Genomic DNA, 72,089 nt, shown 5'->3' with positions numbered 1-72,089 from the left:
AGTGTGCATCTGCCAAAATGCATACTTTAATTCTGAAATGTAGCCATGATTTTTGAAATCCTTGTAATGGTTTGTTTGAATTACATGATGGCTGTGTGAAGACCTGCGGCAGCAAGGCAAGACAATTCCAATGCCATGAAAATCATGCTTAATTGATAAGTGCAGTACATGAAGAGGATTACATACAGTCCATATTTACTGTTGTAAAGTAGTCCACAGAAGATTTATCTGTTTAAAGATGCCATTTGCTCTTTCCAGACAGCTGTTGTTTTCAGTTTTTTATTTTATATTCAGTTTTTTTAATTTAAGTAATTGCAGGGACATGAATGTTGTTGAACCTGTGTTGTACACAGAGAAGACAGCCTGTAAACTCCTACTCCATGTAAATTTCAGTTTTTTAATTAAATAATTGCAGGGACTTGAATGTTGTTGAACCTGTGCTGTACACAGAGAAGACAGCCTGTAAACTCCCACCAGACTCCATGTAAATGTTAGTCGTTTTTGGTATGGCCAGGCAGGGAGAGTATTTACAGTTGTAGTCAGACTAACCCTGCCAATAAACTACGTAATCTCCCTTTTTAAGCCACAACAATCACAATCAGACATCATTTGTTGGGTTGTTTGTGTCTTTTTGGTAAATTTTGGCATCTTGTATTGTTACATGACCACTAAGTTTCCTGTGTCAGCCACTGAAGTGCCTGGATGTTGGTGACTGAAGCCAAATACAACTTCTTGTACTACAGTGTAATAAAAACAATACATGCATTTTAATGCACAACGAAACAGTTGTTCTGTTCTCTTTCAGACATTAAAAAACAATTCCCATTGAATACACAACATTTCGGTCTCCACTCTAAAACAGCTGTGGTAGTTATTGATTGTTGGTTGAATACATTTTCTCTGTATTTTACTTCATTAAACAATCCACATTTTAAAGTAATCTAATTACTCATTTACAGGTTTCAAGGTACACTGCAGTCTCAAAAAGTCACAGTTTTAAAACCACTAACATTTTCTGGGTTACACTTTACTTGAAGGTATATTTATAAGATGACATAACACTGTCATGAGCATGACAAAAACATCATAAACAGTCATAAATGTTTATGACATCATGCTTGTTTTAGTAAGTGACATTAGGTTTTGTCATGACAAGTCATGGTTTTAGAGTTCATGTGTCATGACTCTGTAATGTAGACTCTGTAATCTACAGTGAACCATCTGTAAAACTTTGCTTTCTGACCTTTTGGTTACCAACCCTCTTAACTGGATTATGAGTCTATTCAAATTTGGTGGTCTTATTATTTTGGCTGTGAAATCAAGTTGTGATGTTTTAAAGATGTGTTTTATTTCAACTTAAAGTGTTACCATTTTCTGAAATACCGTTCCTAAAGTATGAGCTGCTTTTTAATAAGTCTTTAAGGACAGAAAGTGCAGTTTAGAAACCCCTCTCCCTGCCAGGGTGCAGTGTGTTTCAAAATGAAATACATTGTATTAAATTTCAAAAATAATACATTTATAGCTGTAATTTTTTAATATCGTAAAACTGTGATGTTTTTGCTGAAGGTTATCACACTGACTGTCAGAAACTTTTAGATCTTAGTCTATTTTGCTTCCTTAACATATCTTCTTTTAGAGTGGTGGATAGAGAACATCCAAAATACACATTCAGGTATTTATTTTACTGCACGTTGTCTATTTGCATCAGTAGATTTCTCCTAAGGGTTAGGATATAGGATATACTGTAGGTATACCGTATATATTTACAGTATATATGATACAAGGTAAAGCATGCTGAGGATTTGATTAGGTATTGTCTCTGTAAATTGTGGTTTCTAATAAAAACTTATGACATTTCACAATACATAAGTTAAAAGGCTGTTAAAATGAGTTTGTTCTCACACTTTAGGCTCCCCTTCAACAGCACCCACAGATAGTTAGGGGGGTTGTAGTTAATCATTGCATCGATGTATCGCGATGCAGACCTGGATAGATAGTGGCCGCACATATTTTATGTTGATAATGCAGCACAGATGGACTGCACAAAGATCAATGTAAAAAGAAAAAGCTTATAAAGTTGCAAAGGCCTATATTACCAAATCCAGTGGTGGAATGTATCTAAATACATTTACTTTTGTACAATTTTGAGGTATTACAACTTTACTTGAGCAATTCCAGCTTTTCCATCAACCAGATTACTTGGTATTTTCTCAGGACCTAAAAGTGACATTGATGTCTGAATAAATGGTGTAGTATTGATACATGTTGTTTTGTCCTCCACCTGTCACTGATGGGGAACGAGTGGAGCTGCTGTTGGTCAGCTCGGAACAGGAAGCAGAGGAGACAGAGACGTAGCTCCACCATCTCCTTCAGCAGGAAATTAATAGTTTCTCCATCGGAAATGAACAGGTGTCAGAGGTCCTTCATATTCGGTGTGTGTGTGTGTGTGTGTGTGTGTGTGTGTGTGTGTGTGTGTGTGTGTGTGTGTGTGTGTGTTGTGTGTGTGTGTGTGTGTGTGAATATCTATCTGTGTTTCACAACTTGAAGTCCACTTGGCTTGCGGGAACAGTGTGAGTTGTGGGGATATTCCAGGTGGTTTGCACAGAATAAAGATGGTTTTGAAAAATGAGTTTGAAAACTGAAGTCTTTTCCTGTGTGATTTTGGACATGCTGATGGTGATACGTTGTTCTGTGCAAGATACCTAAATATATCATTACGCAGTGTTGGAAGAAGTTCATTTACTGAAGTAAAGGTACTAATATCACACTGAAAATACTCCACTTCAAGTAAGTAGTCCTTTACAGATGGGTAGTTTCATCTACAGCCGTGCTTCATATTTGATTTGCCTATTTTCCAGCTGATTCATGAGGCGTTTTAAATACTTTATTTTGCTTAAGAAGTAGGAGAACACACAAAGGAACACTTCATCCTTCAGTTTATCATCATCATCAACACGTCTGGAGATGTTACATGGTTTTCACTGGACAAGAAAGCGATGAAAAGTCATCTGAAAAGTCAACTGTCAGCCAAATGTAGTGGGGTAAAAAGTAGAATATTTACCTCTGAGATGTAGTGGAGTAGAAAGTACATCAAATGACAATACTCAAGTAAAGTACCTCAGATTTGTGCGCAAGTAGAGTACTTGAGTAAATGTACTCCGTTACATTCCACTGTCTTCAAAGGTCCGATTGCTGCTGAAAGATACAACCAGGAAGTGAAACGTCAGTGGTTAGGAACAGGAAGAGATTTGGCCACCTGCTGGGATGAAACCTGCAGAAACTGCTGAAAGGTTTCTAAAACTATCTAAGTGGGTTTTTTTTTTTTTTTAAATTTTAGCAGCCTAAACATAAACATAAACGTACGGAGATCACGGTGGAATTTTCTCAGAACAATTTTTGCGTTCCCCCTGATCCATAAGATTAGTTAGTGTGCTGGTCCAGTGCAGTTACATAATACACTGGCAGATAGGGAAACGCTCTGCAGATACTACAGAAAGCAGATATGATGTGACACTTTACTTCTTACTTTTATTGCTCATTATTCCTTTTCAAAAGTGTTGTTAAAGATCTGGAAAAAAGCCAGCAAGTGGAATACATCTTTAATGTGTACTCTTTGTTAATCCCCTATGGGGAAATTACAATTTACACGGGCTGTGTAGCCCAACACCTGAGCGGTTGAGGGGGGTTCGGTGCCTTGCTCAAGAGCACCTTGGTAGTGCCCAGGAGGTGACCTGGTATTTCTCCAGCTACCAGTCCACAGTCCGTACTTTGGGCCGAACGGGGACTTTAACCAGGGACCTTCCGGTTTCCAACCCAACTCGCTACAGAATAAGCTACTGCCCCCCCCCCCCCCCCCCCAATCCTCCAAATCTTACTAGATTTGTATTAAAAAAGCTGCTGATGCAGAAACACTGATGGCCTAGAGATGTTGTAAACCAACATCCCAGGTTCAGCCCTTCCAGAGATCTGTGTTGCCCATCATCTCTTTCTCTCTCATCCTTTTCTGCCACCTCTTTGCTCCCCTCCAAAACACATTGGTTTGGTCCCTTAAAGTTAAAGTCCGTCCCTAAACATCAACAAAACCTATTACATTACCACCTACTCTGACTCTGTTTTTACAGCCAACTCTTCTTCTTTGTCGACGTCCACATGTTGACTTGCTACCTGCTGGAGGTGACGACCCACCAACATTTCGGAAACATCTTCTCGTTCGGTGACGGCACCCGTCGCCTCCTATATATGCCACATCTCTGCGTGATCCTGCCGTGATGTCTTAATTTACCCCCACCCTCCTCACAGGCGGTGTGAGGAAGAGGAGGGGTTCGAAGGTCAGCTTAGAGGCCTCTTCACCCCAGCTGCTGTATTGCAATCTCCTTCCTCCTGGACAATGAGACACACACACACACATACACACACACATACACACACATACATACATACATAATAATGCCGGGATGACCACTGCACTCACACACACACACATACACACACAAACACACACACCTCTTATGACCTCTGAGCTTGTTTTCACACGCTCCCTGCAGAACAGCTGGAGCAGCCTCTTATATTGGAGAGAGAGAGAGAGAGAGGATAGTTGTAAATAGAGAGACATGGGGACAGTTGAGGGAGGATTGACCACTTTATTTTCTTCTTTCCTTTCACATTCTTCTTCTTCTTCTTCTTCTCCAGTACTTTCACTCCCCCCCACTCTTTCATCTCTCTTTTCCTTCTCTCTCTTTCCCCCTCTTTTCTCCCCTCTGCTCCCCAATCACAAATTGGGTGTAAAAAGCCACTTTTACCTCCTACCTCCTCACCCCTTCCCAGCCTTCCCTTCTTCCTCCCCTTCATTGGGGGTGGAGGGTGTGTGTGTGTGTGTGGTGTGTGTGGGGGGGGGGGGGGGGGGTAACAATGGGAGACTGCTCCTTCCTCCCCCGTTTCCCCTCCTACCTCCACATCTGTGAGTGCCCCTCTGTCTCCTCATTCTTCTCCCTAACCGCTCCATTATTGGGCCTCTTTCACTTGTAAATGTGGCCAGCGATACTTCTGATGGGTCTTTTATGCACGCGGCCGGGGTCAGGAGAAAGGTAGGGGCAGGAGAGGAGGGGGTGGGTGGGTACAATGAGGGGGTGGGTCAGGGTTGAGGGTGGCAAGGGGAGGGGGGGAGGAGGTTGGTTTAGGGAGTCTTGTGCTGTTTTTCCTTGCAGGCCAGAGTGTGAGGGGACAATTGTGACAAAGAGTTAAATCCTTTTTTGTGTGTGCAGTCATTTGGGACGGTTGGGACGGGCCCAGCTCTCGCCGCATTCCTGCAGCCCCCCCCCCCCCCCTCCCCCCCAGTGGGACGGAGAGGACGGGACTGAGGTGGAGGGATGACCAGAGAGAAAGCTCAACAGGCAGAAGTTGCGTAGAAGGATGGGTGCAGATGTCCTTAGCATAGCATGACAGAGCATAACATTGTAATCCATAGCATGCAACATCGAGGCCCCATTACAACAGGTGCTCTAGCAATAGGTTGATGCTTTTTGGATGTTTTATCCTAATTTGAGAGTTCTGCATTTGCAACCCTGTCTGCTTATTAAACTAAAAGTCTACAGCCAAGCTGGCAGCTCTGTGAGGCTGTGGCAACTTATAGGGCACAGCCCGAGAAACGTTGCCCCAACTTAGAGGAATTACCCACATCTGTGTCATGTGGGTTTCTCCATGGCCACACCTTTTTAGGAGACTAGTGGCAGGTCTTGAGTGTATTGATTCCGACGGGAGAAGTGAATGTAAACAGACGCCTTCTAATGTTCGCAAAAGCCGTAACCAAACCAATTTTGGTAGTGCTCAATATGGCTTTAGTTGTGTCAATATTTAATGTTAGCAAAAGAAATTATTAATTATGTTTGCAAATATAACTTTGAAAATAACATTCTTGACATTTTCAAACGAGGCCACGCACGCTCAGGAGACATACAGTGTGTACCTTTTTATACCATCTTGTAATACTCAAATTGACATGCTGACAATGCAAACATTCAGATTTTTTTCAGGTAATATTTACCAGCCTGGCACTCTTAATTTAGCCTGTTAGCATGCTAACATTTGCACTAGATTTGCGAGTATTTATTTATAAGCTAAAATATTGGCATGGGGAATGCAACTACGATGTCATATGAAAATCTTTCTTGAGATCATGAATGTCTGTACAAATCTTAATGGCAATATATCCCATAGTTGTTAGCCGACAAACCAACATTGCCATTCACAGAGTGCTAGTATGGCAAAGAATCTCTCAAAATACAAATAACTGTTATAGTGAAAATGCTCCTATGGGTCGTATTTCATGACACAGATATGGGCGCAAAATTTATGAAATGCTCCTGTGTGTTTTTTGAAAACTTTTATCACCAGACAACAACGGCAATATTGAACAACGGTACAAAACCGTGGGTTACATTCAATGACATTCAATGACTGGCCATGTGCAAAACATTTGCACAAGTGCAAATATTTTGTGGTTGTGGTTAGGCATCTAAAACACTTGACAGATTGTGCTCATGGTTAGTAAACAGGAAAACATTAAAAGCAGGTTTGTGATGAAAGGCTCATCCACCACTACGACAACAGTTAGAATTGATGAAATCTTTCTTTCTTCCAACCTTTGAGTCTTATGAGTATTGTAAAAGCATTGATCATGCTTTAGTTGCCATGAGTGGATATTGTTGCAAAGCCTTAGTGTGCACTCAAGTGCTCGATTCAGAGGCGAGCCTTTTAGCGTGTTGGTAGAAAAAAACAGGCTAACAAAGCACATGGCGAGAGGCTGTAGGCAGGGAAAAGTGTCCGGAAAGATAGCAACCAGGAGGGCTGGATGCTGAGGCAACACACACATTAGACAATCTTACAGGGACCTGAGGGGGGGGGGGGCTGGATATATAGGCTACAGGGGAAGCTGATTAGCCTGATTACCTGAGGTGTGTAGGCAGGTAATCAGGTCAGGTGTGTGATGAGCAGTTGTCATCTGCTGGAGGGTGAGGGAATATCACAACCTGGAAAGTATATGCATTCGCGAATTAGTCTGAAAATGCCAGGCCAAAAATATGTTTTTTTCTTTTTATGACTTTTAATGATCTGAAATAAACTCAAGCAACGGCATTCCCAGAACAAGCACTGAGGCTGAGCTGTGAAACCACTGTCACCGCAAAATGTTTCTAAATGTAATGAAGAAGTCCCAATTTATGTCTCACATTGACGATCGGTTAGCTTATTTGTAGTCTATGTCCACTTCCGGGATTGCTCTGTTGCTGCCGGAAATTCCGCCGGATCGCGCTCTTTTTGGTTGGATGACCGTCTGTTGGAATTCTAAACCCCTGTGGATTTCTGAGGACTATGGTTAACCGCTCCTCAGATCTCTGCAGGGTAAATCCAGACAGCTAGCTAGACTATCTGTCCAATCAGAGTTTTCTGTTGCACGACTAAAACAACTTTTGAAGGTACATGTTCCACCAAAACAAGTTCCTTCCCGAGGCTATTTTGCAGAGACGCCATTGTTCCGTCCAGCTTTTAGCGGCACTCGTGACAATTGTGATTGGTTTAAAGAAATGCCAATGAACCAGAACACCTTTTTTTTCTCATCCCAGAATGCTGTGTGAACTAGCCAGATACCTCCTCCGCAGCACTGTGGAGGAAGGTCTGGCAATACAAGACTAGTTTGTTTGTGTTTCTGTGCGACTTTGGTAAATCCGAACTAGCCTTTTAAAACACCAAAGTACATTGCTTAGCCTCCGTGCCGGAACTCCTGCTTGCTTCTGCAAACTTGGTTTGTGTTGAACACCATAACACACTGTCTATCATGAGCACCTTAAACAAGCCCATTTCAAAAAATCTGGATCATCCCTTTAAGATCAATGCACCCCAATGCCTATTACAGCTTCACGGAACTGCTACTTTAGCCATAGACTCTAACCATGACTATTTAGTTGATTTCAAAGTGCTTCTTTGACATGTTATTTTTTAAGATAATTTCATACCACACGTTGGCTAGTTTGCTCCACTTTGTATTATGAAGACATATGGAGCAACACGGCATCTGCAAATTAATCGGCAATGTCAGTTTACTGAAGAGGCATCAGGGCATTTAATGTTTTATTTAAAGTAACAGCTCTGGTAGGCTGTGTTAAATCAATTTAAGATGTCATGGGACAGTATATTATGTTATGTCAGTGTGTAAAGTTCTGTGACGTTACTTCACGTTTGTTGTTAATGGTGTAATGGCCTGACCAGTGTTCTGTGGGATTATCTGTTATTTTAGCTTCTCTTCTGACCTCCGACACACACACACACACACACACACACACACACACACACACACACACACACACACACACACACACAACACACCGTACACAGCAGAGGGGGTCTCAGTGGCAATCGAGTCTCCAGGACAACAGGTGGACAAAGGGGACGCGGCGGGGGGAATGTGAGGCGGGGAGCGAGGTTGAGTGAGGGAGTGAAGGGTGGCTCCTGGAAAGTGCTGATGGGAGATGAGATGCTGGTGTTTGGGGGGGGGGGTTGACCTTGGCCTCTGTGCGGTGGTCAGATGGGGTGCGATCTGGCCGTGAAGGAGGAGGGTGAAGAGCAGGAGAGGATAAAGGCTGTAACGCCTCTCGTTCTCTTCAAACCAAAGTGATTAATGACAAAACACACACAAATACACACGCACACAGAGCACCCCGACTGACCCCTCTGAGCCCGCTGCTCAAACAGCGGCCCCGGGTCTTTGGCGTGGTCGCTTTTCCCAACACTTCTGATTGATGAGCGATTCCTTTCCCACCACAAATTATGGTAATAATGCTGAAAGAGAAAAGGAGCTGCAACTCGGCAGCTGCTCTGCACGACTCTCTGATCCCACAGAACAAGCAGGATTACAACCTCACTGTTCACTTCTGAAAAAGTAGATGTCATTTAAGTTGCTTAGTTAGCCAACAAAATGCTTCTGCTTGCAGGTGATTCTTCTACGATGGCTTAAAAAGTCAAAAGCCAAAAGTAGGATTCTAAGATCTGGTAGAAAGTACCCATCTATATAGTAAATCTAGGTGTCGTAATCACATCTGGAGTAAGCTTTGCCATTGTGGTCAAAAGTTATCATGTTCACGCACAATAAAAGAATGGGAAGATATGATATGATAGGATAAGATCAAATGAATTACTACCATCCCATGCTGGAGACCTGAAGTGTCACATCAGCAGAAGTACAAAAACAGACGCACACACACTGTATGTAACTTTAAAACACCAATATAAAAGCTCTTTTGAAGAAACGGCGTGGTGTGTAAATTGTCTTGACAGTACTTACATTCACACACCACAGTAAACCCGTGTGTGTGTACCATGGATATGTACATATTGTCAATCCTGTATTTTTTAGGATTGGTTTTTGGGCATTTTTAGGCCATTATTGGCAGGACAGCTGAAGAAATGAAATGGGAGAGAGAAGGGGGATGACATGCTGCAAAGGGCCGCAGGTTGGAGTCAAACCAGGGCCCGCTGCGTCAAGGACTAAACCTCTATACATGGGGGCCTGCTCTAGCTACTGAGCTATCCAGGCACCCAGTTTACCACTGTTACGACCCAAAGTAGTCTAGGGTGGACAACCACTATCAAAAGATTCTGGTTCCCAATATGAAACAAAGAATGGCAGAAAGTAAAGATACCAACACGTTGACAATAATATTTCAGTCAAAGGTCCTTCATTGTCGCCTTGATTCTCTACCATTACACTCAGAAAGATCAACAGGTGCTTACCTGAGAGAGTTCAACATTATAATGAACCCTTACTCCCTTAGACATTATCACTGAAAAAAGTGCAGTGAACTGACCTCTGTTTGACCTTTCTGCTGCTCCCAGGTCAGTCTCAGCTGCCGTGTGTGCTAATAATAATAATAAAAATAATATTAACCATAACATAAGACACATACATACTCACTGTCTGAATTAAAGAATTATTTCTGTGTCTTTATGATTTTTAATCAAAGCGTTGACTCTCCTTGTTGTAGGAATTGTTGATGAGAACGGAGACATGGCAACTTCCAACATGTCCTCCTCTGGCCAAACAGTGAGTGTTGCTTAAAATAAACAAAGCAGATGATTGGCCGGGAGACGGCGGTGATGTCAGCGCGCCCCTGCTGAACCGCAGCTGTGCGTCTGCAGCTGGGGCTGAACAGTGGTGCAGTGTGGGGTAGGCGGGGGTGAGTGGATGGGGGGGGGGGGTGGTGGACAGGCTGCTGTTTGGTACCAATAAAAAGGGTGATGAGGGGATGATGGCGCCTGGTTCCGAGCTGTCTGCAGCCGGTGTCGAAAGGGAAGAACAAATTGAATTGCAGTCCAAAAAAAGCATGTAAACTCCCGCTCACACACGTTTAGTCGGGTATGAAGGAGAACGTTGCGTGCCTTGGCGCCGTGAAGGAGCCATTCGTCAGCTCTGCCGGTTTGAGCGTCAAACGTGGCCACATGTTCTCGTCTCCGAGACACTAGCTGGGGAACAAAGCGGCGGGGACATTTTGCAGGAGGTGAGGGGTCGGTGATGATGATGTGATTTGGGGAGTCAGTGTATGTGTGTGTGTGGAGGTGGGGGAGTGAGAGAAGGGGGGAGTGCTACATCATGTGGACCATCTGCAGTCCCTCTCACACCCCCAAACCCTCAAAACATTATCCCAGCTCAGCCGAGCTAACCCACATTGCAGACTGTGGAGGATGCCCGTGAATTCTGGATGCAAACACACACACACACACACACACACACACACACACACACACACACACACACACACACACACACATACAAATGGCCAGTCAGGAGGTCATTTCCAGCGTCAGACCTTCAGGAATACTGCACGTTTCTCAGAAGCTTGTGCATCTACTGTATAAGTATGTTTGTGTGTGTGTGTGTGTGTGTGTGTGGGTGTGATGGGAAGGAGGGAAGGAGGGATGCTGGGAAAGAGGTCGTGATGTGACGTCACCTCAATAATGCTCCAATACACCCTCTTCCTCCTCCTCACACCGCCCACATCCGGTCCCTTCCCTTCATCTTCTCCATCTTCCCTGCCTTTTACTCTGCGGCAGTATGTGTGTGTGTGTGTGTGTGTGTGTGTGTGTGTGTCACAGTGAATTCACAGCCCGGGTCATGTGACTGTGGAGGTGGTGGTGTTGGGTGGGAGGAGGAGGAGGAGGAGGAGGAGGGGGAGGTGGAACAGTGGGGAGGGGAAACATGAAGGAGGAAGTGAGTGACCCGGAGCAGAAACAGCAGGATGAGAGCCGCTCGACGGCGTCCAACATGGAGGCCGAAGCCAGAGGAGGAAGCGTTTTTGAACGTTTCTTCTGCGTTAACGTCTCTAATCACATTTATCTTCAGTCCCCCACCCCGCAGACTTCCCCCTGGACATGGAGATGCAAACAGAGATGACTCTTTGCTTTTCTTTTGAGATATCCGCCCAAAAATTAGAAGACAGCCAAAATCTGCATGAACTTGCATTCTTTGCAACATTCAACCCTGAATACGTGTATTTTGTCCATTTGTGATGCAGAGAGGCTTTGTGAAGTTTGGAATCAAGGAGAAAATGTGCCACACATTGGGTGATTTGATGAGACAAGGTGGATTCAGAAAGAAATTGACATCATGACATATGAGGAGGAGGACAGGTGATGTCATATTAAAAACGTACAAAAAACCTCCAGGAGGCCCAGCGTTACCTCATCAGCAGATGTCAGCGAGGTTAAAAGGCTGTAATGATCTCTCTAATCATTACACTGCTCTCCTAATTGTTTCCTCAAGATATCTTTCTCATCAATACGGCTGCCAATACTGATCAATTCCGCGTCGAGGCGCTCAGCTGCAAGTGTACCGGAAGTAGGCCTCACCGCCAGAGGAAAGCGTCAGCTGCCTCAGCAGGTTTTAGGATTTAGTTTGATGTAAAATAATGTGGAGTTTGGTCTGTTTTCACAGATTGATGGTAAATGAACAGGGGCGTTCGGTTTTTATATCCCAATCCTGATCCGAGCTGCTGAAATAACATTTGTTCTCTTGCCGAATCTTTTATCACACAACTGTTTCCAGATCAGATATGTTAGAGATTCACGTGAAATCTCCTTTTAGCTTTTCGAGTCTCAATTTTGGAGTTTTAAGCCAAATTATTGAAAACTTCCACATTAGATTGTTGAAACCTGATCCATAGTGGTTCCCAACCGATGGATCGGGACCCCCAGAAGGAGTCGAAGGATAACTCTGAGAGGTCGCAAGACGCTAAACAGAAAAATGATATGTCTGCCTCACATATTTGTTCAGACTTTTACCATTTTTTTCTTGTGAGTCTCTGAAATTTTTATATATTTGGACTTCTAAAAAAAAGAAAATAAAAAAAAAACAGAACTTTTTGGTCAAATTGGTTGCAACTGGCAATGACGGGTGCCAATCTTAGGTTAGTTAGTTTAGTTTATTAAATTCATCCCCAAATGGAAAGATATTATTACGTTTTAAAGCCAAAAATATGATAACTATTTCAATGAGAGATGAAAAAATAACAACATATCCAGAGTTGGTCAGATTCCTGAACCCAAACCGAATAGTAGGATTCTTTTTTAATCTTCCTTTTTTTCAAATTCAGTTTTAGACGTCATTCCTCAAATGAAACTTTGCCGTTGTACTTTGTTTGAGAAAACTTGAAAGTGCTTCATGTTATTACAGTTTTACACCTTATTTTGTATTTGTTGGCCGGGTAACAAACCCCTTTACTTTATTGGCCCTGAGCAAAATGACTGATGCCCTGGATGAAAACTGTCAAGACCCAGATGTTTGCACTGACTTTGATCTGCTAGTTCCAGACTTCAATCAAAAATGTGCCAATTTTAGATTGTATTCCTTTTTGCACAATTGTTGCCTCTTGTGTTTAAAACATGTTTATTTTTTTGTTAAATGAAACACATTTGTAAAAATACTTTCTTTGGTACCGAAACTCACTTTTCCAAACACCCAGCTCTACACATGAACTCAAAGTGATCTGATATGGACCTATTTTTTTTTTCCAGTCTAAGATTTGGACATTACAAGGGTCTCTGCTGTGATTCCAATCATGAGGCGTTCAGTGGCACTCGGTCAACAGACGACCTGTGTGTTTTTCTCCCCCAACTTGGGCGGTGGACTGTGTTTTGGACTCGGCACACACACACACCTCCCCGAGTTTTTAATCCACGTTTTTTTCGTGGGCCAGAGCCGCTCTGCTCCTCTGGCAACACGCTGACAGCGGATTACAGCAGCAAATTAGTCTAAGGAGACCCGACGCGTCCGAGCCCGGGCGACGCTGCGGTGTGAAAATCAAACAGACCCCTGTCTCAAACACCCGAGGAGGCCAAAGTCAAACTGAGGGGTTTGGGTTTACTCTGCTGTGACAGCCTGTCCGAGTCCTGTCCACGTCCCAGCTCTCACAGGCTGAGATCATAGACCTAAAACACATCTAACATCTTCAGCAAATACTTCCACTCAACACTTCAAATCTCATTCGGAAAAAGATTCCTTTAAGAACTATTTCAATGGGACATGTGATTGAAGTTTTTAAACTTTTTGAAGATGTCTTTAAAAAAAAAGAAGTATTAATCGCACTGTGAATATCACTAATTTTTTAATCCATCCATCCAATTTTCCGGAATGAGACTAGTTTTTTTTATTAATCTTAAAACAGACAAAGCAATGAATAAGATAAATAAAGAGAAATTGATCTTGTGTCATGCACCTTTTGATTTCTGATGAATAATTTCAGCATGAGAGCAAACAAACTGAGCATGGATCCTGATAAACCACAAGAAGAAGAAGAAGAAGAAGAAGAAGAAGAAGAAGAAGACACCCCCCCCCAACGCCCTCAAAAATGCTAGAAGAAAATACCCAATCATGTGTTTCTCTTCAAACATTTAACCTGCTTAGCATGAACTTTTGCTCTGATAAATCAAATTTAACTAATAATAATAAATGGTTTGCATGCACATGAAGATAAAAAAAACAAAAACAATCCGGAAAGAGGAACAGAGGAAGAAAGGAAAAGAAAATCTGATGCTGCCAATGATCCTTAATTCTTTATTTATTCACCAACAGTAGAATCAGTACAAACGAGTCCCGTCTTTATTGGCTTGTAATGGCATCCTTTATCAAAAGGATAAAAGGGCTTGGAAAAGGTCACGGTTTGTTAAACAAAATTAAAATGATACATTCCTGACGAATTATGCTAATTATAATCCCCAAAACGCCAACAAAAGGCGGCAACAAAAGCTCACCAGTGGAGTGACACTAACCCTTCCCCTCGCGCGGGGTCTGAAGGGAAAAGTGCGAATAAAGAGAGAAGCTGCAGGTTTGCCTGGGAAATTATTAGTTTCACTCCAACAACTTAGGAAAAATGTCCCCGCTTGTAAAATACTTCATTATCCCTCTTTATTTTGTGGTTGGCCTCCTTCTTCTGCCGGCTTTTAATGGAACTAAATCTGCAGAAAGTGGGTGTTTGGGGGGGGGCTTTTCTGCTTCATTAGTTCAAAGGAGACGAAATTATTATTGTTTGTTTTTTTTTAGAGAGTTTTACTTCATAAAAACAAAAACAAACTGATTGGAATCAAACGGTGGTGGCAGGGAAAGACTGTGGCCCTTCCAAAGGGCCCTGAGACAGAAAGCCCACCACGCATGGGCTACGGTCTGATAAATGAATGGAAATGATGATTTAAAATAAGGAATCGAATGAGCCACATGCAGAGAGAGAGAGAGAGAAAGAGAGAGAGAGAGAGAGAGAGAGAGCGAGAGAAAGACAAACACATGTTATCCGGTTAAAGAGGATCAGAAGTGCAGGAGCGTCCAGCAACAGATGTCCAGGCACAATTCTCGGGTTGGATTTGAAATTTCACAAGAATTGCGTTTGGACAATCAGCAGCTAGAGCTCAGAAATACAAAATCCGAATCACCTTCAAAACAGACGTCACGAGAGTCGAGAGGCTCACAGATTCAGATTAGGGTTTTTGTTTTGTTGTTTCTTTCTTCTGAAAGGCCTAAGAAGAGTCGATTGGTGTGTTAACAAGTGAGTCTTCTCCTCCACCACCACGGCTCCCAGTCACCCTGAAGCCACCACGCAGCGTGTCCCCACTCCAACACGGACAGGGACAGGGACTAGGCTACACACCAGAGGCCACGTCGGCCGCGGCCCTCTATCCAATCACAGCCGCTAATTAGCCGCTCTCCAATTTATCGGAAATAATCCCACAAACAGCAGCCGAGAAAAAAACGAAAAAAAAAAATCAGCAATATCAGCTTCCATTCATAAACATCGCACAGACAGACAATAACTTTGAGTGTGTGTGCAGGAGGGAGAAGACGACAAGAGGAATCCCCCGGAATCAAAGCAGTTTTGGACCATGTCTGCACCTGTTAAGACGCATCTCTCTCTCTCTCTCTCTCTCTCTCCTCCCTCTCTCCTCCATCCTTCTTTCCTTCCCCTTGTAGTCCCCCCCTCCCTCCCGTCTCCCCCAGAGAAAACCTTCCAAAAAAAGATGCAACTATAGCCTACCATCTATAGGCTACCGCTCTTTTCAGCTGCACGAACCTGGAAAAGAGAAGAAGAAGAAGAAGAAAAAAAAATGACGGGAGATGCGCTGCAGGTTGCATGGTGCACCTGCTCCTCCGCGTGTAGTTCCAGGAGATAATTAGGAAGCAGTTTAGGCTACTCCAGGGGCAGGGGAACAGAGGCAGATGATGGAAGGAGGGGATCGGCCTGGGAGCCTGGGAGGCTGGATGCTGTCCCCCCCCCCTCCCGGAGGCTCGCAGGGAGGACGGGGTGCGAGCGGACGGCGCACCGCCGCCACAAGCAGCTCTACCGCCACCGCCGGTTTGCTTCTGTCGCTCCTGGTCTCCTCCTCCTCCTCCTCCTCCTCCTCCTCCTCCTCCTGCTACTGGCCGATTTGGGGGGCTTTTTCTGGGGCTCCTCCAACAATAAGCCCCGGTGCGTCCGTGTCACCGAGAGAGAGCTCGGGAGTGGGGCCGGTCCGCTCTTGGTACTGAGATTTGAATAAACACACACATTCACACACACCGCGGGGGTGATGATAAATGCCCATTGTGCCCGGAGGAGGAGAAGAAGAAGTTATGAATCTGCACTGAGAGAGAGAGAGAGAGAGAGAGAGAGAGAGAGAGAGCAGCTGCGACTGAACAACCATCAAACCTCTTAAAGAAACAACGGTCTTATTTCTCTCTCTCTCTCTCTCTTCTCTCTCTCTCTCTCTCTCTCTCTCTCTCTCTCTCTCTCTCTCTCTATTTCTCCAGCTTTTATATCATTTACAATTACAATCAAAACATTGTTAACTCTTCTGCTTAAACACTGTATTCTGTCTCTCTCACACACACACACACACACACGCACACGCACACACACACACACACACTGAGTACTACAGATGACGTTCCCTTTTTGCTGAGAGACAGTTGGAGGTTACAGAGGTTCCCCCCCCCCCCCCCCCCGATGATGTATTGGTGGACAAAACAATAAGAACACTAAACAAGAAGTGGTTAATTTGACCTTAAACCTCAAACAGCCACTGTTTACAACCAAAGTGTTTTTTTTTTATTTTGAGGAGAATGAAATGAAAGACATCTTCGTTCATTTAGGCTGCTTACAGTATTTTTCTTCAAGTTGTTTCAATCTTTGAAGACATATTTCGTTCAAACATAATATCTAAAATTGAAATATTATAAATGTTTTAATGAAAATCTGAAACTATGAATGAAAGCCCTAGAACAGCTTAACACAGAGGTGAGATTATTTTGTAAGCTTAATTAAATGAAAAAACAAACAAACAACTGCTTATATTTATATTTTAGGCTTACTTATTTATGGAGCAAGTTTGAAGTTATATTTACGTTTTAAGTTATATTTAATGTTATCATATAGAAAATGGTAATTTTGTTCTTTTTCTTATGAGATCATGGATCATGAAGATGAATTAATATCCTTAAATTAGCCTACCTTTTATTCTCAATGATTTATATAATTATTATACCTTTGAAATATTTATAACCAAAACATTTGGTGAAATTCTTAAGTAAAAAAAGTGGATGGATTGAAATCAAGTCCAACAAAACACGATAAATTAAACATAGGACAATATTGTTTTTTGTAATTAAAATGAAGAGCTCAGCTTCTGCAGGTAATGCTTAATATATCCCCTTTTCCAAATTAAAAAAAGAATATAATATAGAAATATAAAACAAAACAGTGTTGCTTCCAAATAAAATCTAAATTTAGTTCAGAGCAAAAAAGAATAACACGATGATGAAGATAAAGTTGTTGGAATGTGTTTTTATTTCTATTTTAATAAAGTGAGGCTAACAGTTTGCCCCTGCTTCCAGTGTTTGTGCTAAGCTAGGCTAAACACAACCCGGACCTGTCTATTTACTGGAAGCAGAGAGACGACACCAAAGACCGAAAACAAGAGGGAATCTTTATTAAGTATGCTCTTAAATTCACTTGACACGATTTTTGACGCCCGATCCCAAATGACACAACATGGATGATGACTCAAAAACTTTTTAGATCACATATGAAAACAATCCATCTGATTTATCAAACACAAAGCTGGTCAAGACCAAAACATCCTTTATTGATTTCCCACATCAAATCAATACTGGGGATGACTGGAGACTGTCTGCATGTTTTTTTACAAAGACAAAGTCCATGTGTCTGGTGAGAATATTCAAGTTGTGAAATATCTTGGTATCATCCTTGACTCCACCTCGTCTTTCAAAAAATAAGAAAAAAATAATTACTACAGATGACTACATACAATTAAGCATATTTTAGGCATATGAGAAGCTGCCTAACAAGCGCAGCAGCAACTGTATCTAAATTCAATGATCATCCCTAATCCACTATGTTGCATGACAAGCTGGACGCGAGCTAATGATCCAACTCTTAACCCTGTTCTGTGTGTAAACAGGCCCTTAAAGTGTAAGACAGAAAACAAAAGACTTACCACTGTAAATCCTTAACCAATATGCTATGCTTAGTTGGGGAAATCTAATCAAATGCAATAAAATGTGCCTAATGGTCAAGATCTTGAAATTAGCTTTTCAGTTAGAGCTTCCAATATGTAGAACACACTACCTAATGAAATAAGAAACTGCACCTCCTCCAAAAATTTCACATAAAGTCTCAAGGCTTGGCTCTTGAGATGTCAGATTTGTGACCTTTTTATTGTTATCACTGTTGATGTGTTGCTAACATGTTTGATGTCTTGCCCTGTGTCAGATACAGCCCGCTCAGCACTACCTATGGGTATGTATGAAAATGACATTGTATTTGAACTATTCTACCATCTTATTAGTCTGTGCTGTATTAATGCCTTCCTCATGAGCGAGTGATATAGTTTATTTTACATTTGTATTGCTGCTTGCTACTGCTTTGCATGAACGTGTCCCGATGCCTGCTTGGCTTCTTATATTAACTCAAGCTACTGTGGTGATGTGTAATCTCTGCTGGTGTCCTGCAGCTACGTCCTGCAGCTTCTGCAGCTACGCATGGCTTACAAAAAAAAGGAAGGCTGTGTGCGTGGGGTGTCTTTTTGATTGCCATGTGTATGTTTTAACCTGTATTCATATTTTTGTTGTTGTTGCTTCTCCCTGCCTTGGTCTGGAATCATCTGGCCAAAGGACCACGGTTGAAAATTAGGCGACCGGCCAACACTGGCACAGTTACAGAAATCTTGAGTTATGTGTGTTGTCCTTTATGAATAAAAAATACAACTACAAAATCCAAATGATTGTCAAAAAGTTGATGCAGATGAAGCAGATGAGACAGAAAGGTGTTTGTGACGGTCAGTCTTTTAGCGCTTTGGCTTATTTTCTGCATAAAGTGAAAACAATTTGTAGAAAATGTGCTGAGGGAAGAAAGAAAGAAAGAAAGTAGAAGAAAGAAGCAAATGTGTTTATATAGCTACTATCTGATCATAGAAGGATGTTTATTGTGTAAATGTGTTTGATTTGTTACTATTATTATTATTAAAATTTCTATTTCTTATACCTATAATGGATATTTTTTCGCCTGTGTCCACTTAATGTGTTTTTGTGTTATTCTGATGTGTGTACAAGTTTTTCTTTTGGGCCGCGGTAGCACAGGATTTTTCCTAGTGCGAGATTAATAAAGTCTATCTTGTCTCAGAAGCACACATAGACCATAAGTCACCTGTCTCCAATTACATGTAGACAACACCTGTGCAACTCCTCCCCTCCGATTACAGAGAAGATGTCCCCAGTCTCAGGAACTGAAGTAAATGATGTTGAAAACAGCAGTCCTTAGTTGGTGTTGCTCCGTTAGCGGTGAAGGAGTTGGCTAAGGTTAACGCTAGTGATGCTAAGTCGACATCAGGACCAAACATTAGCGATGGGTTATGGCAGATCCAGAGAGGCTCTGGGCAGATCCAATAGTTTTAAACTTCAACAGAGTACCCGCCTTAAAGGATGTTAATGCTTGTCAATGGAGAGTGGGCAGACTCTCTGTGCAAATGAAACGTACCAGAGTCTGTTAGGACCAGGCTAGGTAGGTCCACCAGTCCAAAAAAACACCTCGAACAAGAAGAAGATTTAATCAAATGCTGGCTTTTCCATTCGGCTTTTCAAAGGTGAGACTTTAAAATGTTTGTAAAAATGTGCGAATAAAAACACAGCTGTAACAGCTTTCACCAGGCCAAATACAAAGCTATCCACCATGGAGGAATACCTTTACTTTGGGTTTCAGTTGTGAGTGTAACTGTCCCATGATGGTCTGAAGCACTTGTCATTTTGGGCATGAAACAATGAACTCTTGATATTTTTGTATTTGTATTATTATTATTGTCCACAGTGGATCAAAACCATCAGCTTAAAGCCAAATGTAAACAGTTAGACAAGGGGTTAACGGGTAAATTACCCAGCAGGCTTTGCCTTTCTGGCGATGGCGGACCCTTCCTCATCCTCTCATCAGACACGTCAGTGTGTCCCCTCCGCCCTGCTCTGCTCTGTACGGCGAGTTAACATTTCCGTTGCTGGGAACATCTTTGCACGTTGGATGCTCATTTGCCTCTTAAAGGGCCCCGCTGCTGCCTTTTCATGGCCCTGTAAGAATAATTTAGTGCGGGAGGCCCGAGATCACTGGAGATTATGGCTATGAAAGGGGAAAAGGACGCGTTATTAATGCTTGCTCAGCAGAAAGAGACGAATGAGAAAAGGATCCCCTGGATTCACTGTAACACGCGGCTGTGCCATGGCAAACCACAACGGCTTTAGTCTGTTCTATAAATACGCCTCATGAAAAAAGAGAGTGTAGTGATACTGAAAGACACTTAAAGGTCCCCCTATACAGACTGTAGTGGTCCACTAATACCATATCTCAAGTCTCTATCCCAAAAATGAGCCTTGGTGCAGAATTACAGCCACAACCAGTCCCACAATGAGCTTTCCTTCTTATGTGCCATTTCTGAGTCTGTAGCTTTTGAGGAGGAGAGAGGGGGGGGGGCAAGGTGGAGGCTGGGGGTGTGGCCTTGACCAACTGCCACTTTGCACGTTTGAAAGCCATGATGTCTCTCTCTCATGGGTGGGCCAAATTCTCTGGGCGGGCAAAGCACAGAAAAAGGAGGTAATCTTTCCCTTTATGACCTCATTAAGGGCAAGATTCCAGATCGGCCCATCTGAGCTTTAATTTTCTCAAAGGCAGAACAGGATACCCAGGGCTCGGTTTACACCTATCACCATTTCTAGCCACTGGTGGACCATAGGCAGGCTGGGGGAACTCATATTAATGTTAAAAAAACTTTTAAAGTGAAATTTTCATGCCATGGGACCTTTAAGGGCCCTACTGGAATGTTGTAATATACCGGTCCCTGCAGACATATTACAGGAACATCATGAGGGTTACCTTTAGTCTAATGGGGATACAAATAACATGAAGCACAGTAAGGTCACTACTCTGGGCCATTGAGACACTATGAGTCATTATAGGAAATATTATACATACTAGAACTGCACAATATTAGGGAAAATATGCGATATCCAATAACATTGTTGAGTGAGCAATACATAAACAGATATTATATAGTGTACTCCATTCTGCATGTCTGTTGCTTTCAACACATTGTTTGTTGAATTTGAAAAACAGATGAAAGGAAATCCTTTCCCACATTCTTTTATTGATCAAATTGAACATTAAATTGAATATTAAAAAGGCACCACTAAAAAAGAATGACAGTGCAGTTTTCTGATATATACTGTGTATATAAATATGCTGATATTTTCTTTCAACTAACACAAACGACCTCTGAGTGTCTGCCATATGTCGCAGCCTTTCGCAATGTGTGTATAAAAAACGGTAGATTGTGCAGCCTTAGTAAATATATTATATATGTGTGTTGCTGCTGCCTCAAAATCTTTTCGCGACAGGAAACAACAAACAAACAACAAACTTGGAGCTAGCATGCTACACTAGCTTGTGCAACAAGGCAGGCCTGCTTGGTTGTTTTTGGAACGTGATTGTAAAGATTTACAAAAAATATGTTTACGGGTATCTAACTGGGACGTTTTGGGATCGATTAGTGGGATTACTGTGGACGAAGTACACACGCCGATACACTGGTAAGAGCAAATGAGGTTTAACCATGTATCCTGCTAATTTAAATAGCTCACCTTACTGAATTGTGTGAACAGTTAACTTCATTTAATATTAAATGGTGAAGCCAGACCTTACTCCACAGCGCTGTGGGGGTAGACCCGGCAATGTGAGACTAATCCTACTCTGACTACAAACGGAAACCAGAATGCTCCTGATGCCAAAATATTTTCCCGTTGCCTACATATTTAACATTCAAACACAGTTTATAGAGATTAGAATTAGATTCCAGACATCATCATGTCAGTTTTATCCTATTTATCCAGATTTGTTCCATAGGAGCTGCTGGAAATCTGAATTCAAAAATACAACAAAGACCCCAGAATGTAGACTTTGATATCTGCCAAAAAACATCTGTTGACAGAGGATGTGGGGATATGTTCTGCCAAACATTGTGAGTGAGGTCCTGGTCACTTTTCATGGGGGCTCCTGCTGGTGCCTGGACCTCAGTTTGGGGACCACTAGTCCAGCATTGTCAGACCTTCCTCCACAGCGCTGCAGAAGTGGGTGTGGCAAGTCAACACAGCGTTCCGGGATGGGGGGAAAACGTGCTCTGGTTTATTGGCATTTCTTTAAACCAATCACATTGCCTTGGGCGGTGCTAATTGCCGGACAGAGCCATGGTGTCTATTGCAAAATAGCCTTGGGCTGGAACTTGTTTTGGTGAAACGTATGTACATTCAAAGGCTGTTTTAGTTGTGCAACAGAAAACTCAGATTGGACAGATAGTCTAGCTAGCTGTCTGGATTTACCCTGCAGGGATCTGAGGAGCAGTTACCCATAGTCCTCAGAAATCCAGCAAAGTTTAAAATTACAACATAATGAAAGCGTAAGGTAACGGACATCTGGCCAAAAAGAGTGACATCCGGTAGGAATATCCAGTGGCACCCGAACAATCCAGATGTGGAACGTCGTGAATATAGACTGGGGGACTACAGATGTCTGCAGTAGACTTCAAAGACCTCAGTTGCAGGATAAGAGTCACTCTTGTCAACACTTCTGGCACCACATGCCTCTGCAACAGTTTGGTGGTGGAACTGGTTCTCAAGGTAACATAAGGTGACTGTAGTCAGGAATTGTAAGGAAGTGTCAGGATGCAGGTGCATAATGGAACCAGGAAAACCAGTGACATGAATGACTGGTCAGCAATGATTGCATAAATACCTTCAACAGATGAAAACAGAAGAGGGGCCATCCGGACAGACGGAGCATGGGAGCTCCTTCTGTCTGAACGGCCATTCTACTATTGATCTGGTGGTGATGCAAAACCTCTCATGCTCAGGATCATGAATGTTTGAACCAAATTTTATGATAATCCATCCAATAGTTGTTGAGGAATTTCAGTCTGGATCAAAGTGATTGGCCGACACATCATCGCCAAACCTGGAGCCACGCTGCCAGCATGGCCAACACATATAGATTAGAGCTTTAAAAGACAGTAAATGTTTTTTTTAATTTTATTAATTCAGGACAATGCACATTGATGAACAAGCACAACAGTACACGTAAATGTGCCAGATTGTAGCCCGAGGGCTAATTTCCATCTGCAGTCCAAATGTGTGTACACTCTGTTAATTTAGCTCTCCTTAATTAGTGATCCCCAGTATCAGTGGAGTCAGTGGGCGTGCTTTGTGTTAATGCAGAGTTAGCATATCTGTGGGAAGACCCCCCAGCAGGCCACTGATAGCCCAGCTACGCCTGGCCGTAGAGCATGGGGGGGAAGGTTGGGGGTCCCATTCCTGAATAAATTTAGGTTCTCCTCTAAAGACCCAGGTGTCCGGCCCCAATTCTGACCTCTGACCCCCGCAGAAGAAAAGTTATTGAAGCTGCTGGTAAAGCCTCCTAAAGCTGACCAGCGAGGAGGGGCTGGGAAAGTGGCCTGATGGAGGCAAAGGCTGGCTCAACGGGGTCACAGCAGAGAAAGACGGGCGGGTTTTAGGAGGGTGAGGGGTGTTCATGTGTGTGGTGTTATAGAGTGAAGAAGTCCCCCCCCCCCGCGTCCTCCTCATGTCCACAAGTTTGTCCCTGCAGCTATTGTGACTCTGAGCTACAGCAGGACAGAAGGCCTCAAACAAACCGGGTCTAAACAATGTTTGGCCCCTTTTGTTTCTCGCCTGCCTTTCTTCTTCAGCCTTCCATCGCAATCTACTGGCCTCCTTTGTATTGATTTCCCTCATTCAGCAGCTCGTCAGCCTCTTTCCGCTGTTTTATATGCTCTTTTCTGGCTTTTTTTGTCCACAACCTCCCCCGCCGAACCCCTCCCTGTACCGGCATTCTCTGCAGTGTGAGAACGCAGTGCGCCTCTTGACTGGATGCAACTCATTAAAGACAACTAATTGATGAAGAGCGTAATTAGTGTGACAATCGGAAAAGGGAGGAATCAATATGTTTTAAGCCAAAAGAGCCACTTCAAGGAGGACAAGATGGAAGACAGCAGCGCGTGGGGAGAAGCGTACGTTCGGCTGACAGCAGCACGAGGAGGCTCGCTGTCACTTTTACATACAAAAGAGGAGAAATTGAGCTTTAAGAAAAGAGCTTTTATGTTTTCTTCCAGTTCAATTCTTGACTCTGCTGGAACTGCATCACTTGGGAGTCTATTAGCTTAAAATGCCACTACAAAATATACACAAATGAGGCCTGATGCTGTTGCTGTTATACTTCATGTTCCAAATAAGATGGCAGTGGTTTTCCCACCCTTTCTACTCTGAGGAACTCCTTCAGTCCTGTCAGATGAACACACGTACCACGTAATTTTTTCATACTTAAACTGTCAGTATTTAGGTTTGTTTGGTCCTCGTGTTACTATTTCTTGGAGTGAAGCTGAATTTTTCAACCATTTATCCATTACTTTTAGCAATTGTAAGTGATTAGTCGGTGCTCTTGGCAACCATTTAAGTCTCTTATGCAATACTTTACCATTCCAACCACTTTTAACTTTTACTTTAAGTATTTATTTCAATCATTTTTGTATGACTTTTAGCTACCTGGTTATGCTTTTGTGTTTTCAATTTAAATTTTTTCAAATCAGTGAACTACTCCACAATGTTTCCACACGCCCCCTGGCAACAGCAGAAGTACCCCTTGGGGAACGAGTTCTCTAAGGATGCACAGTCCTATCAACTTACTTTAAATCAGAGTAAATGTATAGAAATTACATATCTTGATATCCATAATCGATTCTTGGCTCAAAAACATGACTTGTTCTTCTGCCTCTGGCCGGTTGTTACACCACATGTAACTGAAATCTGTTGACAGGTTTTTAAAGTATTAGTCTAACCCAAAATTAGACAAATAAATGTGAAAACACAACCTGATCAATGGTAATTAGCAATACACATAATGAGTTACAGCTCTGCTTTAAGACAAGGGGGCAGCATCCTTTTATTTTGATCATTTGGGCGATTCTTTGTGGTCACACTCCTGTTGTAGGACAACCGATCAAACATTTTCAGTGGTTGTCCTGCTCTGTAGAAACATGTGTCCTTTAATTCACAGCAGAGAATAAATACAGTCTCAGTAAAGATGCTCGCTCTGTATATGTTCATGTTTTTGAGCATTTTGAGCTTCAGCACTGAGCAGCAGCAGAGTTCTCAGCTGGGGAGGATGAGCGCTCCAGCTCCTTCCTCTGCTGTGCTGCTTGTCTGCCCCCTGCTGGTGAGGAGGGGGGCTGGGAGTCCTGTTGGGAGTCTTCCTGTGACAGCTGGGAGAGGAGGAGGTCCACACTCTGGACCAGAACAGACTCCAAAACCTTCTTCTCCTCTGAGGAGAACCGGCCCAGAACATGGCGCTCCACCGGCGTTTTCCCCGTCGGCCGGCCGATGCCGACCCGGAGTCTGGGCATCACCTGCGAGAGACGTGAGACAATCCTGCGCTTGAGTTTATGAAATTGAAAAGACAAAAAGTTTTCTTTACCCGTTTATTTTTAAGATTAATTTTTGGGAATTTTTAGGCCTTTATTTTGTCATGACAGCTTACAGAAGGAAGGGGAGAGAGGGGGAATGACATGCAGCAAAGGAACCGAACCCACAGCAGCAACATCAAGGACTGAGCCTGTCTATTTGGGCGCACGCTCTACCCGGTGAGCTACCCGGTGCCCTTCGTTGTCTTATGTCTTTTTTTCTTTTCAGGGGCAAACGTTTCAGCATCAAGCAAACGTAAAATATGTATGGATTTTATTTTACTATGCAAGTATACATTAATTTTGCTATGTATACTTAACATCTTTGGCAAAAAGTTCTTTTTGGATGAATAAAGTACTTGAAAAACATTTTCTCATCAATAATCACTATTGGAATAAGTGTTTCTCTTGTGAAACAATTCAAACCTGTAATGTTGTGTACAGTTACTTACATCAGTCTGAAGACAGTCTACACAGGAGCGGACTCCATTATGACCTCTGTGAACGAGAGGAATTTCAGGTGAAGTTTTCCACAAAAGATTACATTAAGAATCCAACAACTTTGTTATATTTTAATCCCAATGTTTGTTTTCGCACAACTGAATCTTGTCAATCACGTCACATAATGAGAAAACAATGCATTTAGGTTATTATTTCTTAGAGGGAGGGAGCTCCACCAGCATTCAGGTCCAGACCTTCAAACTAAGTATTAAGTTGACATGATGAATGAAACCCACCTGGCACTTCCTCCGTGTTTAATGACGATTTTCCCCAGAGGTTTATCCAGTTCATCGTGGACCAGCAGGATGTCTTCCGGCCTGATGCCGTATTTACCAGCTAGAGAAGACAGACAGACACTTTGGATCAAATGTTCAACGATAATATAATGTATATCCACATATTAACTACCTTTTTTCATTTGTTCATTTTGGCAAACAACCAAATGGCTCTTAGTTTTTAGAGCCTAAAATAAACTTTTCTTCCAAAGTTGAGGACTTAGACATTGCTTTAATGTCCCAGAGACGCAATTTGTTGTACAGTACAGACATTTTGACACATAATCCACAATACAAACATTGATCCAGATATCTACAGCACCATTTATCTACCACATAACATCAATAAATAAAACAGAGTAAAAGGAGTATATTGCACAATATCATAAATAAATAGATAAAACTACTGCCCATTACTTAACATATATTCCTTCAGTCATACCCCTCCCTACATCTTATTTTATTGGGTTATAGCCATAGGAATGAATGAGTTTTTTTGCTTGGTTAGTTCTGATCTTAGGGTATCTATATCTACGACCAGAAGAGAGCGGCTTGAACTCCACTGAAAGTGGATGGGTTGTATCCATGCAAACGTTGAGGAAAAGTTCCTCAAATAGACCAAACAAAAGACAATAAGTTGACAGAGAAAAGCAGCTAGTGTGGACAAGATTTTTGCTTGTTTGCTTGAGTTCCTTCACCATTTCCAATGTCAAATTCAAGCACTTTTTAAGCATTTTCAAGCTTCCTAATTCATTGGAAAATCCCCAGCTCGGACACTGATGCTGCATGTTGTAGATTTGTCCCACAGAGGCAATTTATTAAATGACAAAGAAAAGAGACGGACGGAGAGAGGAATCGGATTTGCTTATAGAGCACTTTGCACAAAACCAATTAGTGACAGCGCTGCAGAGGGTGAGACGATGAGAGTCTGTTCCTGAGCCCACTTTTGTTCATAAATACTCAAAATGAAAATAAACACTCACAGAGAGAGAGAGAGAGAGAAAACACAACAACACACCACACCACACACACACACACACAACACACACACACACACACACACACACACACACACACACACACACAACCTGCTTTGGCCACTGACACGCCGTTGACGTTCATCAGCAGCCTGGGACGGAGCAGCACCACATGTGTTTGTTGTACCTCTGACACGATGACCTCACCGGACACATGCTTGTCGCCACGCCAGCGGTCAGCGACGCCGAGCCGGGCAGCGAGCGCGCCGAGCACTGCCATGCCGACGCTGTGTCTGGTACCTTCCATCCCTGGGTTACCCAGCCCCACCACCTGTCACACAGAAGCAACATTGAAAGCTACTCTTTGTGTTGTTTTTGTTATTTTGTTTAATTTAAGTACGTTTGACGGGATTATCTTTATATTAGGTTTGACATGGAGAAAACAGATGAGTAGCAATAAACAGGTTTTCAGATACATATTAAGGTCTTGCTTTTCATTTGGACTATCACATATTAAAAGGAAATGCCTAGAAAGCAGGCCAAACACTATTATTCCCTTCTGATGTTGTGTCTTCTGCCTGAATTTATTCCTTTGTTTTATATTTGTATTTTCCCCATGATTGTTTCTTATTTTGTTTTTAAAGTTAAAAAAAAATGTACCGTCTCCATTTTCATTCTCTTTTAACTTATATACCTCTTTGTTTTAAAAACATTTAAAGCAAGACAAGAGGGGCTACACTTTTATTGATTATTTTATTGCAGCAGTACAACAGAAACAACTAAGTACAGAAATGAACAGAAATAAATAATAGCAGTGACTTAAACCAAAAGTATTGTCTATGTTTCCAAAGCCTGATACACCTTATTCCTCTGTGTGCTTCATTGTTGAATCAATTATAATCAGATGATTGAGAATGACAAATGGAATATTGCTTTTACAATAACAATTCTTCCTCAGAAAAGCCAAAGAGAGTTAAAGTCAGCTGAGGAGGCTGACATAAACACACAACACATATTCAGCCTCTGCCTTGTACTGATGGTACTGATCCACTGGCAGCAGCAACAGCTCTGCTAACAGAAACACTATAGACTACATTGTATTAGACCCTTTGGCTGCTGCCACACTGTAAACATTGTGTTCTGCCTCTACACACAATGCTTTCATTTATTTTTGCTTTAACAAGACACAGTGGAAAAAGACAAGGAGAAGTTAACACATTGGAGGTTAAATGACAAAGTACATTAAAGATGAGGAATATAACAAGTTATTAAAAAGAAAACAGAAAGGCAAGATGATTGTCCTTATGGTGCCACAATGAAAATTAAACGCATATCTTGGCTGTTTTGTTTATGCTCTGTCTTCTATCAAATCCATTTTTCTGGCAAAACTTGGAGAAAATGTCATTAGACCAATCAGTCGAATTTCACTGGTAGTACAACAAAAGCAGATAACAAGCCAAACTCCACTTTAAAATCTATCAATTTAACGCAGCCTTGCAACAGCTCAATATTTAATTTGATATCCAGCATGCAGCACTTTGCTTTAATGAAATGTATACCGAATTTAAATGGGTCTTAGACTGATCCGAAAAATCTATATGGAAAAGTATATTATGGGAGGGATACTTTGACCAATAAGCAAAACAGTAGACCTACTACATTGTCAGATTTTTGAATGGTGTTTGGCGGGATTTACCAATCCAGTGAAATTGATTTGCGATATTGGCTTAGTAAATATTCAAAGTTAAACAACTATACATGTATATACAGTGTAGTCATCAAAATGTAGATGATGTGAGGTTAAACACTTACTAGCTTTCGGCGGCCTTGTGTGTGTATTTCTGCTTCAATTCCCATCAATGGTGTAAAGTACTCACTCAGCAAAACTCGGTTTATGACTCGTGTTAAAAGTCGTCGCATCGTGACAAAGTTCAACAGCTTCATAAAAAAGAGGGACAAATTACGATAAAATCTACTTAAAACGGTGTCCTTTATCAATCGGCCCATAAAAAAAGTCTGTCTTCACTTGCCATTACGTCAAATTTCAGACGTTTTCACAGTGATTTGCCGTGATGAAAAGACATTTCCTATGAGAATACTCTGTATGTTTACGGTGATTTCTCAATGGGATTTAATGTATCCGAACTTTAGCTAAATTCTTTTGTATTTGCCTTCATTTCAATAGCAACGTTATATAAGTAACTCAAGAGAAAAGCAAATCAAACTTTTAACATCAACTTTTAATATCACAACGGTGTGAACTTTAAGTTATCTTGCAAAGGTTAACGTTGCTGTCCCTTGTTGGCTAGCTAGCTAGCTAACTGACTCAATACAGCACAACACCAACAGAGGCACTTAAAAACAACCACGAAATAGGTTCCAAACCGGTGAGGTTGACATATAAGCTGATAACGTATAGAGTGAGAATTTATGCTTCTTTTTTTTTAAATAGTCTCATGTCATATTTGACGTTATACAGTAGCTAGGTCCTGTCCATAGGTCCTGAAATGTCATGTCTGTTTCACAAAAGTCAAAGAGTGTTAGAAAGACAACAGAGTGAACTGGGTTTCCTCCTCTGAGAGGCCACAGCGCCCTCTAACTTGGCTACTGAGAACTACATATTAGAATTCTTCTCGAACAACAAATGTAATGATTTCAGATGATGTATTAAAAAGAAAACACAGCTGTTGTGGGTCAGCTAGGACCCACTGGTGGGGGTCGGTGTCCCACCCATCACCACACCTGTGATTTTCCTGATTAACACACCTTGAACTAATTGGGAGTTAATTTGGGATAATGACATCACCTGCTGCAGTGTATCCTGTTTAACTAGGGCTCCACTGTTTTAACTGGGGGGGGGGCAATATAGCAGGTGGGGCCCCATATCTGTTAAATGTGAAATGTGTCAAACCATTCTGAATTAAGTATTGTGGTGCCGCAGAGATGTCCCAGCCTACAAATTGTACAGACTTAATAAAAAAATATTGTTTTTTCTACAGATCCTCACAAAAATCACATTATGTATCAATTTCTTTTTTTAGATTTTAACATTTTTCAATGAAAATGAGAATAATGATACAAAAATGAAGTCAAAATAATGGCCATCAGATAATTTCCTCATATCGTGCAGCCTAGTTTTAACTGCCTTTTGATGTTGAATCATAGGAATGTAAAAATCATTATCATGTTTTTATTAAAACCCACTACATTGTTTTTAAACCAGCCATTTTTATTTTACTTTTTGCTCTATTACATTTATTTAATAACTTTCTAAAAAAATTCTAGCTAATTGTCAGATTTAGATTGAATATAAAAAATGGAATCAACAAATAACTTAGATATTATTCGCTTTCCAACATTACTTTGTAACATAAACTATATCAATATAACCCATTTACCTCCGCTACAACACTCTAAAGGTTTGCATGCTTTCTTAAATCTAAAGAACTTTGAGTCACCTAATTAAAAACGTACCTAGGATTTAACCAATGCTTTTTTTTTATTAATTCTACAATAGGTTTACAATTCCCTGGCATATTTGTAATATTTTGTGGTATTTTATTTCAATATCATTTTGAAATATTGATGCTCTGTCTTTGTAACTGGACAAGAAGTCAGTGGAATAAATAATCAGACCAGTCAGTGACAATGGTGGCCAACATAGTTACAGGAAGACACACACAAAAAAAACTTTATATTATATTTATTTGGAAAACAGAGTTTTTCTCAACTTTTTCAACATTTGCCTTTTGACTGATAATCAGCCTTGGGTTGGGGAGCAGGGAACAGCGTCTGTCACCGGCTGACACCTCTCCACCACGGCGCTGATCTCGCCCACGCTCACGCCGTCGTACGTGCCTGTGATGTACGTCCAGTGGGTTTCTCCGTTGTGGTTGGTCCTGCTCAGCCTGCCAGTGTAGGGGATGTCTGCCGTCATCTTCCTGCCGTCCATCCTCACGGTGCAGGAGTGGTTGGGCGGGACCACCAGCTCCACGGAGACGGAGTGACTGATGGACTCCACTATGCTGGTTCCCTCTGAGAAGGTCACCGTCTGCTCCTTGGTGTAGTCCACGGTCCCCGGGCCGAGGATGGGCACTTTGGCCTTCATGGTGGAGATGGTGCCGTTGCGCGTCTCTCTGCCAATGTCCCAGGTCTTTGCCACCGAACTAGTCTTCTCCAGGTTCACAGTCTTCGCCACAGATGTGCACTCGAGGTTGGTGACTTTGGTGAGCTTCAGGGCCTCCGGAGGATGGTGGAACAGCTCCATCTGGTCGATGAGATACTCCACGTGAGAGATGTGCTGGCTGTAGCTGTCTCTGTTGATAGCGAGAACCTGGTATTTCTTGTACCAGTACTCACTGCCCTCCCAGGGAAGGAAGAAGGCCTCGTGTTGGGTCACCACTTTGCCAAGACCGTACTTGTTTTTGCCCACATATATGTCGGAGTTGGGACAGGTTTTGATGGCGTAGCTGGGGACCGACCCGTACGAATCTTCAACCCATTGCAGGAACTCAAAGTGGTCAACGTTGACCAGCATTTCAAACTTGGAGGATGCGTACTCTTTGTCAGCGTACGCGTACTGGCAGAAGTTCCCTTTGCTGGGAGTGTAGAAGCCAGACTCGCAGTTGACTTTGCACACGTAGTCGGTGCGTTCGGTGTAGCCGTTGAAGATAGCGACGGCGCCGTTTGGGAGGGAGCCGCTCCACGTCACCCACTTGAGGTTGGCGTGTTCACCAAACATGGGTGAGGAATGTGAGGAGGTCTCAGTTTCTGGGATCTCTCTGATTTGAGGAGGCTTGGTGAGTTCACGGGAGGGGACAACGTCTCCCAGTGTGGGGTTCAGCCATGGCTCTGGAAAGACATATGGAAACTGGCAATAGGTTTTGGTGTAAAACGTTTTTTCAGGAGAGACTGAGAGAATGCTGACTCATAACACTTTGAGAAAACAGGATCAAAACAAATGTAACAATTAAAGTGAAAATCACCCTAATAAAATGTAGTTAAACCTGATACACTTGCTGTAAATCAACTGATACAGTTGTAACACAAGCAACATTGTCCACATACTTCCCTGTGCACTTTGTATATAGGGGCAGATTGCTTCTTGCAGGATGCACACAGCTGACAGATTGAGGGTTGCGAGATGTAAATAAAAATAGATTCATCATGAGTCTAATTATATCTTGGATGGATATCGATTATAAATTGGCCTGTTGGTTGTGACTAATATGTTTTTCATTTATGCTGATGGTCATTTTTGAGTTGCAGACATCACTGTTGTGTTAAAGTGCATAGCATACTGTATATTTGAACTCTCTGTTTGATGGTCTGCCCAGATAAAACTGTGATATCATGACTAACGTGACTTACTGCTGGGTTGTTCTTGCCGTCCTGCACCTTGGAGACGTAGAGCAGCGAGGCGGACAGCACCGCCGGGCTGCAGAGCTGCAGCACCACCAAGACACCAGCGACGCACCACCTCATCTGGACACGGAGGGGAAACACAAGCGGCGCGTCAGCAACACTGGAAATTTAGCTAAAAAACTCATCGAACCTACAAAAGTAAAAACTCTAGGTTATGGTTGAGGCTGGTCATGGCTTCCTTTAAGAAGCTGTTCGACTCAGCTCTAATTGAACAACAAGACTATTGGGGAAATTAATTAACAAAGGGAGCAACGTTAAATAAAAATGGTTTCATGATTCTTTCATGTTTCTCATTCATTTCTGGTTTGTAATGAATTAAAAAAATTGACCCAAACTGTCTTTTTTTCAGAAGCAAATCAGTCTATCTTGTACTTTACATGTTGTTATGCTTTCTGAATAGATGAAGGCTAAGTTAGAGCAAGTATTTCAATGCAAAAATTAATGAAGTCATTAGTTATTAGGAACCACACCTTGAGCTGGAAGTAATGAGCAACTTGTTGAGGATTGAGATGGCTCTTCGAACTTAAAAATAAAACATGAATTTCATGTCAAACAGTCAGCATTTATGATTGAGTGGTCTCCTCCAATGTTGCATACAATTTGGCCCCAATAATATTCAAGAACATTGTTAAATTAAAGACCATCTCAGTTAACAAAATGCTTAAACAATAAAGGAAATCAGTGAAAAGAAACACAACTTTGTAATATTATTAAACAAATGGTGGAAGGATTAATGATTTCACATACAGCATGAAAATAAAATGTATCGCTTTGTGTAACTGAAGGAAAAGCCGCTACATATATAATTAAGTCAACAGTATTAATAATTGGATGCCCCCTCATGTATTATTAAATTGTTTCTGGATACCCTTTCTAGTAACAAAAAAAAAGAAATAGTAACAAAAACAGGGAAAACAAATAACCGCAATGTTCAAATGATTTCAAAATCAAATATTTGAGGTCCGTTTATTGATTGTCAATCAATTCCATGACCTGTAGGAGAATAATCAGACAGAAAGCTGTTGATCAGCCCTTCATTCAGAGACAGAGAAGCAGCTTTTACCTCGACAGGTTCCTCATGCAGTGACGCTGCCTGCAGCATGTGCTGAGTTTTAAAACCTCACTGCAGTCTTATTGCCCATAATAAACCAAGAGAGAGAGAGAGAGAGAGGAGAGAGAGAGAGAGAGAGAGAGAGAGGTGTTTTTTTCTTTCCTGCTGCTCAGTTTGAGTTATAAGAAGAATTCAGAGCAGAACAGAAATGCACATGGAGTTTCTGAAATGAAGAATTCCTCCAATATTAACTAGTTTAACATTCGTGTAAGGGAGATTGAAAGGCATGTTTGGTTTTTCATTGGGAGCTGATGAGTACAACCTCCGTCCTCTCAGGTTCGCTGCCTTGCTCAAAGACAGAAGACACAAAGACAGTGAGAAGAAGACAAGCTTTCCCTGGAAGGTGTGGATTCAAAACAGAGACCTTCATGATCTAATTTCTTTATACAGTTTTCATAATGTATCATGTCATTAGACTACTGAAGGGCTTAACATTAACATTTGGATTTGTTTAATAGCATATCATTTGAATAAAACAATATCTACAGTTTATACAGTCTTTACACGCTCATGCAGATTGTTGTTTGTTTGCTAGCCCAGATGAAAAACCCATTGTATGTCCAAATAATGATTTCCATGCTTTCAGATCATTTGATATAATATAGCCTAGAGTCCATTGTGGGTAATAGAATTGTCACCCAAAAAAAAAAAGCAGCTACAAGTTTGCACATTGTGGCAGAAAATGTAAAAAAAAAATTGTGTTTCTGTTGTTTTTGTTAAGACTAGCCTGTACACAGTGTGTGGAGTGTACACTTAACCCTTAAAATTTATAGGTTACACTTTATAGAACACTTTTAGCTATTGAAATTGTTAATTTTGAGGCGCCAAATTGCAACAAATTGAGATCAAGAGTCAGACTCCAGGTTCCACCTGTCAACCTGTCGGCCATGTGTGATTTGTTTAAAGTCCCCATTCAGACACTTTTTATTTAAAAAACTTGCCTAACATGGTCTTCGTACATGAATGAAAAAAGGGACTGATCCGACCTCACGCCCTGGACACCATCACTGTTTGCGCAAGGTTGATCATCAAGATGGCGAGAAACTTCCAGATTGATTGAACCATGTTTGAGCCTCACGCAGATGCAGACGGGAAGCACTGGCGCCTCGAAGTGGGGATTCAATGCTACATTGGATTTTCGTTCTATTACTGACAGTCCTGCACAGATTTTTTTGTTGTTGTTGATTAAAAATAGACAGCGATTGGCTTTTGAATTTTTGAGGTCCAAACTGTAGCTCGCATGATATGTGCTCAAATGTGTGATTTTAGGGTAATGCACAGACATCTCCCCCTAGGAGAGGTTGTAAAAACACCTCTCAAGTGACAAACTTTGCACAGACACAAGCATAAAATCAAAGTCAGACATTGGTCTTATTTTGTTGTGTACCGGGTTGTCTTGGTTCCCTGCAGAACCAGAACGAGCAACAGATACGTTGGGTCAAGGCCATCATTCTTTGTCCTCGGCTAGAAACAACTACCAGCAGCCATCAAGGAGTGTAAAACGATAATTCCTGCTGATAATGATAACAGGGTTCTTTATTGATCAGTGCTTAGAAAACAGCCCTCTTCCCTCCTCCTGCTATAAATTTACTGTTTTGATGACACTGTTAAAAGTGCCTCATAAATAAATTTGCCCGGGTTTAACGCCCGTATCTGCGGGGCGATAGAGGATTGCATGATGTCCAAAGTGCTATGGCGCCATTTTTAGATTGATGACAAGATATAGCATGTTTAGATAAGCTTTGGATGGGAACATAGTGATTAGATCCACTGTCACTGTGGGTCATTGATTAGAAGGTCCTTGTTACGTAATGGCTCCAGCTGCCAAGGTTAAACCAGACGATAAGTCGCTCAACCAGAACATTGTTCTGCACATACAGCCCTATCATTGAGAATCGCTGATGTCATGGCCATCTCTGTGCGTCCTTGAGACAGAAAGTTATTATCAATTTATTTCTTTAAGTCTAAATGGGGACTCTGTGTGAAACAAGGCGGTGTAAAAGTCATTTACATTGACAAAACGGCACTGTCACGGCCTTCAGCTGCTTCAGCATTCAGCGGACTGTGAACTTGTCTTTAATGCAACGAGATAACTTTATATTACGTTGTTCAGATTCCTTGTATTATCCAGATGCATATTGATCTGACCATCTCATTTTGACCTGATTGTATGGGAAACAAGGCAGGTTTTTTCTCATATAGGAAAGTATTTGTTTAATTTGCAGAGTGAAAGGTTTATAATTACTGTATTCAGTGTCAGACCTGAACGTTACAATCCAAATTTGTAAATGGGAAGGCAAACCGTATTTGACTTCTTTATTAATTCACATGCAGAAGCATTGTGTCCAATACTATCACTAATACGACTAATACTAATACTATTAGTGCTGTAAAAAATTGACTAGGGTCTACAGTCATCCAAGCAATTCTGTGAGGCTGTGCTTTGAGCTAAATGCTAACACCAGCATGCAAAAAATGCTCATGACAATGCTAACCCAGAAATGTTAAGCAGGTTTAATGTCTACCAGAAAACAGCCCACAAAACAAGCGGATAAACTGCTTTCAGGTGATACGCTTCAAGACTGTGGAAAACCAGCTACATTAGAAATACATTAGAAATACACAAGATCTTTTATCTTTTATATTCTTAACTTTTCAAACTTAACTGAATATCTACTTATTCAGGCTGGCCTTTAGTTTATGTAGTTTGCTTTTAGCTTTAGCTCTACTGCCACTGTTACTACTTTAAGCTCTGTGCCTTTATATTTAAAGGCACAGAGGCATTTATTTATTTTACAAATAAATAGTTAAAAAATCATACATTGTGATTTCTGGATTATTATTTTTTTTAGATTATGTCCTCACAGTGGACATGCACCTATGATCACAATGTCAGACCCCTCCATGATTTCTAAGTGGGAGAACTTGCAAAATAGCAGGGTGTTCAAATACTTATTTTCCTTACTGTACATTGTCCTTTATTCTGTTGCTAAGCACTTATGTTTCTTGTGTATGCTATCTTTTATGAATATGTACTGTATTAGGTCTATTAAATTCATTACTGTACCAATGAAAAAAGACATTGTCACTAACAACTGTGAATCAGTCCACCTTGTTCTTTTTAAGCACCTTTAATTCTTATTTATATGCATTTATTTCTTCACCATCTCCATTTTCTTGTTTTTGCTTAATCAACAACTAAAACTATGCAATGCAACTGGTAGATTATTTTAATTTTAAAATGTATTTGCAGCATGTAAAGTTTTCTTATAGACACAAAAAGACACAAAATACATTTTCCACTTTTCCATTTACCACACAGCATGTGCATGGCATATCTGTTTTTATTGTGACACATCATTTGCTTTCAATATCACAAATATCCAATGTTGTTAAAAAATATCTTTTGTTGAGTTTTCCATCAGTCTTTTAAGGACACGGCTTGGCGTCAGCTACCGGTTCACAGCGATCCACCACAGCTCGGACTTCTCCAATCTGGACTCCGTCATATTTCCCCGAGATGGACGTCCACTGGGTCTCTCCATTGCGGTAGGTGCGGCTGAGGCGGGCTGTGTAGGGGATGTCGGCTTTGAACTTGCGTCCCTCCATACGGACTTTGCAGGAGTGGTTAGGCGGGATGCTGAGCTCCACAGACACGGAGTGGCTGAGCGACTCCACCACCGTGGTTCCCCTGGAGAACTGCAGCGTCTTCTCCGCACCTAGCTCAATGCCACCGGAGCCAATGAAGGGGATTTTAGCTGTGATACTGCCAGTGACACCCAACATGGTGGATCGTCCGATGTTCCAGGTGGTCTCCACCTCTGTGGTCTTTGAGATGGTGACTGTCTTCACCACCGTCTGGCAGTCGTTGTTGGTGACACCGGAGATGCGCATGGTCTCAGGAGGATACTGGAAGATGGCGACTTCATCGATGGCATACTTGACGTCAGTGATCTGCTGGCTGTAGACATCTCTGTTGATGGCCAGGACCTGGTATTTCTTGTACCAATACTCATCTCCTTCCCAAGGCAGAAAGAAGGCCTCGAACTGAGGAACAACTTTCCCGAGGCCGTACTTGTTCTTCCCAACGTAGATGCCAGCACCTGGCAAGTCCCGACTGAATGCTGGGCCACGGAACCGTAGGAGCCGTCCTTCCACTCCAGGAACTCAAAGTTGTCCTTGTTGGCCAGGATCTCAAACTCTGGGGCGTAATACTCTCTGTTTCCGTAGGGGTAGCGGCAATAGGGGCCCAGGCTGGGGTTGTAGAAGCCGGCCTCACATTTGTACTTGCAAACATAGTCGGTGCGCTGGGTGTAGCCATTGTAGATTGCAACGGCTCCGTTGGGCACAGAGCCGCCCCATGTCAGCCACTCCAAGTTGACGTTATCACCGAACATGTAGGCGGAAGGGAGATCCTGCTGCTGCTCCAGGTCAGCAGGATTTAGAGGACCCGACACCACATTGCCAGTTGGTTCAGGCTCCACACCCTCCAGCTCTGGGTTCAGTAAGGAAACTGTATAAAAAAGACATTTAGACAGACAGTTTACACATTTAACCACACACATGCTACAATAAGGAAAACTAATTAAACTGAAAATTAGCTTAGCAAGAGTCAAAGGACCCGACACCAGGGACCAGACTGTCTGGAACATCTGGAAAACATCTGCTTCAGAATTAATTTAGCCTGCTTGGTTAGGTACTGTATATACAACAGCTGCAACTCAAAGCTACCATCTGCGTCTATTTATGTCACAAGAAATGTGGAATATATGAAATGTTTACCTTTCCTGTGCTGTGAGCTCTTCTTCACGATGTCCTGCAGACTGGCTGAGGACAGAGCCAGCAGGGCCAGCAGCAACAACACGGACTGCTGCTTCATCTGGAAATGAAACACAAAAGGTTTTCAGTCATAAAGTTTTCAATTCAACATGTGAAATACATTTCTAAGTCATAACGCTTAATACATTTCTGCTCAGAACATTTTGCTCTTTTCAAAAAAATTCTTTGTCTTTCACAGTGTTACACATTATCTACAACCTCTGACTCATCATCAGTACACATGGTGTTAAACAACACAACACACTCAATAACTGTATACCAGAAGGTTAAAAGGAGTTGTCGGTCGGTGTGTGTGTCCATTTGGAATTTGTGTTCAAAATCCACCAGGGACATTTATTTTGTATGAAAAAAACTTCAAGCAAGTATTGACACTTTTGACGCATATAAAATACATTTTACTCATCTACATATATGTACAATCTTTCATCTTATTTTTATGTATATGTCTTTATTCTCATTTATCTTTAACCCTTTTTAAAGCAAAACCTTAGAGCATGCTACATTGCATTTCCCTACATATTACTTATATGTGTGAGAAATAAACTTTGAATTATGTATGATACAATAAAAATAAATAAATTATTTCAATAGTAGTAGTAGTTTATTTTGAACAAAAATGTAAATTAAAAAATATTTACGGTACATACGTTCATGCATACATACAGTATATATAGTTAAAATGTAATTAAAAAAAGGTCATGTACTTCTCAGCACAATCTTCCAAAATTATTGAAAGTAATTTCCATGTTCAAAAAGGAGTAGGAAGAAGTTCATAAACAACTTGTCAGGTCCTACCCCCTTTCTCTATCTTTATCCTTTAGTAAATAAAAAATATTATGCTTTATGAGTTGTTCCAATTTTTCCCCAGCAGAGATCAAATCAGTATCATCACCAAACAAAATGGTTTTCTTAAGTAGGAGCAACTCGTCAGTTTTTCCCCCATGAAATGTAATCACTGTATTTTTGACAAAAGTATCATAACTGTATTTTGATTACAAGTCATTATTAATAATTAGATTTCTAATTTCAGTTCAATATAATTAAAACATAACTCTATTTATTCCAAGTGGGTCAATTAGAAAGGAAGTAGATGGGTAAATACAAACATATCTAGAGATCTTTTTATTTACTTGAGACATCTTTGCAACAACATAATTAACAAAAAACACTACATCGTGAGAGAAAAGCGCTATAACCAATTTAAACATGCTGGAGATTGCCACTTGATCGTGATCATCAGTGATTGTCCTGAGTCGGATTGATAAGAGACAGAACAGCACTCACCCTTACAGTGGATCCTTACTGAGTCCACAGCCCCTTGCCTGCAGGTTTATATGCACATGGTTTATGGCTGAACTATAAAAGCACACTGTGCACTTTCATCTGTCTGACCAATTAACTGAAACTGGTGCAGTGGGTTTGTGAACAGCTGTCAGTGTCTTTCTTGCCTTAGATTGAATTTCTCTTCTCTAAAGAGTTACTTTTTCCTCCCTGTTAGTTTGTCTAATGCTTTCTCTGCAAAAATGTATTAATGGATTTCTGTTCAATTTTCTGTGTTAGATTTTGGCCCATATATGAAGACCAGATTTTTCCATACATGAATGCATGATTCTGTTAACAGACAATTACTGGCTCAGTCTATTGACTGTAACTGTATGCTCACAGACTCAATACCATTCCATTATGTTAATCTAGCACTTTGGACACTTTGGTCCAAACAGACTTATAAGTGCATTTAACGTTAGTAGGAACAAGGGTAAGGTGTCATCAAAAATGTAAGAGCATCCCCTCCAATCACCTCCGCCAGGATATCAAGTTTTGGTTTGGTTTCTTGGTTTGTTTGTCAGCAGGAGTATGGGAAAAAATTCTATCCTGATTTTCATGGAAGTAGGTGGAAGTGTGCAGCATGGCCCAAGGAAGATTCCATTGAATTGTGGAGCCGATCCGAATCACAGGGCGGATGCATAAATAATGTTTCAGGTTCTTTAACATTGCGAGAAAAGTCATGGCTTTGGCGGAGGTCTGCGCTCTACGATTGCCGTTCAGTTATCTATAGTGATGGACAAGTCTCAGTGGGGCATCCCTTCTCCAAAAAGAACATGAGCCCAGTCTTTCTAAGCTGAATTTTAGGTTGAGCTTGACATCCTTTACAAGATATGGTGATGCATACCTAGTGTCAGATGTGAGAATGACAAGAATAGCTGAATTCAAGGAGACATGTTTCTGTAGTCAAGAAACCCTTTTAAATTCAAATTCAAATTTAAAATGAAAGAATGATGTAACAGCCGTAATAGTCAGTTGGACAACAAATGTTGCAAAAGTGTACAAGATATATATCAGGAAAACCTACTCTCTTCATATGTATTAAACCAAAACTAACAATCCAGTTGTCAGTTTTTGATTAAATTCATGATGATTCATTATTTTGTTGGTTTATAGGATCCTCTTTAGCTCCTGCATGGCAGCAGCCATTCTTCCTGAGCTCCTTAAATACAATAGTTTGAAAATAATGAACACTAAAGTTTATATAACATGATATTGAATTATCACATACCCTGGCAGTCATCAAATGAAGTGATCCAGCGTTGGGATAATGAAGATAACCTTTTAGAAATAAACCATATATGGATATATTGAACAGTAGATATGAAAGTGTAAGGCACTATGTTTTCAATATGTTTTCTGTGTTAATACACACCTGTGGAACAATACAAACCAAGAGACAGTGTTTACAGTATGCTACAGTATAGTACGTTGACCTTACACTGTATCAGTAGGAAGAAGTAAGACATATTTTAGGAGAAATTTCCACCTGCAAACCAAAATAATCTTTCTAATTGGTTCCATTGGTTTCAACTTTTTAGACAAATCCTCCCTGAGTTATCTCCCTACATGAACAAGAAGTATTCAGACTGAATTCACATTGAATCCCAATGAGTGGAAAACCGCGGTTGACAGGAAACATTCAACAAGCATTTGGCAGGTTTTCTGATTAGCAGCTGATAGGAAACAGTTATTGTGTGTGACATCACTGATAAGGGAGTAGCCAAATAGGACAAAATATATAACTAAATATACAGGGACATTATCATAAAAGTGCTTTTAGCTATTAAATAAGGTACTCATGGTGCTGTTGGTTTGAATTCCCAAACCCAGCTTCCAGTGGGAATGTTTGTAGTTGTATACATGTGGAGCTTAACAGAATAAAGGAAATAAAAGGCAAATCTGATAAAGTCTTTACTTTTCTCTGTAATTTCCAACAACCATGAGGTTGTCTTCATGCTGTGTTCACGATAAATAAAATAGCAGGATAAGATTCAGGATTATTAACGAGTAAGCATAAACAGCGATAAGGCAGTAACTTATCAGTTATGTTCGTCCTCCAAACTATCACACTATCAGCGACGTCCAATGTACAGTTATCAGGGACCCATAGCATAACGGTGCTTGTCAAATATCAAAAAGCTCTTAATTATGGCCCAAACCTTGAAGGAATACCATAAATGTGTTGGGTATCAATCAGTAATCCCCTGAAATGTGGTGATTCTTCTTCATGAAGGATTGCAACTGTAGTCAACAACTTCAGTACTGACGTTTGTGACTGGAGACTTCAGCTGGTTATGTAATGTGTAATGCTTTTTAATTTATAGGATCTTGTTTGATCATTACTGCAAATAATGAGCTGTGAACTGGCTATATTTACAATGCGTGGTGAGCTAAAAGTAATCTTTTAGTTCCACCTGCTGGTTATCTTAGATATTTCAGCTCAGGCCTTATTGCAACATACTTCATATTATATTTGCTTTTTAAGTCTGTTTAAACTTTCTCTTGTTCTTCTGTAGAAAGAACTTGTACCAAAACTGTACATATGAAATCCATGGGTTATCCCGATTGTTTCAATATCGTGAGCACAACAAACCCAATTCTTTTAAACTCCAAATACGAGGGACTATCCTAAAACCTGTGTAAATAAAAACCAACTACATGATACCAGTGTGAATAAATACTACCATGCTGATGTTAAACAGGTATAGTTTTTATGTTAATGTTCAACTATGATGAAGCAATAAAGGAAATTAATATCAGGACTATAATTGATGAAAAACACTTAATTGCATTGGGGGATCTGCTAGGAAAGACATTATGGAAAGTATGCAATCTTCTTACTTTAGAGTAACAGGAATAATATGCCCCTGTCATAATATAATAATATGCATAGCATAATATGCCCCAGACAGATATAAAAGGGTAACCACCGAAACAGCTTGAGCGAGTGGCATTTTACAAAAACATACTTTTTTTTTACAAGTCTTTTGTAAATAAAATGGAACATTAGGCTTTACAATCTCGGCAATAAACCCAAAGCCTATACTATAGGCCTACATGTTTTAACTGTCTAAACTGATGAATTTTTTTTTAAGATAGGCTATTATTTATTCACTACTTAAACCTTGGTATTGTTATTTGTCATTGCACGAACATTGCATTTTTATCAGGTCAACCCTTGTTTAAAAATAATAATAATAAGCTATAGCCTACATGCTAATTTGAACGGGAAAAGTGTGATTGAGAGGAGTTTACCTCCAGTCCAGTTGATGGCGGTAATACCCACTTAAGTTGGTTTGCTAACCGCCAGTAAACCAAAAAGAGGGAGAAATATGATGAAGAAGAAGCACACACAACAATGGCTGAGGAACAACCACCAGTATTGAAAAAACTTCCCATTCCTCGTTTAACAACAACAGCTTACACGGCAAAGACATGCAAACGGAATCTGACTAATGACGAGAAGCTAGCTAAGCGGAACGAGAGCCGAGCTCGCGATAGAACCAGGATAAATATCGGAGAGGCCTACCCGACCTGGAGACAGCTGAGGGACCAGAAAGGATTCAAAAGCGATGCAGAGTTAGCCGTATTCCTGATTGAGAGGTTACATTCAGTTTATTTAAGAAGTGGACACTGCAGATGAATAAAGCGCATGATTTAACATGGGTTAAACAGGCCAGAATTAGCCCAAAAGGCTATTTTTCATCCGTAGTCCCTTGGCTTCAATGTAAAAACACCCAAAACAACACAATGCTGTGGCAAAATGATTAGCATCAAAACAAAACACAAAGCCGTTTGTATGAACTTAGAGGAAACAAGTAAAATACATACATATGTTGACGTTACAAACTAACAGAATAAATGCATAATTGTTTTAGTGCTGGCATGTATGTAGGCCTACTGACCCTGTTATTTTATCTGCTGAGTAAAATACTTATGTTTAATTTTGTGTGTAGTGTGGGATTAAATTCCACTCTCCTGACCTTACCTTGTAAAATTAACTTTGCTTTATTAGATTTGTGAAAAATAAAACTCACTATTAACAACACTTTATAGAGTGGAAGAGTCAGATGTGTGAAGACACACTACAACACTGCTAACATTAATGGGTCGGAGTTTAAAGAAGACAAAATGAACCACTGCCTGTTATGCATCTTTGCATGTCAACTGTTTTTATTGTTTTTTTTTTAATCAATTGTGTTTTTCAAAATCCATACAGTATAAACAATCTCTCAAGTGTATTGATATTTTCTTACACCACTAAAATCACAAGCCTTTTTGGTTGCAGTTTCTTAAAAATCTGTGTAAGCCTGCTGTTCATATGCTGTTCAACAGGCTTACATTATGTTTGGACAATATAACCCCAGTCTATTTATTATTATTATATTACAGAACAGACCCACTACTAAAGAACCGACTGAGAAATGATGTAGTCTATGTTATCTTGCAGATATCATGCAGATTCTTTGGCTGCAACATCAACACCAGCCAAACATTGGTTGTTAGACTACGACACATCTGCCTCCCAACCCTATCCAGTATTACTGGCGTGTCACTCTCAGATGGGTAAGTAAATGGTTGTACTTGCTTTTTTTAGAATATGCATGATGTTGTAGTATAGTTTTATTGTATATCAATATCTATTCATTTGATTACATGTGAATATCCTTTGTATTGGACATCTAATACATGTAACTAGCATGACATTTACTGGTATAAGGCTATTCAAATAAATAGTTCAGTAACTGATGCAGGCTAATTTTACAATGTTACTAATCCTAAGACATATGTATACTTTTTGTATCAGCTTGAGTTTAAGTGAAAAAAATGATATATTGAGGAACACAGGTTTTATCTGGCTGTTATGTAAAATGGCAAACATACGCAATTACTCTTAATTCTTCAATTGTTTCACATTTTAGAGTGTGACCCCCATGACAGACTGAGTACTTGAAAACCATGGTGCCCGTCATTCATCAGCATTTGGATGAAAAGGTTGACCTGCACAGGCAATTTCAGGTATTGTGGCTGATTAAACCTCTGCTCAGGTTAAAGTGGGCCAGAGCTTAGATAGGAATTTACTAGGTCACAAATCTTTTCTGTCAATCAGAATGATAAATGGGTAATTTGTCCTATACTATCAAGTGTAACAGTCAATCAATCAGTCCACACGCACCCACACAGTCCTGGAAGATTAACTTAAAAACCTGTGTGGGATTTAAGGGCCTTTAACTTCTGCTCTTGAGTTTGATGTGGCCCGTGGCTGGACTAAGGACATTGGAAGTACTGGTGTTCGTCTACTGGTTCGCTCATGCTGCTTCATGAAGAGTTGCATCAATGGCCAAGGTCCACAATGCATGGCATTGTTTACAGAAAATGCAGAGCAGTCATCAGGATACTGGGGGCGAACTGTCCACTTCCCAAAAGGTGACCAGCTGCCTTTCTTCACAACATCTGTCTGGACGATGGTCGATGAGGATATGATGGCGCCTGCTGATGAAGACAAGGGACAATGGCGTACTTGGGTTAAGGGGCTATGGTTAGTCAAATCTGCGCTGAAATAGCATAAGACACACAGTGTTTGCAGCTGGTTCAGCTCCAGAGGTTGCAGTACTCGCCCTACAAGTGGATGACTATTTTGAAATATGTGCAAATACTTTTTGTAGTAAGCCTGTCCTCCCTTAAAGGCCCCGATCTGTGTCTTAGAAATAGTTACATGCGTTTTGGATGGATTTATGGATTTCATTTCTTGTTATATAGAAAAAAAGATGTGGAGTTCTCATGAAATGTTCTGAAACCTTTGACATCAGTGTGACAAAAACAGAAGCACACTAAACATTAAAAATTAGAAAAACTAGTCATATGTTGTTTTTCCTCCGATGGAACTTTGTCATGGAAAATGTGATGCTTTTTCTTCGGTGAAAACCGAAGAAAGAACCTTTACATTGATGTAAAAGTACCCACAAGAGGGTACTCTTTCCCCACATGATAATACACCCAATGGATTTGCTAGACTCACTTCCATATAAGCCTGATTACTGTGGTCCAGTACCATACAATACAAAACACCTAGGCCTGCATGATTAATCTTTATAATATCACGATCCTGATTCACCCTGTTCACAATTAAATTTTTACAAAACTTTTACATAACACTTTTTAATGACTTCGATTCTCATTTAATTTTATAAGCCCACTGCATCCCAAACTACTACTTTTTTTCTGTGATTTTTAAACCGACTGTATAAAATAGGTTTTAAAGCGCTCCCGAGCGCTGCAATGCTCTCCCTTCTCTTCTTTGAAAGCGTAAATGTTTACAGGCTTGTGATAATATGCAATGTGCTATAGGTGCCATAAAAAATATATGTTAAGTACTGCCAGTTTGTTTTGTTTTGTCATGGTTCATGTTTGCAATAATCATTAAAACAAATGTTAAAATCACGGCAGAGAATCGTGATCATTTCTAAGCTAAAAAAATCATGATGCATGTTTTTCCCCGGATTGTGCAGGACTAATAACGCCATCTCTAACACATGTCAAATGGTAATTGTTGAGTCAGTTTTTTGCTGTGTGACATGGGTTTATCCAACCTATACATGAAGTGCAGCTCCTCTTCACATCTGTTTCACATTTGTTTGTTAAAACAAATCAATATGGTATATGACCTGTGCAGTCTAGGTAAGAAAAGGAAAATAGTTTTTAATAGACAGCTTAAAGGAGGTTTAAGCTCAAATAAAAATCAGAAAAGGCTCTTTGATAAAAGTATGTTTTAAGAAGGGATTTTAATAAAAGAAGACCACTGACTTAGCTTACCTAATGGGTATTCTCAAATATAAGACCCACTAAATAATATAAGGAAATATAATATTAGACTTGTGTTTCATTGGTAAGAAAAACTGTCACGGTTCAGGCATTATGATTTTAACAGCATTAAAATATTAATACAAAATTACTGTTCTAATTGACTCTTTTTGTTGTTAGTAAAATGTCTGGGGAACTAGTAGATAGATAGATAGATGGATAGATAGATGGATATAGATAGATAGATAGATAGATAGATAGATAGATAGATAGATAGATAGATAGATAGATAGATAGATAGATAGATATTTATTGATCCCAAGAAAAATGGGAAATTACGGTGTTACAGCAGCACACGTACATCAGTCACACAACACAGAATATAAATATAAATGAGATACTAGGAAAAATATACATACATACAATATACAGGAAATAATAAGAATAAAATAAAAGAACAAATATTTGATTATATACAGGATGGAAAACCAAAATGTGCAACTGCTTAAATAATATGCTAAAATGTATGCTAAATGTAAATAAACCAATTGTGCAAGTTGCACTTAGTGCAGTAGTGTGGTGTCCAAAAGTCTCATATAGCCCCCAGCGATGACATGTTAAAAAGTGTTATTGCCTGTGGTAGGAAGGATTTCCTGTAGCGGTCCGTGTGGCATCGACGCTCTCGGAGTCTCTTTAAGAAGGAGCTCTCTGTTGGACCAGTGTGGGGAGGAGAGGGTGGTCTGGGTTAGATGGATTGCCATGAAATGTGGTACAGACATACATAGGTCATAAAGTTGATGCTTGCCTGGTCTTGGCTCTCCGATAGAGCGCGTCCACATGTGTCACACATTCAGCCAGTCTACCATCAGATAAAAATATTTATTTTTCCAATTACCTGCAGAACTAATGACATTTTCATCAGCCTTAGCTGTGTGATAACTGCTAACTCTCACATCTTAGCATGCTAGCACACTATTAATAAGCACTAACTAAAAAAGCGCCCTAGTCCACTTTTGCTTGTCATTAAAGATGCAAAGTGTGGGCGTCTGGGGAGAGCCTTTGGTGGAGCGCGCACCCATGTATAGAGGTTTACTCCTCGGCACAGCGGCAGCGGGTTCGACTCCGACCTGTGGCCCTTTGCTGCATGCCATTCCCCCCCTCTCTCTCTCCCCTTGTCCAAACTGGCCACAACAGAATATTTGAGGGATTGTGAATTAGTTTGCATTTAAGTTTATTTTATTTGAAACAATTAACTATTAAATGCATTTTTCATACATTCTATGTCTTGCTTGGACAAATATAATTGCTAATTTGTTTTATTGTCTCAATAAATATGTTTAGGCATATAAAACACAAAAGCAGGTTTAATTTTAGCTTGTCATTACAATGTTACGGACATATAATATATCAGGTGTCATATCTCATGGAGCCTCATTCATTAGTCTTTTTTTTAAGGGACAGGGATAGGCATTAAGTAGGGGTTCACAGCGATCCCCCACACCCTAGACTTCTCCCATTTGGACGCTTTTGTAGGTCCCAGAGATGGACGTCCATCTAGTCTCCCCGTGTCTGCAGGTGCGGCTGAGGCGTGCAGTGTATGGGATGTCTGCCGTGTACTTCTATCCCACCATACTGACACGGCAGGTGTGGTTTGGTGGGGTATTGGCCTCAACAGAAACAGTCTGGGTGGTTGACTCTGTATAAGTGGTATACAGTCTTATGTTGTATGAATGGTTCACATTTCTTTTAAGTTAATCTTTTTCCCGTTACATCTACCTTTTTACCAGATTGTTTGAAGAATATTTTAATCAATATTTTCAATAATGTTCCCTTCAATTACGTAGTTTAGTGAATGGTTTTTAGTGGTAAACATGGGTGTTTGTGTTTCGACAGACTGTTTTCTTGATGAGCTTCAGCAGGGGATTAGTAACACAAAAAGAGAATTACTTTGGAAGATATCCACTTTATTTGTCAGATACTCAAATTGCTTTAGTCTCATATTAACTTCCTCTTAAATTTAGAAGTAATTTTGTTCACAGAACGAGGACTACGGATTCTTTTCCCCATTAAATAAGCTTAGGAATCAATCTTTTATCAGCCAGTGTGAACAGTGAAAACAATTCCAGCAACCAACAACCTTTATACATGACAAGACGATTGTATCAAGATAGACTTGAAAAATGTAAAGGTCTCTCCTCTTCACATAACATTAAAATAAGAAAACATACATGTTTGAAAATACAGGCGAGCGTGTGCACCGAGAAACTTAGGATCGAGAGCGCGCTGCCTTTTTATTACAACATTTCCAGACACGTCTCTGCTGATTGGATATCATCCATGACCTGAGCCAATACCACCCACCAAATGAGAGAAAACATATCTCAGAATCAGCTTTATTCGCCAGGTATGAGGACACATACAAGGAATTTGTCTTTGGAGCATCGTTACTCACACTGTGCTTACACATACATATCAACCAAAACAGAAATATACACACTAATATATAAATACTCTAAACAGAAACAAAAACAATATAGAGGCATGAGTGCAATGAAGAGATCAATACAATTATTTAAATGTGCGTAGTGCAAGGGTACTGGGATAAAATAGTATTATGTTATTATATTACAATATGAACAGTATGAACATATGAACAGTTCTGAAAAAAGCAGTTGCACACCATTACACACCGTTCTGAGGAAACACGTTCAACCAGAAAACCATAGGAAACACAGGAAATGTTTCCCTTCCTGTTTGCTGTGTATTCCCTTGGTTCCAGTTCATATTTGTTTTCTTCGGTTTTGGGGTTGACTTTACCTGTTTTTTTGTGGACACCTTCTGTTTAATGGACTTTTTGCCTAAGATTAAAGCTCAGGACCTTGCCAGTCATCTCTGAATTTGGGTCCAACCTTCTCCACCACTCACAACACCTGCCAAGAACGGTATTTATATTATTTTATTACAAGTACTTACTTTTCAATATTTATGGTCTCAGGTTAATATAATTTAAATTATGCTTCCGACTCTTGCTTCTTTGCTCTAATTACACATTCAACTTAACTTAATTTTTAACGTCACTTACACCGCAATATTGTTTCTCTTATCATGGCAACCGCACTTTAAAATTCCTTTTGTTTGACGGCATTTTACTTACTCAGTCTACCATATTTTCATTGTCTATTTCTTGCCTGTATTTCTTGCCTTGTATTTCTTGCCTTGTATTTCTTTCGTGCTTACTTGTTTGTGTGTTATTGTTTTGTTTTTCTGTTTTTTGCTGTTGCTGCTATGCTGCTACTTGTAACGACAGAATTTCCCCGTCGTGGGATAAATAAAGTATAATCTAATCTAATCTAATCTAATCTATTCTTCACTACACTTCTACAGAACTGCCCCGCCTACATGCCCACATGTTCCACACTTTATAAAAACTACTGACATGGTGAGGGAATGTTAGGGATTTACCAACCATTGTGCACACACGCACACACACACATTTTATTTATTTATTTGTTTACTGATTCCTGCTTTAACCACACTGTTTATTGGTCAAAATAAGATTCTGGTTTGCCAAAACTTCAAAGAGTTTTCTTTTGGCTCTTTACACTCTTACTGTAACACGCTGTTATGTGGAATTGAAGGAAACACATAAGCCATTCATCTCTACTCACTGTCAGAACAGAGAGCTTGTTCAAAATCAGCAAAATATAACTTTAAAGGTGGTCTATATCCACGACGTTCCACTTTCAGGATTGGTCCTGTTGAAGGAGATATGTATGTTTTTTAGTTGAAAACAGCACAAGACTGAGGGTGCATGACAGTCTAAAATCTTGGCCTTAAGGCCTATATACAAAAGAATAATGATGGAACACTAATACTAACAATGTTAACAATACAAACAAATATATAAATAACAAGCAAGCAAAGTGCTGACAATATGACTATAGCTTATAATCACATTGTAGTGTCATAAGTTTTAATGTTTCTAAACTTCCTAAACTGCCCTCCTAAAGGGTAAATTGTTCATAATCAATAATCTTCAGATGATATTTTTGTTAGCTTTCTATGAAACAAACAAAAAACAAAAGATGATTGAGGCTCTATAATTGCTTTTATTAACTAAATATTCAGTTGAATTGTGACATGCTTTCAGTATAAAGTGGCATTAATACTCTTAGTACCCATTAAATCTGTAGCGTGTACAACTTGAGCTTCTTAATATTTACCAGGATATGTGTCTAGTTACATATTTTTGATCAACATATCTGAAATTAAGGACATTTCTCTAGAAAGACATGGTTTCTAAAGAAACAGGCCTTACATTCATAATATTTTCAATGTTTGATTTACTCACTTGGATTACTGGAAATTAGGAAGGGGTACGGGGCCAATTGGCTCGCTTCTGCACCGGTGCAAAGCTGAAGGACCCTGATTGAGTGCAGGGGGACGGGGGAGGAACTGTAAGATCACACACTCTCTCTCTCCTTGTTTGAGGACTAGAGTCCCAACTAAGATGGTATAAAGGGCTCTGCACACTCTTCGTGAGGGGCCGTGTGTTTTTCCTTCTCTGCTCAAACCAGAGAGGGTGACCTGACGAGCAAGCAACGTATTTTTCCCTAAGAATTTAGGAAGATCTAGTTTAGTTCTGAAATTTTGAAGTTTTGGTGTGCTTTTAGCAAGATTACTAAATTTCGAACAAAATTAATAAAACACCAAAACGTCAGGAAGTGCATCTTTGTGCTCTATTTTTCCGAGCAGCGCAGCAAAGTTTTGAAGCAGAGTTTTTTCTTCAAGGAGACCACCGGCCCGGGGTAAGCCTGACCTACAACGGCAACAACACTGATAACCTTTACATCACACAATCATATTAAACATGTATTATTACTACTACTTTTTGATACTCAAGAGGAAATACTTTGGCTACTTTGTTGAAGAAAAGGTAGGCTAATATAGCCTAATAATAATAAAACAATAAAAAAAAGGGGCGGCTGTGGCTCAGTGATAGAGCCTGCCAATTGAAAGGTTGGTGGTACAATCCCTAGCCCTGCAGTCCCATATTGAAGTGTCCTTCGGCAAGACACTGAACCCCGAGTTGCCCCCGATGCTGCGCCATCGGAGTGTGTGAGTGTTTATCTGATGAGCAGGTGGCACCTTGTACGACAGCCTCGGCCACCGTGTGTGAATGTGTGTGAATGGTGAATGGTTCCTGTACTATGGTAGTCATTACGACTAGAAAAGCGCTATATAAAGTACATTTACATTTAAAACGATGAGAACACCATCAGTCAAGACTCAGATACCTTTGCATCAGGTTAATACCAATCAAAATGCAACTATTATTATTTAGATCTTTTCTGTATTTTCAAAATCTATTTGAATCTATTCTTCTTATTGCAAAAACAGATTTACCATATGCAGACAGTCCAGACTAAATATCTTGATGGCTTAACACTGAGTTGCTGGTTTTATTATATTTTATGAGCTAGCACTGATTTTGTTCTGTGTGTCTTCTCCAGATGAAGCTGTCGGTGTTGCTGCTGTTAGCCCTGCTGGCTCTGTCTTCAGCCAGTCCTCTGGACATCCTGAACAGCACAGAGCAAAGACATGGTAAACACAAACTGGCTATATACATTTTATGGATGGGATAAAACTTTTATAAAAATGTTACCATACAATGCTTTATAGAGCATGAAAGACTATGAAGACAAAACCACTGTAGTGTGTTGGTATTGCAGCTCTGCCCTTGTTTTTTTAAAAGGAATAATTAACCTAAGTCACGAGCTAAACTTGTTTACTCCTTTCTGTTCTATCTATTCATGTGAAGATACTTGAGCTTTATACTCTTGAGTTAAATTCTAACATTACCATGCTAACATGCTCACAATGACAATGTTTATCAGGTATAATATTTATATGTTTCAGTGATGTAATCTACATTGCACGCAGGTTTACACCGTACACCCACTAAGATAACTCCAGGATTTCAGTATACCAAGTTAAGGTTTAAAACACTTACATTTATTATCAATAGATTTAAACAAATATCGTGCATGCTTTAAAAAGTGGAGTAAACAAGTTGTAGGAGCAGAAAGGGAGAAGGTTTTTGTCGTGGTGGGGCAGCCATTTTGCACGTTTCAACATGAAAGTTGTTTTTTTTAATTTCGATTGTACATTTCCCTCCAAATTTGTATGCTTGAGAAGTATGGAGTTTCATTCCTATCTTTATTCAAGAGCTCATTTTTTCAATTTGACAGCATTTCTCACTGATTTCACATTCAGATTTTGTAATAATTTCTCTCAAAACATTTCTCCCAAACTCAAATGTGCTTTATAAAGCATTGAACAGCGGGGGTAAATAAACCCGGTTACAGAGTAGCCGCCTGCAACAGACGTGCTAACGTAAAGCAAATGCACCCTCAACAGGGCAGGGGTCATTTCATTGGTCAGCAATAACTGATAAACACACAACAGTGATGCAAAAACCAACACACAAAAAATTCAGTTTTTTCATGAGTCAGAGCCAGGCTACTGTAGCTGTGAGGGAGAGCCCATGTCCCCCGCCCTTGGCTCAGGGACCATAGTCGTAAAACGGGCAGCAGTAGGACAGTAGTCGCTGGCCTCTCAATACTTCAATACTTAAAACCAGATGCATAAACCATGCAGTAAGGGGCTGTGTATACAAATGTAATGAACTATTTAAGATATCTGAGATATACAGGTACAACCCACAGTATGACAGTTCACGTATTAGACTAAGGTAGCTGCCTTACCATTATATGTGCTAGCTGCACCAGAAGTAAAACTGAAAACTGCCCCATAGTGTGAGGAAAGCTCTTAACGTGTAAAAACAGAAATGCTCCTCAGCTAATCCTGTGTGATAACATAAAGCTATTGATAAATCAAGCCTACCAGGAAATCATCACAATGAAACGGTACAACACTCAATTAGATCGATGCAGATACACATTGCATACTTATTTCGTGACAGAAGACACTTTATGACAATAGCAGCAACTCGTGGTGACGGGGGGTTATCTAGAATTGTGATGAGCAAAACAAAATTAATAGAGCAACTCTGGTTGTCAATGAAAACAACACAAAATCCCCAGGTGTGGTTGTTTTGTAATAAGGGATTAAACCTGCTTGTAGGAAGATATCCAGACCTGAAACTTACCTTGTTTCAGCGTTCATTATAGTACCCACAAGTGTAGCAGACATTCAAAGTCAAAAACAATAATTGAGTATGGAAGTTTAAGAAAAGATCGTCCACTGTAGTCCGTTGTGGTTTACACTACATGTCAAAGAGGGAAGTGTCCTAGTGCCAGGTGTAAAGATAGTTTCCTTCTCGCTAGCTGGAGCCCACGTGGACTTCTCTTGCGTTGTCATCGGCCGGGTGATGAGGAACTCCTCTGCTTGAAAACCTGATAATCCAACCCATCTTTGACTTTCAGGGTCGCCAGGTAAAGGAGGAAAAATGTGACTCCTCTTTCTCACGCGGTGCCTGTAGGCGCTTGACTGTGTGGTTACTATAATCAATGGCAAATCAACCTCTCTTGCCTCCAATGGTGACCGGGTCCTATCTCGCAACTCAGAAAATAGCCTGCCGCGTTATGTAGAAGAGGACGTTGAAGATTAGAGTGCGTGGCCTGTCTCTGGCAGGGCGTCCATTGTGGATCCAGTGGGCCTGCATTATCTCTGGCTGCCCAGTTTGGAGAGACGGGAACCACTCCGGCAGTGACTGCTTTAGATATTGCGCACTGTTCGACCCCTTGACCCCCTCTTGCAAGCCAATGATACAAATGTTGTTGCGTCTGTTCCTGTCCTCCATGTCTGCCAATTTGAGCTCCAGTGTATATAGCCCCGTCTCCTGGTTAGCATCTGCCATCGAGTTTTCTTTGACAGTGCTCTTCAGAATATCTGCTTTTACCACACCAGTACTCGCAGAGAGCGAGGCCAAATCAGATTGAATCACGTTCAATTTATCCTCTGTGCCCCTACCCATTTATTAAAGTTGAGTGAAACGAGGCTCCAGATATTAGCATTGTCTTCTAGTAGTTTCCTCCAGAGCAAGCAACAGTGCACAGTGGCGAGGAAAAACTTCCTTTTAGGAAGACACCTCGGTCAGACCCGGGCTCTTGGTAGATGGTGTCTGACGACCGGTTGGGGTTGAGATGAATAGTGGCAATAACAGTAAAAGTAAAATATAATGGAATAGTGACTAAAAACTAGTAATTTGTAGTAGTTCATGGCAATGCAGGGCACAGCATGACATTACAAGGCACAGCAGAGCGTAGCAGGGCACCGCAGTGCGTAGCAGGATGTAGCATTTACTTTTTTCACAGTGCCCCTAGAGGCCAAATTACACTATGTCCTTGTGCCTTCTCACAATCAAGTGCCAAGTTGCTGTACCATAGTTTGGCTTTAGGACATCAAAGCGTTGCTGAGATATGAGCTCACTTTCTTTATTACAGTGCCCCTGGAGGCCAAATGACACCACTTTCCTTGCACGTCCTCACAATGAGCTACCATGTCCCTGTACCAAGTTTGGGTTTTATACATCAAAACATTGCTGAAATAGGAGCTCACTTCCTGATAGCACCATAGGGATAGGGTCTTGATTCCATGTACTGGTCAAAGTTTAGTTTCGATATATGAAAGCGTTGGTGAGATCTGAGCCTACTTACTGTTATTATAGCACCTGGTCAAAAGACTCCAAATGTATTGTGCTTCCACAGGATAAGGTCCCAAGTCCATGTACCAAGTTTGGTTTTGATAAGGCAAGGCAAGGCAGCTTTATTTGTATCGCACATTTCAGCAACAGGGCAATTCAAAGTGCTTTACACAAAATCAGTTAAACAGATAAAACACAAGTAAAAACAGTTAAAAATCAAAAGCATTAAAAACCGGTAAAACACATGAATAGACAGTTAAAAACAAATAGAAACATAAAACACAAGAATAAAAGTTACAGTGCAGCATAAGAAATTTAAAGAAATGAGCGGTCATTTAAAGAAAGGCAGCATCAAAAAGAAAGGTCTTCAGCACTGAGAGTAGCAGCGGATCTAGATAAAGTATTTCTGATTCTGATCTACAGGTTTCTGGGAGTATATTCCAGATATGAGGAGCATAGAAACTGAAAGCTGCTTCACCCTGTTTAGTTCTGACTCTGGGGACAGAAAGTAGACCTGTACCAGATGACCTGAGAGGTCTGGGGGGGTCATAGTGTAGTAGCAGATCAAAAATATATTTTGGACCTAAAACGTTACGTGATTTATAAACTAGCAAGAGTACTTTGAAATCAATTCTTTGAGACACAGGAAGCCAGTGTAAAGACTTCAGAACTGGAGTGATGTGATCCAGTCTCTTGGTCTTAGTGAGGACTCGAGCAGCAGCGTTCTGAATCAGCTGCAGTTGTCTGATTGATTTTTTAGGGAGACCTGTAAAGACCCCGTTACAGTAGTCAAGTCTACTGAAGATAAAGGCATGGACAAGTTTTTCCAAATCCTGTTGACACATAAGTCCTTTAACCCTTGATATATTCTTAAGGTGATAGTAGGCTGACTTTGTAATTGTCTTAATGTGGCTGTTAAAGTTCAGGTCTGAGTCCATGACTACACTAAGGGAAATCATTCCTGAGATAGAGCCAACATCAATACTAGTTGTCAAAAGACTCTAGACTTTATTCTGCGTCCTAGAGATGGGGTTCCGAGTCAATGTACCAAATTTGGTTTTGATAGGTGAAAGCATTGCTAAGATATGAGCCTACTCTCTGTGATTATAGCACCCCCAAAGTGGTCAAAAGTCGCAATATTTCTTGAGCCACTTCCTAATTGGGTGATGAGTCCAAGTATTGACATTGATTTTGATACGTGAAAGCCTCCAAAGATATGAGTTATTTTCCTGTTTAGCGGCGTTGCTGTTGATTTCAATTGTCTGTGACGGGCAAAAGCTTTCAAAGATCAATACGCAATGTAAAAACTCTGGTCTGAAGATCATCTGTGCCAAATTTTGTGAAAATCTGACCAATTTTGTGACCTGTGAAAAGTTTTTAGTGTTTTTTTGATCAAATCCAATATGGCAAAAGGGTACGGTTCTATGGGCTACCATAGATGCCCATGGCAGAGGAAAGATGTGTAAAAAGTAGAATCACTATAAAATATAATATGAAATAAAATGAATTGCACTTTCTAGTCACACCACCATCCATTTCTTTTTTTTTATATTTAATATTACTTCCATCCTATTCAGTTTCAATTTTGGGCTGTATATTTACTATCCTACTTTCAATAAGAAAAGGCATATTAGGTCACTAACATATGAGCATAGAAGTGGTTATATTGCAATCTGTTTGTTGAAACCTGAAACCTACCGGCCCTTGTGACCAAAGAAAAACAACCCACAATTCCCGGTGCTCCCTATTAACCAATCCGGGCCGATTTCCAAGTGTCCTTGTTTATGCATCCCTTAAAGGAAATGTACACAATAGAAGGAAACGGAGGAATTCTATAGAGATAGAACAGTGACAGTAAGGTTTAGGCAAGGGCTTTGGGTCAGTTTGGCTATTTCTAAAATTCATGAGAGGAGCACACTACAAACTGATTGTCACTGAGCTTAAAATCGCACATATTTATCACAACGGAGCAAGATAACTGATTTAAAAATAAGGTAAACATTATGCATTTTGCTCTACATTGGATAGCTTTTCTTTTGCTGTGTAGCATTTATTACAAATTTAGCTAAAAACATTAGGAATGTATCGACTGATTACTGGTGTTATTTGGTTTATATTACAATATAAAGACTAATATAATAATACTTTGTATCTGTGCCTTTTTCCTTCTTTTATACAGTCCTACTGAACCCAAGTCTGGGGGAAAGAGTTCCTAGGATCACAGCTAACCAATTGACAAATCATGCTATTAAGGCTAAGAGAGATCTCAAAAGGATTGAGAACAACGTGGGCAGGTCCTCCTCACTCAGTGTTGATCAAACCAACCTGGAATGGCAGACCTTTGATGGCTCTCTCCCCAACGGCGCAGTTTCAATCTACAACAAATATGTTGAACGCACCGACTATGTTTGCAAAGATGGCCGTGAGGCCGGCTTCTACAACCCTGACAAGGGTTCTTACTGCTTCTACCCGTATAATGAGAAAGAGCTCCGGGCTTTCCGTTTGAGATCTTGGTAAACAAAGACAACTTTGAGTTCCTAGAATGGAAGGATGGCTCCTATGGTTCAGTGCCTGAGAATGCCGTTGAGACCGTCCCCGGCAGCAAGATATATGTTGGTAAGAACAAGTATGGTCTTGGGAAGGTAGATGTTAAAAAAGAGGCCTTCTTCCTTCCATGGGAAGGTTCTGAGTATTGGTACAAGAGCTACCAGGTTCTTACCTTTAGCAAAGATGTAATTAGCGAGGAGATATATGATGTCAAGTATAAGACTGAGGGGATTGAATCCAGAACTTATACTCCAGAGACCTTGCAAAAATATGTCCTCACCAACAATGAGTGCAAGCCACTGAGACAGAAAATTACCCTCTCAAAGACAACCCAAAAGGAGGAAAGGTGGGACTTCAAGTTTTCATTCACAATAGGGGCTAAGACTACCATCACTGCCGGAATCCCTTAGTGATCTCCGGAGGTATCGAGGTTAGCGCTGAAACAACCTTCCAGTACACCAAGGGGGCCACTTATACCGAGTTGCTCACCCACACTGTTTCTGTTGAAGCCGAAACCCCACCAAAGCGCTTCTGCCGTGCCCGTATGGTGGGAGATAAGTATGGGGAAAACATCCCATACACTGCAACTCTCAGCCGCACCTACAGAAATGGGAAGACCACATGGACGTCCATCTCTGGGACCTACAGCAGCGTCCAAATGAGAGAATTCCGGATTCTGGTGAATCGCTGCAAACCTGTTGCTGATCCCACAAAAGATCCTTGTTATTTTGAACAGTCCGGCATGTCGAGTGGGGACACAACTGTCGACGTGTCCACATAATACGATTCTTCCCTGGTTGCGTTGACAGTTTTGTTCTCATTACTTAGAATTCCGCAACAGAAACTACGCACTATAGCTTAAAAGAGAATAATGAAATATGCTCTTAAGATAACCCATTGCATGTTCTTGACATTAAAATAAAAAGCTAAAAATAAACCTGCTTTTATGTTTTATATGCTTTAACATATCATGTCTAACTACTTGTCATTTAAATTTTTCAAAGCAAAGAATGAAATCTATGAAAAATGTAATTTCATATGTCACTGTTTCAAATAAAATAAACATGCATGCAAACCAAGCCTGTCACAATCACTCAATTATTTATCAGGATACAGTTAAGTCAGGAACAGCAGCATGACAATGGTATAACACAACTACAGATAAAAGACCAGGGTATAAAACTGTCTTTATTACTTCAATAGATTTGTCTTTTTATTTGGGGAATATCTGGCCAAAGTTGCCCAGTTAGTTGCCACTCAAAGCTACTCAATTTAATGCTAAATGCAGCCTGAGTTTAACGTTGTGTAGGTATGTACGGTGCACATCTCTACTGGCCAAGTATCATTTTATTCTTTCAAGAACTCACCAGAAAAAGAAAATAAATGTAGTCTGATCACTAAAAGTGTGGAACATTAACAAGTGCAAAAACTATACTACATTTAGTAAATCATAAACAATGTAGATGCTTATAAAGCAGCTAAAATTTAACGTTGAATGTGTAAATCGGGACTGTTTTTCACTGTAGAAGATTCCAACACCAGGACGCCAAATTACAGTCTGCAGCTTCCGACTTAGGAAAAACAACGCAGACGGTGCATTCACTAAGGCTGAATCCCATTTCTCCATCTTACCCCTACCCCTTACCCCTTGGCCCTTGAAACCAATGGGTAAGGGTAGGGGTGAAAACATACCCCTATGAAATGGGACACCACTTGGTTACATCACCATACAGTATTGATCACAAACTTCCAAGATGCCGTCTCTGTCTGTCGACTTTGTGGGTTTTGACAACAGTGATATGAATTTATATATTTATATATTTTATAGTTATTTTATGTTCAATTTGGTGGTGCAGAGGCAGATGTTCTTATTTGTGTAGTACTTAGGTCTGTTTGCAATAAATATGTGTATACACATGTATCATGTAAACATACATATACACCATGTATACATGGTGTGTGTATATCTGTTTCAGTTATCACCATTATGAATGTCACTGATGTTCAGAAAAACATTTTAACAAAAATCTGTCTTTATTGCTGATAAATTAAACATAACAGGCAAAAACTTTACATAAAATTATGTTACAGAACCATTATCAACTGTTAGAACCATAACTAACATGTCATACACATAAAAAAGGCACTCATATGTGTAAAACTAAAAAAATACAAACAAGACAACAGACAAACAAATTAACTACAGCTGCTCTGATATTCCAGACCAGTCTGAAGCCTGTTGGCCAGTAACCCCCTCCCCTCATATTTCATCAGTGTCCTCAAAACCAACAACAATATACAAGTGCATGAACAATGAACAAGAATTAATTACAAATGATTACAATAATACAGTACCAATGCAACAATAAATGGGTACAACATGAACATATGATTTGAGAAACTTCTGCTCGTGTTCAGCCCCAAAGTGGATCAGCTGCTGTGTCCTTCTGTGTGATACAGGGCGGTATATGTAAAGCACGTAGCATTGTATCATAGACCATTAATATTAATATATATATATATATATATATATATATATATATATATATATATGTGCTTTTTTTTTGTTTGATAAGAGGGAAATACGGCTCTTATCAAACGGAGAAAAAACTCAGTTTGATAAGAGCCGTATTTTCCTTTTTGCATATTCTTCCCCTCCTCGTTATTTTCCATTAGAAGCTGCTGCTCATCGGGTGAAACATTTGGCGCATGCGTCTTCTCATCTCTGCATCAGTAAATCTGTGATCGATACCGTGGTCTATTTGAGAAAGCCGTGAACGTGCACTTATCACAGCTATCTACACCTGGCTTGACATAGCTCCACCTGTTCATCCTGGCTCGGCAAACGTGCAACCGAATAAGCCGCGATGAGCAGATCACACTAAGTCAAGCTGCGCTTTTTCACTTATCCTGGATATCTTTATTCTACTTTCGTGCAACAGGCCCCTGGTCGGTCAAATTTCTGAAAGATGAGTTTATCTATGGATCGACCTGTTGAGCCGGTCGTGATCGACTAGTTGTGCTTTTCAGAGACTGTGAGGGGTTCAAGAGCGCTCCCTGTCTGTGGAATTTTCGAATTGTCGCAAACTGAGAACATTTTTTTTCACGAGCCATCCCAGGTCCATTTCCCCGGCTTCAGGTATGAGCTCTGAGTATCACAGACCCGTCTGTTGCTTCGGGTCCACTCTCAACAATAGAGGTGAGCAGCGCGGCTGGTAGTGTAGCAGCTTCAGTTCATTTTAGCGGACCCGCTCTGCTGTGGGGGGGCAGTAGCGCGTTGCATCTAAGCATGGATCTCCGATGAAGAGCAGCGTACAGCTCCTATAAACTGTCAGAGATCGGAGACTGTGGGAAATTATACTCAGGTATTGTGAATTATTGTGAGAAATTGTACTCAGGTATTGTTATCATATTTAGACACTGTGAATGAACTTATGCATTAAGTTAATAAAACAAAACTCATATCAGACATTGAATGAAGGAGAAATGTACTGTTGCTTGGCATCCAGGTGGGGGCGACATCCTGTAGTTAAACATTACATTTTACAAAAGAACCGGATATAGTAAGGCCAGAAAGCCACGTGTTCACTCACAAATGAAGGGGAACAAAAGGGGGATTCCCACAGGAAACAACCCCCAACACACACACACGCACACAGACACGTTGCCGAAGACTGTAAACAGGAAGTCGCGCCCACCCAGCCAATAGAAATACTGTTGCTAAGGCGATATGACCCGCCTTGTGACGCTTTTAACCAATAGGGCTCCTTAAGAGAACCCCATATAAGGCAAGGTACGCCATTGTTAGAGGGCCTTTTTGTGAACCTCTGAGCTAGTCATGTTCCATTTAGACCCGTGCACGTATTTATTGTCCGGAATGCATTGCTCTGTTTTTATTAATAAATCGTTTTGGTATACATAATCAAAGCTAGAGTGATTCCTTAGCTAATTGAGTCCCGACGTTTGGACCCTCCAAGTGGAATTCGCAACAAGACCCAGATGGGCATCTGTGTCTGTGTGACGGTCTGAGTGAGATCCAACATCAGCGGAGCAATAACATGCACAGCAGACTATATTACAACTCTCCAAATCTCGGACAACAGAGATGGGAGGAGTTATCTTTTGAATGTGCACAAAGTTGTAAACGAGCAGAAATCTGATGAAACACATCTGAGCTATAGGCTACTATACTATACTATATATACGATACTGCAACGTTGGGTCACTATTGTGCTTCTCTTACCTCGATGCATCTCTAAATGTAACTGTAAAAATTCATTCAATGTTTCATAAAATGAACAAATAGTCTTTATTTTCCCCAAAAAGTAAATACAGTAAGTGGGGCACAGAGGATGAGGGTCAAACATTACTGAGCCTTGGTACAAAGGTTAAAGGATTAGAATTTATGTAAATCAGTGTTCTCATTCTTTAGAATTTCAGTGGTCTTAGTTGATCCCTCAACATTAATTTAACTTTGGGTCCGGTCCCTACACCAGGGACCCCAAAACCTGTTCACCACAGACCCAGATCTTCTCAGCTCTTGCTACTGTTATATTATGCTACTGTCTCTTCATGTGGTTCATTATGTTTGGCACATTGTCTGGGTCAGTTCTTATATCATAAGAAGTTAATAATGTAAATAATGTAAATGATGAATACCTGTTGATACTATAACAATGCAAAGGCTCTTAACCCTACAGTTTTGCACATATCATGTAAGACTTGATTTCTTCATTTTTTTGCACAAAACTCTCAAGAGCCTTTTTCCCATGTCCACTGGCGTTTCTCAGCGTCTCCCTAGTAATATCTGTCTGGTCCAGGTTGCTTTGTCATTCGCAAGGCTACTTTTACTTTTATACTTTAAGTACATTTCCAAGCCTGTACTTTGTTACTTTTACTTGAATAAAGAAATTAAATCTGTACTTCTACTTTTACCAGAGTACTTCTACTTGAGTACAGGAAGTGAGTACTTTTGCCATCTCTGATCACCAGTGTGACTGGAATGTGACTTCGACCGATTAAAGAACAGGGCCCACCTAGCCTGGCGGGAGTTGAGTGTCTGGGTGGTGTGGATGGATGAAAGGTTTTTATGGTTTGTCCAAACAAGGAAGGGCTGTTGGGCACCCTCCTCCACTCCTCCAAAGCTAGGTTGACGGCTAGCAAGTCCCGGTCCCCTACGCCGTAGTTACGTTCAGTGGGGGAGAGGCGTCTGGAAAAGAAAGCACAAGGGTGGAGTTTCTGGTCCGAGGGGAGCACTGCAATAGAGTGCCCCCCACCCCCAAGTCTGAAGTGTCCACCTCCACCACGAACTGAAGGGATGGGTCAGGGTTGGTGAGAACGGGGGCAGAGGAGAACTTAATACGGGAAAATTCTACAGCGGCTTCTGGAGACCAGACGAAAGGGAACTGAAGGGGAGGTAAGACGGGCAAGAGGAGCGGCCACAGAGCTGTAGTTGCGGATAAACTGACGGTAAATGTTGCAAAAACCATGGAAACGTTGCAACTGTTTAACCGAGGTGGGAACGGGACAGTCAACAACGGCTTTGATTTTAGCTGGATCCGCACAAAGCCGCCTTCACTCGACAACAAACCCCAGAAATTGCACCGATTGAACGCGGAACTCACGTTTCTCAGCCTTGACAAATAGTGTGTTCTCCAGGAGCCGCTGCAGCACCAACCAGACGTGCTCAGTGTGTTGGACTGGGTCACGGGAGAAGATCAGAATATTGTCTAGGCCTTTATTCAAAACGAACCAATGTCAGTAGTCGCGGAGTACATCGTTCACCAGAGGCTGGAAGACTGCGGGAGCGTTAGTGAGATCAAAGACTGACAAAGAGTATTACCTTTCCTGGCGACAATGAAAAACCTAGTGTCCAATGGGGACGAGGACGGACAGATGATACTGGTGGCGAGCGAATCTTTAATGTACTGGTCCATAGCCTCTTTCTCCGAACGGGATAGCTTAAACAAGCGGCTGGAAGGAAGGGGAGCATATATACTGTGGGAGATGGTTACGAAGGTAAATATGGTGCTAATGTGAGAGCGGGTAGATGCGATGTGAGCACACAGAATATGATTTGAGAGCTTGTAAAAAAACAGTCCATACCCATATTTTATTTTTTTCACTTCAGTCACTTTTCCAGTACTTCCACAACTCAGTGATAACAACCTCTTAAATCTGTCACTGCAGTGTGCTCTCTCGCATCACACAGCGGCAAGTCTGCTCCCTCGACTTTTGCAACACTTCTTGCGAAACATTTGGTGCAAAACTAATTTGTACCTGTGGACGTAGTCTGTGGAGCTCTGAGCCAACAGGACGGCCGGGGACATCAGAGTTGCTGCTCTCAAATCATATTCTACAAGTGCTCACATCGCATCTATGCGCTCTCACATGTGCACCATATTTACCTTCATAGATGGTTGATGACTGGCAGGTGTGAGCAGTGGGAGCAGTTGATTATTGATGACGAGCAGGTGTGCGTAGTCAACTGGTTTCAACAGGAAAGAAGGAGAAACCAAACAAAACAGGGAACAGGGCGTGAAAATAGAAAATGCAAAAAAAAATAATAAACAAAAACAAAAACTCACGGCCAGCTGAATCCCAATGTCTGTTAAGAGAAACAAAGGCCCTCTAAAACTTGTCCCGTTAACTGCCGTTGTAGCTCAGTGGAAGCTTGTACACGTAGCTGCAGCTACTCAGTGTTGCCTGCACCGATTCAGGTTGAGGGTTTTTCAATCAAAAGTACTCACATATTTATACAGATCAAGATTAACATCAACATTGGCCAAATTCTTCTTTAAAACCTAGCTGACCTACTTGTGCCTAAAAGAAAATCTGCTGTTCTCTGCAAAAACCAGCCTCATGGATGTGACCTCCTTCACCTGCATGCACCGATATTGGTGAATGTTTGGCGGGCAGGAGTCTCTCTCACACACACACACACACACACACACACACACACACACACACACACACACAGAGTATAATGTTGAGAGGCTATACATCGGATGTCATTCAATATGCTAATGAGCAAGACAACACCACCATCTAGTGTAAATACTGGCACAGTGCAAAATGCAGAACATGCTTACTCTATTCACACAAACAGAAAATAACAATCACTGCTCTTAACACTCCTGTTTGTCGTTCTTTGTTCAACACATTTTGAGAAAATATTCTCTTATGATTTGTTCAGGACAAACTGTACGTTACAGTGTTACAGCATGCTGCAGAGATTCTATAGCATCTGAGCTGCAGTGTACACTAATATGAGGGGCCCAAGGGTGGCCTATGATGAATGACCTTTTTAACAATATGTTTTATCTTTTTATCTTATCTTTTTATCTTGTCATATGATCAAATAGAAAAATACCAAAAGGAAGTAAGCAATATTATAAATAATAGTTCTTGTAGAATAAGCTTATAGTTGTGTTATTGATTGCTACTGACTAGTTTACCCCCCAAAAAATTATGAAAAAAAAGTATTTGCCCCCTCATGGGAATCTGTAGCAAATGGCACAATTTTTAAGTTAACTTAACTTAACTTAACTGGCAATCTGACTGATTCACAAGGACCCATTTTTGTTACTATTTGCAAAAAAGACTAATGTAAATGAACCATAAATAGACACTTTTGGTAACCTGTTAACAAGCTGCATGTGAGTCCCTTTGACTTTGCAAAACAAGATATTATCAAGAATAGTTAAGTCCAAAGAAAATGAACTGTACATCTGACATCTTCACACTTTTATATCATTTCCTTATTTTCCCTAATTACTCTTCCTCTGACACAGATGTTCACACAGTTCATAGCACCCATAGGTGTTCTCTTTAAAGGACAGTCTCCTGCCATCTGTAATGTTCCTTTAGAGGAAATGACTTTTTCAGAATGAAAGTGTGTTTTTAATGACAAAAGCTGATGAGGTTTCTGACTGGTATGCACACCTGCATACATTTGACCACACAAATCTCCCTCCACCCAATAGCCTTCTAACAATAAAGGCATTTTTTACAGATTACAAGTTAGTTAGTGTTTTCAGATTTGGTCAAAAATACTTTGGTCAAAGGTTTTCACACATGATCAAGTATGTATGTTTATACACATATTAAGAACAGAATGGAGATGAAAGAGTCAAATAATAATGAGCTTTAGTACATGGTATAAGTTCAGGGGGTAGAGTGTTACGGTGTGCAGATTTAGATCACATGCTGACACCTGAGCCAGTTCTATTCACTGAACGGAGAGCTTGAGATGTAGCTGAAAGCTCTGACAACTAGGAAGTGCATGTTTGAGCTGACAACATTCTTAAATAACTAAATCTATCACAGTCAATAAGTAATAACATGCAGGAAAATATGCGGTTGTATTGAAAATACAAGTGGAGAAGATATACTGTATGTATGCGATTAAAATGTGGTCTGTATGGAGGACACATTTAGCCATAATAACACACCCTGCCTATGTATGTTCACTAGTGCATCTTTCACTCTGAAATATATTTTTATAATCATAGTAATTCTCTCTGAATATTCAGACACATCATTGATGCGGGGAAGTTAATATTATGGAGGATAGGAAACACTTGCTCTGGCCAATAAGTGTGAGCCCCCGTTACTTCAGTGTGATGGGGTTTGGCTGATGTGTGGTTAATTTTCTAATTATTTTTAAATTGCAGAAGATAAGACAGAAGTATATTTAAAAGGGGGCATATTATATACTGTAAATGGACAAAACACAACAATGAATAGGAGATAACAAGACAACCTGTTAAATTTATTTCATTCATTTAGAAAGGGACAGTGACACACAGGTCCTTGTGTCTTCCTCGTGCCCGGCACATCGGACCAGGTGTTTCCAACTGACGGTCCTGGTGATGCATGTTTTCTGCGTTCCTTCCACCTGGTGGTCCATATTGCTTATTTTGGCAAAACAGTCTGGGACGGTAAATTTAATTGAATTCAATTTTATTTATAGTATCAATTCTTAACAAGTGTTATCTCAAGACACTTTACAGATAGAGTAGGTCTAGACCACACTCCAGAATCCACAAGGACCCAACAGTTCTAGTAGTTTCCTACAGAGCAAGCAACAGTGCAACAGTGGCGAGGAAAAACTTCCTTTTAGGAAGAAACCTCGGACAGACCCAGGCTCTTGGTAGGCGGCGTCTGACGGGCCGGTTGGGGTTAGAATGAAGAGTGGCAATAACAAAAATAGAAAAAATAGTAGTTTGTAGCAGTTCTTTGTAGTAGTTCATGGCATAGCAGGGCACTGTGCGGCATTACAAGGCACAGCAGGACGTAGCTGGGCACCGCAGAGTGTAGCAGATGAACATGGCATCACAGAACGTGGAGCGGGACCATGTCCATGACCATGACCGTAAAGTGGGGTGCTGGGGTGTTTTGGTCCCCTTTCATCAAGCATGACCTGTGTAACGAGAAATTATTCCACAAATGTAAATATAAAAGCATAAAGGAACAAAATGTACAAGTGTGAAGACATCCGAGATTCAATTTCATGTAACACACATCAAAGTGTTAATCTGAGACTGGAATTTCCTGATGATAGCAGAGCCACCAGATCTAAGGATGGTGTGACATGCTGCAAAAAAAAGGAAAAAAAAACTATTCCCAAGTGGTGTGTCCTTATGAAATGACGTACCTCACGTCATGCTTTGCCTTCTTGCGTTCTCCTCTCTAGGTCTTTTCTCCAGGTCCCTTGTGACCTGAGCATTCTGGGTGTCTGCATAGATTATAAATTGTTTCAATCTCTTTGATATAAGAAGTAAAATTATAAAAAATGTAACCACGGTCTGTGTGTTGCCATTAGAGGACTTACCGCAGTTCCTTTGCACTCTGTACAGGCTTCACATGGCTTCTCCTGTTTCTTATTTTTCTATTTTTCTTATTTGCACTCTGTACATGCTTCACATGGCTTCTCCTGTTTCTTCTTTTTCTATTTTTCGTATTTGCTATGTCAACCATGACAATGTCAGTGTCTGCCTGAACACGTCTCTGGACCACTCTTGTCCTCTTTTTTGGCATGTCAACCATGACAATGTCAGTGTCTGCCTGAACACGTCTCTGGACCCCTCTTGTCCTCTTTTTTGGCATGTCAACCATGACAATGTCAGTGTCTAAATGAACACGTCTCTTGACCCCTCTTGTCCTCTTTTGTGGCATGTCAACCATGACAATGTCCGGGTCTGCCTGAACACGTCTCTGGACCACTCTTCTCCTCTTTTGTGGATTGTCAACCATGACAATGTCCGGTCTGCCTGAACACATCTCCGGACCACTCTTCTCCTCTTTTGTGGATTGTCAACCATGACAATGTCCGTGTCTGCCTGAACACGTCTCCGGACCACTCTTCTCCTCTTTTTTGGCGGACCAGGTTGTCTGGCCTTTTGCATAAGATAAAAAACTTGTTTGAATCTGAATGACTACAGTAAATCCTCAATACAAGAAAGTGATGCAACATGTACCTTCTGATACCAGCAGAATCCAAATCTTCCCTTTTCCTTTTATAGGACAGTTTGTCTTTGTCCTTTAAATATTGGGTGGGACTGGGACACATTTTGGGTGTAGCCATCTTCTTCTGTGCCTCAGTTGCAAAGTCTGCTTCACTTTTGTCAGTGGCCCTGTAGTGAAAAGCAATCACATACTTACTTTGAGAAGCAATGGGCCAACCATACTCACAAAGGAAGACTTGTTCATCGCCGTTGTGTCCACTCTTTTTCTCCTCCTCTCTGGGCCGAGGCTGTCCGTCCTTTTGCAGAAAGACAACAAGTTGTTTGAATCTCCAGAATCTTAACAGCAACAGTAAATCATTCTCACAGGGACGTGATATAACCCTTACCTTCTGATACCGGCCCATTCCACATCCTCCCATCTCCTTCTACTGGAAGGTTTTGGAATTTCCTTCAACCTTCTCTCAGGGTTTGCTTTGGGGTACTGCGGCTGATGGAGGACCTGGACTCTAGCTCAGTCGGTCCACTTAGGGAAAGTCTGGCCATTGCTGTAATGATCTCTTCAATGAGAGGATCCTTGTCACCTTCATCACACTAAAAGAGAATATTTGGATACATGTTTAGACCGTCTGTCAACTAAACACAAGACATAAAACTAAATAGCACTCAAATGAAATAAGTGGTACTTGTTAAAAACAGTAATTTATAGATATGCCACTCCTATTGATTTAAATGAAGTAGCATCTTCTTTAATTTTATTAAAATCCTGTTCACATTCCTGCCCATCAAACAACTTCAAGCAATTGATTTTTAGCAGACTGTAAATAACCACATTGATACATACAGTATATTCATGAAGAAATGGCAACTATCTATCGGCTTACTGGTGTTAATCTGCTTTCTCTACTTAGAATAAAAGAACTGTGGGCTCTACATTACATGTGAGTAAATGTAAATGTAAATGTAAATGTGCTGTATTTATATAGCGCTTTTCCAGTCTTAACGACTACTCAAAGCGCTTTTACATCTACAGGAAACATTCACCATTCACACACATTCACACACTGTGGCCGGGGCTGCCTTACATGGTGCCACCTGCTCATCAGATAAACATTCACACACATTCACACTCCGATGCGCAGCACCGAGTACATAAATTAACTTTGAAATCTTATTATATTTAAATTGGAAAAGAAAAGCCTCAAATCAGTTTGTATTATATAAAAATAGATTTAAATAAGCTTACCATGCAGTGACTCCGCAAGTTGCTTTTTCCAAACATCTTTGAAATACTTGTTGAATAAAACAGTTCAAAACGGGATGTCTCTCTGTGTCTGTACTCAACGCGTGAAGATATTGGAATGACAATCAGACCTGAAATGTTCTCTCCTGTAGACTTTTGTGATGTAGGGTTCCAGAACCATTATGAGGTCATAATGGACAACGGAACCTTCGGAACAACATGAAAACTTCAGCTTTATGACTCATAAAATACAAATTAAAAGGTGTTTTCCTGGGATTCCTCATATTCAGATGAAAGAGAAAACCACAAACACGATCTCACATCTACATCCAACCTTCATAACACATCACTGTAACATCTCTTTGTATTCTCCTATCTGCTGAATACTCATAATTATATTATATTATAATTATACCTCCCAGTCAGGATGAGAAAACCTCTGAGAAGGACTGGTTTATAAATGTTAATAACTAGAAGCCGTCTGTTTCTTCTATATGTTAAGATGAAATATATTGCCTTTTTGGGCCCAAGCCTTAATTTCAAGCATGACACCAAGAGCTTTTCGAGTCGTGCTGTTTTCTATTTCATATACACATGCACAGACAGGTTGATGAACGTGAGGGTTTGACTTATTGGAGGACAAAAAGACCTCCAGAGTAGACATATGTGATGGTTGGTGGGGACAGCCATCAGAGACAATGGCAGCAGTAAATGGGTCAGGTGGGGCGCCTGGTTAGCTCACTTGGTAGAGCAGGAGCCCGTATATAGAGGTTTACGCCTCCACGCCGCAGCCGCTGGTTTGACTCTGACCTGCGGACCTTTGTTGCACGTCAGTCCCCTTCTCTCTCCCCTTTCATCTCTAAGCTGTCCTATACAAATAAAGGCCTAAAATGCCCACAGAAATAATCTTTAAAACCAAAAATGTGTTTTATATTTGGCTTGTTACTACCTCCATTGAGGAAAGCCCAGCAAAGCCTTCATGTTGTGACAGAGACTATCTTTATTTCTTGCTTGATCCCTCTGTTGTAAAGTGAACTGGGCAAAAACATTCCTGCAGCGGCCATATCTTAACGCACGCTGACCCCTATTAAATAATCTGCGGAACCACTGTATGTGTATGACATGGTTCCCTGAATTTAAAGGAGAATTCCGGACAATTTTCATGTTAATTTTGATCGCTATAAATATGCAACTACTTTTAATTGAAAATCCTCCGACCTGAATCGGTGCAGGCAACACTGAGTAGCTGCAGCTACGTGTACAAGCTTCCACTGAGCTACAACGGCAGTTAACGGGGCAAGTTTTAGAGGGCCTTTGTGCCTCTTAACAGACACACAATGCAATTAATATGTCTATACGACATGAACAAGGCCCTTACGTAACATCAAGATGTGTCGTACCCTGTCTTATTCTTGCCGGTGGGTAGCTTGCTTGCCTAGCGTTGGAATTTAAAATGTTATATGTATTTAAACACTGTGTGTGAGTTGCAACATATATTATACATTCAAGCCAAAAGGCAAAAGCATAATTTCAATATAAAAGAAGACATGTTTGTCATGCATTAAGTTGTTTGCAATACTCCTTTTCTCTAAGATAAGGTGGTCTGGTACATTCCATTATAATCCAGCCTCTCCTAAATATGTCGGAAGTTCTGTCTGGTGGGTTTGGATGAAGAGTTATGGATGGACTTCCATTTCACAGATCCAGTTCCTTGAACCGGAACAGATTTCATCATTCCAGCTGTTTTCTGAATCAAATTTCTTTATTTCCACACAGTTTTCAACCTTCCCACCGTTAGGCTCCCTGGAATCCCAGTAGCTGAGATTTGATCAGAGAACACAACCCAAGAAGAACAAGATAGTGATTTAGTTTGAATGGACCAAACGGAAAAAAACATGTGTGAACCTTTCATTCAGTGGAGTCCCGTCCACCCATTTCCACGTCCCCTCTGTCTCTGAGTCAGTCAGGCCAATCCACATGATCTTCTGGAATTTTCTCATAAAATCCTTATTTAAAAAAAAGTAACACAATTTAAACAATATAACTGAATCTTTAAAACATTCACACCTATTGAACTAATTTCAATGTGTTAAACCTGTATCAACATGTATTCTTCTTCTAAAACTTCATCTGACACACACACACACAAACACACACACACACACACACACACACACACACACACACACACACACGTACGTGTTCTTCTTTGCTGTTGATAATCCCCAGGTCTGCACCCTTTTGAAGACAGTCATCTCTACTCTCTTGCCAGGTTTTAGTGATAGTAGATTTGTAGTAGACTCCCATCCTCCTTGAGCTTAGTGAAAAGA

General features: G+C 40.6%; 5 protein-coding genes and 1 pseudogene across 6 annotated transcripts in view; 2 read left to right on the top strand and 4 right to left on the bottom strand.

Annotated features, from left to right (window-relative positions):
* tor2a (torsin family 2, member A) overlaps window positions 1–778 on the top strand; it is a 7,751-nt gene extending 6,973 nt beyond the window's left edge. The window contains exon 5 of the mRNA XM_032516071.1: window positions 1–778. This exon is cut by the window's left edge and continues 1,599 nt beyond it. The gene's annotated coding sequence lies outside the window, so the exon portion shown is untranslated.
* Window positions 779–25,034: 24,256 nt separating this feature from the next.
* On the bottom strand, window positions 25,035–29,811 carry ptrh1 (peptidyl-tRNA hydrolase 1 homolog). Of its 2 annotated transcripts, XM_032516073.1 has the most exons (6): window positions 29,632–29,811; window positions 29,147–29,272; window positions 27,446–27,665; window positions 26,319–26,418; window positions 26,034–26,079; window positions 25,035–25,527 (listed from the first exon to the last, which is right to left on the bottom strand). In XM_032516073.1, exons 2-6 carry the CDS (start codon window positions 29,252–29,254, stop codon window positions 25,249–25,251), a joined length of 753 nt encoding a protein of 250 aa, XP_032371964.1. In that variant the 5' UTR covers window positions 29,255–29,272; window positions 29,632–29,811; the 3' UTR covers window positions 25,035–25,248. The 2 variants fall into 2 exon arrangements, with proteins under 2 accessions (XP_032371964.1, XP_032371963.1); XM_032516072.1 differs by lacking the exon at window positions 29,632–29,811 and having other exon boundaries at window positions 29,147–29,341.
* A 1,225-nt stretch (window positions 29,812–31,036) lies between these two features.
* On the bottom strand, window positions 31,037–33,903 carry LOC116689515 (natterin-3). The gene is made up of 3 exons (XM_032516074.1): window positions 33,822–33,903; window positions 32,705–32,818; window positions 31,037–32,183 (listed from the first exon to the last, which is right to left on the bottom strand). The coding sequence occupies exons 1-3, from the start codon at window positions 33,858–33,860 to the stop codon at window positions 31,095–31,097; spliced, it is 1,242 nt and encodes a 413-aa protein (XP_032371965.1). The 5' UTR covers window positions 33,861–33,903; the 3' UTR covers window positions 31,037–31,094.
* Window positions 33,904–37,179: 3,276 nt separating this feature from the next.
* On the bottom strand, window positions 37,180–40,084 carry LOC116689878 (natterin-3-like). The gene is given in 4 exon segments (XM_032516530.1): window positions 37,180–37,978; window positions 37,981–38,382; window positions 38,652–38,748; window positions 39,993–40,084. Coding segments are annotated over 3 exon segments (1,179 nt in total). The 5' UTR covers window positions 39,993–40,084; the 3' UTR covers window positions 37,180–37,298.
* Window positions 40,085–51,690: 11,606 nt separating this feature from the next.
* On the top strand, window positions 51,691–59,086 carry LOC116689687 (natterin-3-like; annotated as a pseudogene).
* A 12,328-nt stretch (window positions 59,087–71,414) lies between these two features.
* LOC116689373 (C-type lectin domain family 4 member E) lies at window positions 71,415–72,051 on the bottom strand (the record flags this gene model as incomplete). Its single annotated transcript, XM_032515909.1, has 3 exons — window positions 71,415–71,577; window positions 71,665–71,765; window positions 71,959–72,051. Coding segments are annotated over 3 exons (336 nt in total), but the record flags the coding sequence as incomplete, so codon positions are not given.
* Between the last annotated feature and the right edge of the window lie 38 nt (window positions 72,052–72,089).

The sequence above is a fragment of the Etheostoma spectabile genome, chromosome 5 (assembly GCF_008692095.1).
Source record: "Etheostoma spectabile isolate EspeVRDwgs_2016 chromosome 5, UIUC_Espe_1.0, whole genome shotgun sequence".
NCBI lineage: Eukaryota > Metazoa > Chordata > Actinopteri > Perciformes > Percidae > Etheostoma > Etheostoma spectabile.
The sequence above is the reverse complement of the archived record's forward strand: the minus strand, read 5'-3'. Positions and strand labels throughout refer to the sequence as shown.

Coding starts and splice junctions, on each gene's coding strand:
- ptrh1 (XM_032516072.1), bottom strand. CDS start 29,341: ATGGGCCGATTGATAAAGGACACCGTTTTAAGTAGATTTTATCGTAAT. Junction 26,080..26,318: donor AAACACGGAGGAAGTGCCAG/GTGGGTTTCATT, acceptor TCTCGTTCACAG/AGGTCATAATGGAGTCCGCT. Junction 25,528..26,033: donor TAGACTGTCTTCAGACTGAT/GTAAGTAACTGT, acceptor CGTCTCTCGCAG/GTGATGCCCAGACTCCGGGT.
- LOC116689515 (XM_032516074.1), bottom strand. CDS start 33,860: ATGCTGCAGGCAGCGTCACTGCATGAGGAACCTGTCGAG. Junction 32,819..33,821: donor TGCATGAGGAACCTGTCGAG/GTAAAAGCTGCT, acceptor CTCCGTGTCCAG/ATGAGGTGGTGCGTCGCTGG. Junction 32,184..32,704: donor ACGGCAAGAACAACCCAGCA/GTAAGTCACGTT, acceptor GTCTTTCCAGAG/CCATGGCTGAACCCCACACT.